The sequence below is a fragment of the Etheostoma spectabile genome, chromosome 18 (genome assembly GCF_008692095.1).
Source record: "Etheostoma spectabile isolate EspeVRDwgs_2016 chromosome 18, UIUC_Espe_1.0, whole genome shotgun sequence".
NCBI classification, from domain to species: domain Eukaryota; kingdom Metazoa; phylum Chordata; class Actinopteri; order Perciformes; family Percidae; genus Etheostoma; species Etheostoma spectabile.
The window spans coordinates 3,830,321-3,892,648 of record NC_045750.1 but is presented as its reverse complement, the minus strand read 5'-3'; the positions used below and the strand labels follow the sequence as shown (position 1 = coordinate 3,892,648).

Below are 62,328 nucleotides of genomic sequence, written 5' to 3'. Positions count from 1 at the left end.
CCCCAGAACTTATTTGTTCAAGCAGCATTAACGCCCCAACAGAGGTTAAAAAGCTGGGTATCCCTGCGGTTTATTCAGATCTGAAAAAGTGTCAAAGCAGCTTTGAGCCCCTTTAACCAGTGTTGTACTCAAGATCAGTCTTGGTCTCGAGACCACTTTTTGAAGGTCTCGGAATCAATTGCGTTCTTTTCTCGGCCTTGTCTCTGTCTCGAATAAGGGGACACCGGCTTTTATTTCAACTCCAGATGTGGCTACTGCAGCTGTTCACCATCAGGGGGCAGCATGAGGCAAGAAGTCCCTGAGAGGAACAGGAGTCCAGGAGGAGCGCTCTGTAATATCAAGGATTTAACATGTGGTTCCCCAGAAGTTCTTGATCACTGTCGTGTCTGTTATAGGAGCTACATCGTAACCCTTTGAGGACGACAGACCCGGAAGTGCATCAAAACAACTTTTTTATGTCTCTATTAATTTTGAAGCAATAATCACACTGATAGCAACTTTATTTATTGCTGTTGGTATGAAAACCTAGAAAACCTTTTCTCTCAAATATTTTTTTTTCTCATAAAATGCTTTTTTGGTATCAGTGTGATAACGTTATCTCAAACATTTTTTCCCCTCTCAGATCATTTATTTTTTTGCATGTAATAAAAAAAGAAACAAATCTAGCTCCATATACAGGTGTAGACACGAGGTTTAGATATTGCCGGAATCGGCCGCATCGGCGCCCTTTTATCGGTTGATCATCACTCACGCTGTAAATTAGGAGACAAGGAAGATGGGTTGTGATCATCTGTCTCTTTGTGGTGATTGGTGGACTTGTTGTCCATTTTGTGAAATGAATTTGGTAAATTTATGAGTGTAGGTGGGTTTTCAGAAGAGTTTTGAAGAATTTCAAAAAGCCAGCTTCAACTTTTCAGCTTTAGGGCCAAATTATCTCTTTACATAACAAGTTCCTCCTGATGAAGGCATTCAGGGTTCATCTTCCGTACAGTGGACGGCAACGTTTTTAGAGAAGAATGGTGGAAATGAAAAATCAAATTATTCTGCAAGATATTGCAATTATGATTTGATTTGTTTTTTAAAAGTTCAGCTAAGGTTCAACATACACTAATAAAACATGTCATGGAGCATTATAACATAAGACACCATCAAAACGGCTATATGATCTTATGAAAGGATGAGAACATGCAGTAGATATGAACTTCCAGCAATAAATGTTGTTTTTTTTAACAAGCAAGGAATATTCAACGGTCAAATACAGAACATTTCTCACAAAAGCTAAAGTTATAATAATCAAAATAATTCCAATAAAATAATATTGCTGTAACCTGAAATTTCTGATAGGCCTCAGTTGAGTTGCAGCATCTACACATTGCACCTTGAACCATCATGATAATTCATTTAGAAAAAATCCACTGAAAATAAGACATCGTCCTGGAAACGATCTGTGACATAGAAAATCAATTCAGCATTTACCTAATGAAAAAATGCCAATATAATAATAGAAAGAGGAATACTTCAATGCCGCTATTTAGACAATATTTTCTGGTTGACTACTGGTGCTTTAACAAAATCATTTTCACAATGAGATTTTATGATTAGCTAGAATAGTGTCTCAAGTAAATAACTTTAGCTTTTTAAGTAGCTTTTAAATTCAGGAAAAGACACCACTTATGCCATATTACAAAATTACAATATCCAAAATCTAAGACGATATCTAGTCTCATATCACAATAACGATATAATATCAACATATTGCCCAGCCCTACTTCAGCCAACCGTTACATTCAAGCCGTTGCCAACTGAGTAGGGGCAGCTGTGGCTCAGGTGTAGCGCAGTTGCCTAGAAGGTTGGTGGTTCGATCCCTGACCCTGCAGTCCCATGTCAAAGTGTCCTTGGGCAAGACATTGGGAGCCGAAGTTGCTCCATATGCTGTGCCATTGGTGTGTGAATGGTTCCTGTACAATGTTAAAGCGCTTTGCGTTAGTTGTTATTTACATTTACAAAGCTAATTTCTACTCTCTCTCTGCTTCTCAGTATGACTATGTTCAGAATATTGTGTTGCCCGGTAACTTTCACGTGCAGAAACTCGAGTGAAGATAATGACCTCTTCTGATGAGTCCATTGTTTTTTTTAATCCTCCCTGGTTTACTGCATGCAAGCAACTGCATGGAGGAGGGGGTGGTACACGATCACGGAAGGCTTGTATCATGTGGACGCAGCAACAGTGTAAACACTCTTGCAACAGTGCAACAGTTGTCGTTACTTTCCTCATGGGAGTGACAGAAACTACGCACTATAGCTTTAAGACACAATTTTTGTATGTCTTTGTGAGGCTCTTTGTGGTATCTTTGTGTCTCTGCAGATGTGTTGCATCTCTTTGTAGTTGTTTGGGTCTCTTTGTAGCCTTTCGGTATCTCTTTGTGGACGTTTTGTGTTTCTTCGTGGTCATTTGGCATCTCTTGGCATAGAAATACTAACAGTAGGCAATAAACCTGTATTTATCTCTCTTTCACTTACAATTTGCTTTCATTTTTGAAAAATGCCTTCTGGTCTTTTCCAAAGTATGTATTTTGCATTGTGGTATCTGTTTCTATACATTTGGAGAAAGAACAGTGTTTTCAGTGTTTTCAGTGAACTAAAAAGCAAATAAAAACAAACCGTGTGATGCATTTAATGAGAGCTCTTACTTCAAGTGCCCTCTCCTGTTTAACTGCATTATGTTTTCCAAGGCCGGAGCTGCTCTGTTGTTTGGGGGAAGTATCATCAATGGGATGTCGGTTGAATCGCTGTTCATCATGTCATGTCCAGTCTGCAGTTCATTTTGAGCAATGAAAAAAGACATTGGAGACCAACGACCCTGCTCGAGGTCATGAAAAATATTCAGTTGTTCATTTATGAGAATAAATCATTTTCTAAAGTATGAAAAGACTGTTAGCTCAATCTCTCACAGGACCCAAACACAAAAAGGTTTTGTCCCATAGATGTACTGTCAGTCGGAGGGAAGCCAAGATCTGTTCGTTTAAACCCACTGCCCACACAAAGATGACACAGAGCTGGATTAAAATCCTAAGAAGGCTCGATACAACGTGAAACTTTGCTCCCCAGGGGCTCTAGACATGAACTCAGCATCGAGAACATTGTTTGTGTTCACAGAGTTTACTAAAAAGAAAGGTTTTAACAACTCACTTTAGTTGTTGGTGTTTCTGGTCGCTTACATGTCGCCAGTCCAAAAGAGTCGCTCTCCGAATGCAACGTAACAGGGAGGAGAGTAAAGATGGAAAACTCCTAAAGCTTAGTTCCATATAAATGCACGGATAATTTGTTGTTTGGCCAATCAATATTAACCTTGTAGCTGTAAAAGGAGCCTCATATAAGAATGACATTTCCTCCCATGGAGTCCGTTCATTCGCATTTGGAGATCGACACTTTTTAACTGACAAGATGGCGGATAGCGTAAACAACAACTGCTACAGTGAGTTGTTAAAACCTTTTTTTTTATTAAACTCTGTAAACACAAACAATGTGTAGAGCCCCTGGTGATACTTGGAGCAAAGTCTCATGTTGTATCGAGCCTTCTTATTGTTTTGAAATAGTGATTTTGATGCTATCATAGCAGCGCCCTTTGCACGGTCAATCTTTTTCACAATCAAATTCACAAAAAACACCCTATAGGTTGTATTTTGGCGAGAGTTACGCTTTAAGTGTATCATGTTAAATGCCTCGATAAAATATTCCAAACCCTTTTCAACCCATCTGAAGCGCGTCATCAAGTTTTACCGGCGGATAAACGTGGCCCTCCAGGTACTAGAGACTTTCATCTGTATTGGGAACAGAAAATCTGTAAACTTTCCCTCAAGTTACCAGCTTACACTAGTGGTAGCTAGCTAGCTTGGTTAAATCTTTCAAAATGAATCTAGTTGCAGTCTTGCAATATGTGTGACCCTGCAAGATCCCCAGTCTTCACATGTTATGACAGAGTGTTGTCTTTGGAAGTGAGATGGTGTCAGATGGTGTCGATCTGTCCAGTCTTCTAGTGTCTGGTGGGCATAAGTTGCCAGACGTGTCTGAGGAGAAAGTCGTCCGACTGACATTTAACTTCACCAGTAAGATTATTCCTACATTTGAGACATGTTTGTGTAACTGAGACTCAGCGTTACAGATCTGTAGCAGACGAGAGCTCCCATTTGAAAATGTGCGATGAACTTCCATTAACAATAATTGAGTCCCACTCCAGTGAGATGCTAACAGGGGAGGAGGAGGAGGAGGGCGGAGGAGTGTGTGTGTGTGTGTGTGTGTGTGTTGTTATTAAAATGCCTTCTCCTCTAATGTGCAGGTAAGGACCCCTCGCCGCTGCATCTCACCCGGCCCGCTGCCAGGCCCCGGTCTCGCTTTTAAGTGAGCGCCTTCATTGAGACAAATTTAGCTCAATTAAAGCGCTTTACCTCTGCCAAGAGTGTTTCACATCATCCGAGCTGCCGAGCGGCGCTGCCTTTTCAATTAGCACAGTCGCCACTGATCCTATTGCTGTTTGGGTTTGTGACTGTGGCGGCGGCTGCCCTGGCAACATAACCTCCAGCCGCCATAATGGAGATCAACAATGTTTTTACTCAGTTTAAAACATCAGTAAACAGACACACATGAATAAAAAAAATGAGCTGGAATATTATTAACAGGAAAGGGGGTGTTTGATTGAGAGGTGTTCAGGACTGGTCCTGCCAGACTCTGGTCCATTAAGCTGGTCCTACCAGACTCTGGTCCATTAAGCTGGTCCTACCAGACTCTGGTCCATTAGCCTGGTCCTACCAGACTCTGGTCCACTAGCCTGGTCCTACCAGACTCTGGTACATTATCCTGGTCCTACCAGACTCTGGTCCACTAGCCTGGTGCTACTGGACTCTGGTACATTAGCCTGGTCCTACCAGACTCTGGTCTTCATTAGTCCGGAGAGTCGGACCACTCTCCATTAATAAGTGTTGACTTCCTTGAAGGTGGGTCCTATGTTGAAGTTTAAAACTATTGGATCTTCACAGAGCCTCTCTGGATCTGACATAACCAACATAGGTGTCGATTTCGGTGAGGACGGTGATGGATACCTATCAGATTTAATCATGAGTCATTTTGTAGCCACCACTTTTTTTGAAAACCTGGATCTCAATTTAGTTAGAAAATAAAGTTAAAAACACATATAATTCTTGAGCGACAGATGTCAATAAATCCACAAAGATCTCTATCCCCACAGGGCGGGCCCAGACGCAGGCGCTCTGCTGCTGCGTTGGCTGCACGCTTCTTTCCTTTCGTAGCTCCTCTCTCTGAGTCTGATGTCATGTCATGTCCGCGTTCAACGTGGTACATGGATACATTAAGCAGAACATAGTAACTCATATTGCTAATGCTTTTTGAAAACGTAAGGCTTTCTTCTTCATAAAACGTGTCGGACATCATCACATTTTGGTATACATTTTTATTCATTTACATTAGGAAGCTACAGGACAGCTCCTTTCAAAACAGGACCTGCGCGAAAGAGAAAAAAAGAATGCATCATTGCAAGGCTGAAGTACTCGAGTCTGTTGTTCCTGTAAGATGGGGGTCATGTTTTTCCACCCAAACAAACCAAAAACAAAATGGCACCAATCAAACTGTCTACCTACATGGAACCTGAAATACCACTGTGTTTAGTGAAACTCAGCTTAAAAACAGGGGAAGAAAGGAGAAGTAAAATGTAAGTCTGTGTGCGTTTTAAAGGAGGGATGAAAAACTCTTTCTTCCTGCAGCACAATGGGCAGAAACCGACTCAAAGAGGCTAAGATGTAAAGACATTCTGCGGGCTGCCGAGGACACATCACAACCCTGGAGCTGCATCATATTATGTGAAGTCCTGCTGAGCTTTTCATGTGCAGGCTAAAGGGATCAGCAGCTAATCAAAGGGCGCGAGGGGGAAGGAGCGCTAACGCCGTTAGCCGGCAGCTTTGTTAGCATGAAACTACAGTGCAGCTTGAATTGGACGGAAAAAGAGATCTTTTTTTCCCTCGACGAGCTCTTTTATTAAACTTCTTATTAATCAGATGATTCATATCTGGTGGGTAAAAGTGCTGGAGCTCATGTTGTGTGAGCATTAACACAAATCAACTCCTGGGTCGCAGATTAAAGGAGATTAAATGTTGTTTGAATACTTAAGCGAGAGCTGCAGCAGCGTCTTTGTGCCAAATTTGTGGTTCAGATAGATTCAACTCCTGTGTGTGTGAGTGTGTGTGTGTGTGTGTGGGGGGGGGGAGCAAATGAGCAGAGGCCTTGTGTGCTGCTTTTACGCTTACATTATTTCTTGCAATTGTAAATGTTAAATGTGGCAATTGTAAATAATTGAACTCCTGAGATCATACTTTATCTTTGTATAGACTTTATAAGTCAATATGTTAAAGGTGCCAAAACAAAACCGTTTTAACTTGCATTTCTTGAAATATGTCAGGTCCATATGTGTGTGTGTGTGTGTGTGTGTGTGTGTGTGTGTTATGTGGTGAATGTGAAGATGAACTGCTACCTCCTCTGTCAGCTCTAGCCACTGGAAAGAAATAAGAGGAGAAATCAGACCAATCACAACAGCTGGTCAGTCTGATGTCATGCTGCCTGAGCTCATTAATATGCATGAGCTGGGTAAAGGATGCTGATAGCCAGGCTGTCATTGGCCAGTTGTTAGCCAATCAGAGTCAAGCAGCGTAGCTCGTTGAATGTCGATGAGTCTTCCTGCAGGCTTCCTATACCACACCAGAATGGCTGGAAACAAGGTAACCAAGGTAACCAAGTTACAGAGTCCATGGTAGAACTTCAGACATTACCACAAAGTCATGAAATACATGTGGCAGGGCACCTTTAATAAAATGACTTTTTATAGTAGTCTATAGGCCTACATGAGATAGATATTTACAGAGTATTTAAATACTTTTCAGTTTATGTTAGTAGCTTCACCAATGAAACAGCTAGAAAAACACACATAAGAAATGGAGACATGTTGGGCATTTGTCCAACATGTCTCCATTTCTTATGTGTGTTTTCCAGCTGTTTCATGCACACATGCGCGCACACACACACACACACACACACACACACACCACACACACACACACACACACACACACACACACGGAAGCTGGAGTGAAGATCATTCAGGTTATAATAGTGATGATCGACCAGGTGAGGGCGCTCTCTCTCTTTAAGTCATCTTCGTGTTGGAGGACATCAAGTCAGGGAATACCAGAAAAATCAGCTCACATACAAACTGAGAGAACCTGCAGGATTTGATTTGGTTTGATCCAGTTTGAAGAAACAAAGCTCAGAGAATGTCTAATAAGGGGAGAACTTCCACTCTCTGGAAGTGTCCAGGTTGGTACAATGGGGCTTGATAGGGAGTGAGATAGGGAGTGAGATAGGGAGTGAACCGGTCTGCAAAACTGTGGCAGCTTTCAGCTGTTTGACTGAAATACAAGTTCTGACTGCTGGAATCCTAAAACTGCAACTTGAGCGTGATGTTTGTTTTGGGAGAATTCAATTTCAATTTTTTTAATCAACAAGGACTTTATGGAAACCAGTCGGCTGGAGGCCAAGGCACAGAGTGAGCGTGTATACTTTTTACATGAATTCAGTGAATGCATCGTCCACAACTGTCAAAATGTGTTTTCGTGTCACATTCCTGAGCTTAACACCTCAGTCTAAGAGAGGTTTTTCTCAATTTGCATCAGATTTCCCTCCATCTACTCCGTTTCCCCTTCGCGAACGCTGAAATGCTGGCTTGGTCCTATTACCTGCAACTGTAGCATAAATGTTTATGGAAATGGCCCGTCGGAGCAGGCCAAGTGCTTTCCATCAGCAGCTCTTTGCAGTAATAATACTGCAGTGTTGATGTCAGACCCACCCTGCCTGAAGAGAGGAGGCTAATGGCCCTCCGCCCCCCCCCCCCCTCCCTCTCCTTCCCTCCATCCTCCCCCCTGCATGAACCAGATAGAATAGGAGGGAGAGAAAAAATCTAATTCCCCTTAAATGTGGTGTTGCAGAGTCCCCATTAAATGAACATTATGTAACATCAGACCGTGGATGATGGAGATTCAACCAGAATACAATTGCAGTTGGAAACGATCCTCCAAGGCTCACACAGAATCAAATGTATTAATCAGGCTCGGAAAGATATATGGAAAACACCTCTGTTAAACCCCTTATTGTATTATGGAAGCAAAATAGCGCAAAAACTCAATATTGACCAGTGCGTTAAAACAACAATGTACGTCTTGGTAAATAATAATAATAATAATAAATAATGATTTAAAATACAGGCCTACATTAGGCCTACATTTTCACTGTAGCAAATTGTTTTGCAGTTTTTCAATTAGTTGAAATGAGACATTTTGTCCAGCCTCAGTTGCAAAGGGGTCTTAACATCATCATGATTTCTAATCATTCATCACTGTTTCCACTTTACAGAATCTATAGTCTTATCTAAACATGTTGTCTCTTACTACACTATACTTTTTTTTCTCCTATGTTTAAGCATATACTTTATTTTTCTGTTGCTCAAACAAAAACACATAGCCTAATTTTACTTAAGTAACATTTTCAAAGCAGGAGTTTTGCAAAAGAGTATTTTAAAGTGTGGTATTTGTACTTGTTCAGGCTTTCAATTAGCTATTTGTGGGTTGATATGATCATGTACTGTCTTTTATTGTGCTTTTATTGTGTGTATTTTATGATATTAATGTTTTTGTTGTTGTGAAGCACTTTGTGGCCTTATACCTGTGAAAGGTGCTATATAAATAAACTTTTACTTACTTACTTACTTACTTGGATCTGAGACCTTATTCCAGGTTATACTGCAGTCCGGACCGCTGCAGTACCGTTTATGGTCGTTGGGGTCGCTGTGGGCACGTGTTGCTTCCGTAATGCTCCGGATAAAGCCGAAACGAACCGGAAACTGTACATAATGGCCATGTTGATGGCCAACTGCATGTAGGCCACTCATCCACAACAACTCTTGTGTTTTAATTCAGCTATTTTAACTGTTCCATTAAGAGTTCACATTGTTTTTACAAACTGACAGAGAAACGAATAATTACCGGAGATGGGAGTCCCGGCGTTTTTCCGTTGGCTTAGCAGAAAATATGCGTCAATCGTTGTGCATTGTGTGGAGGAAAAGGTAAGTGGATAGCTAGCATGTTAGCTAGCAACCGAGACCGTTTACATGTCGCGTTAACGTTAGCGAGAAGACGCTTTTAAGTAGTGATATTCTCATGAATACATCTTATTTAGTGATTACAGCTGGGTGTGTGTCTTCTCGATCGTTAATGCCGTGTCGTCGGTGTTTTTATGTGTTTTGAAAGTTTCGGTTCGTCACCAACGACACGAAAAACGAAGTACGCATGTTGTCTTGAGTGGACTTTCATGTTGCCGCGAGAAAACGCACCTTCCCTAGTCATTTCAACGCATGTCATGCGGTTGCGAGAAAGCGGTTTTGACCGCGGTGGTAAGCGTACGAAGCGGTTGCCGCTCACGTGAACGTGCACTAATCCGGTCTGCCCCCCTGAGTTCACCGTGCGGAACTTCTGGCGGTAGGAACCGGTCCAAAACACTTTGCTTTTAGGGGAAACGCTGTTGCAGGCAGGCGGTTGGAAGAGAAGTTAAAACCAGCGCAGTTTTAATGTGTGTGAGAAAACACGTAGTTTGTAAAACAAGGGGAATTGTTTGTGTCCCGTTTTATCTTCACAGGGGAAAGAATGTAATGGAGTCCGTATCCCTGTCGATACGACCAAGCCAAACCCCAACGAGGTGGAGTTCGACAACTTGTACTTGGACATGAACGGGATCATTCACCCTTGTACACATCCAGAAGACAAGTAGGAGCTTATTTGCGCACTTTGTTTTACACATTACACTTGTTTTGCAATTTATTTTAGTGCCAACTTCTATGTTTCTACAAAGTCATGGTTATGTTTGACCCATTTGTTTTTTTTTAGAATACATATACTTAAATCTTGCCAACTGAGTAAAAATTTAAATATGTACCAGGATTGATAAACATTTGTCCCTGAAGTTACAATGATGCATTTTGGTGTTATATTTAAATTAGTTTCTCCAATCTGGTGCTTTTTTCTTCTTTTTGTGAATTAAATGTTTTGAACTATTGGTCAGACATAGCGAGCAAATTGAAGATATAATCGTGGCCTCTGGGCTTTGTGAACATTTTCACTGTTTTCTGACTAGAGGCCAAATATGTGTCGAACTATTCTGAATGAAGTATTGTAGTTCTGCAGAGACGTCCCAGTCTACAAATTCTTTCTTACAGACTAAAGAACAAAGCTTTGTTTTGTACAGATCCTCTCAAAAAACTCACTAGGAATCATTTTACCTTTTGTAGATTTTAATATTTTTCAATGCAAATGATTGATACAAACTCATTGTTCCCTCCAATAGCGTGAGTCATATCGCAATATCAATCAAAATAATCACAATTGGATCATTCCCTCATAACGTGCAGACATTTTTCTGACATAGACTAAAGAATCAACAGATTAATGATATAAAAAAAACGTAGTTGCAGCTCTAGACATTGAATTCTAAATATTTAGAGCAATAAAGGGACTTTGATAAACACAAATCAAGCAATAATATGTAGCCAAAGTTGCTACGATGGTAAAAGTTGCGAATTTGGGTGTTGGTCTGTGGGATTGTTTTAACGAGGCTATCAGCTCATACCAAACAGGGGAACTATAAACGGCAGGTTTTCTAAAAGTAATTGGCTACGGTACATTTATGAATAAGCGACAAAAAAAAGACAAAGCATGCCCTCGCACCCCCTGCATACTTCTTTCACTTCTGACCTCTGCTGTCTACAGGCCCGCTCCTAAAAATGAGGACGAGATGATGGTCGCCATTTTTGAGTACATCGACCGTCTGTTCAATATCGTTCGACCCAGGAGAGTTCTCTACATGGCCATCGATGGAGTGGTGAGTAACTTTCAGTGATGGAAACCTTCCGCCAGAGAAAAGTTTGGCCATTTACCAGAAAATAAAGCATTTAGTAGATTTTATCAGTCAAGTATTTTTTCATTTTATTTTAATTTTATGGGAAAACATGGCGGGTAGGGCAGTACTCAGTTTGGCTAAAGGTAGAGCTGCAATGATTTTGAGGGAAGCTACAGCCCAGGATGTTTGAAGTTGCTACCACAACAAGTGACTGCCGCCGCTAGCATAGATACAGGTACTTTATTGTCACATACATGTAGCGAAATTCATTCTCTGCATTTAACCCATTCCTCAAGGGAGCAGAGAGCAGCTATGGGACCAGCTCCAGATCTGAGCCAGTGCCTTGATCAAGGGCGCTGACCGGAAAACCTATTACATGTTTTTTTTTAGGTCTAGATTTCGTTCAACAGTCTGACCAATAGTCACTTATTTAGTTACAAATTTGACAATCCCATAACTTACAACCTTAGCTAATGTTAGCAATTAATTTTGGCTAGAAAACAAACTGCGATTACGTACAAGAAATTGCTATGATTCTGGTTCAGAGACGTGCCTTTTTTTAAATATCTGGGACCCTTCTTGGACTATATTGGGAAGGATGGTGCACGGACCCTTCAGAGTGGCCTAGCATGGTCTGAGATCTCAAAGTACATTTCCAGATAACACACAATGGCTTAAGTAACCCATTTTGACTAATTACTTTTAGTATGCCTCAACTATGCAAATCTGTGTTTTTGTCCTGGTTTAGTTTTTTTTGTCTTGGTTGTTTTTAAGGGGGGCTAAAAGGAGGGTTTTATTCTTTACTCCGTGGCTGTCTTGCTTTGTTGTATGTACCCCTTGGAACTTAAACATTATTTAAAAATGGATAATAAAATAATAGTTCTAACCAAAGATGATTGCTAGTTCCCCTTTCGGGTAGTTGTTTTATCTATCATATTCAAATGAATCCAATGTTATTTGGGTTAATATAGACATGGAAAATGCTTTGACTGACCTGAAACCAGCTGCTGTAGGACTAACACCATATTTAACTCCACCAGGCTCCGCGGGCCAAAATGAACCAGCAGCGCTCTCGGCGCTTTCGGGCCTCCAAAGAAGGAGTGGAGTTGACAGAGGAGAAGACTCGCATAAGGGAGGAGGTCATTCAGAGAGGTGTGTGTGTGACAGTCTTTCTACAGAGGTTGTATGTTGACTTATATCTCAGATTGTACGGAGCGTTGCAGCATTACGATATTTTCTCTAAGCTCCAGGACAGGAAATACTGGGACTCAATTTTGTTTTCTTTTAATGGCTTTATGCAAAATTGTACAGACAGTTCCAGGCTATAAAACACACCTGCTGTGCTACTTTTTCACTTCACTCATCTGTCGCTTTTTGTGCCTCTTTGTGCAGTGATATTACCCCAACAGTTATTTCATTTATCTGAAGAATTTACTTAGGCCAGTGATTTTTAAAATTCACTGGCTAAAAATAGCAGAATTAACCAGAACTCACTCTGCATGAGTACATGAATACTCTGTGATTGCAGTTGTTGTGTTGTCTATTTATGTGACTATCTGTGTTTTTATGTTAATCCTTCATTCATATTTCCTCTACAGGAGGTTATCTTCCACCCGAGGAGATTAAAGAGAGGTTTGACAGCAACTGCATCACTCCAGTAAGTGGGATAAGTATTTTTTATATATATATATAAATATACTGGGTATTTTGTATCTTTCATCTGTTTTTCATGTTTGTTTTCATGATGCACTTTTTTTTTTCTTCTAGTGTAAAAATACTGTGTTTTGCTTGCAACAGCAGAATTACATGATTTGTCTTCTTTTGTCTCCAGGGAACAGAGTTCATGGACAACCTGGCACAGTGTCTTCGTTACTACGTCGCAGACAGACTCAGCAATGATCCAGGATGGAAAAACATCACGGTGTGTGTGTGTGTGTGTGTAACTTTGCTGCACAGCTTTTTAAATGCAGCAAGAAATGTATTTTTGTTTTTGGCATTTAAAGACCTAACAGTTGGTAGATTACTCTTATGTTTTAGCTCTTGGCAGTTAATATGTTGCACCCTAGTTTTATGTTGTCATGGACTGTGTTCAGTCACTAACCTTCAGTTACTTTTCTATTTTTATATCCAGGTCCTTCTGTCTGATGCTAGTGTTCCTGGGGAAGGTGAACACAAGATTATGGACTACATCAGGAGACAGAGAGGTACAGCTCCCTTCAACTGATACACTTTAAAATATGATGCTGTTGTGATACAAAGGATTTCATTACATCACAAATACTGTTGCATGGTAGAAACAACACATACCACAATCATACCTTTACAATAACTATACACAAAAGAACCTTAAAAGATAGTAATAAATACAAAAACACATAAAGCTCACAAGATGAGGCAGTAATGAGTATGGTGCATTATTTGCACATGGCAGAATTTAGTCAGACTTGATACTCACAGTATGATGAAAGTGTTGAATGTTATGTTGATACTAAGGCTCAAAATTTTTTCCAAACCTGTGCACAAACAGTAGGGCATTTAATTGACTCATGTTTGTGATTCACAGCTCAGCCCAACCACGACCCCAACACACACCACTGCCTGTGTGGAGCTGATGGTAAGCCTTCACATTTCAGTCTGGAAAAATGTAAAAGAAATTATGAATAACTTCAATAAAATATGAGACAATTAAATGTTAGGAGCCAGAAGTAATGCTTATTTCATTGCTACTACTTTGAACGATGTAAACAACTTTGTCATCCTGAAACACAACATATTGTTCATTCTGTGCTTGTGATCAGCTGACCTCATCATGCTGGGCCTGGCCACCCACGAGCCAAACTTCACCATCATCCGAGAGGAGTTTAAACCCAACAAACCCCGCCCATGTGCGCTCTGTGGACAGATGGGTCATGAAATCAAAGACTGTCAGGGTGTGGCCAGAGAGAAACAGGGAGAGGTGAGCTCAGCTTGGACTTCTGAAGTAGGAAGTGTTAAATACCATATCTATGGTATGTTTTACACTCTACTTCAGCTACAAAGAAACAGTAAAGCAGTGATATATTTTCTTTTTGCATTAGGCTTGACACATTTTGTAGTGATGAGTTTAAATCAGCAAAAGTCAAACCGTGCTGTGAAGCAATATGGACATTTTTGTGATCAAAACAGCATAAATGAATCTTGTGATCTGGTCATATTTTCACCTTCCTATCTGATGTATATTTTAATGTGGTTTCTGCAACAATTATAGTGTTTTAAATGATCTCTTTCTGTCTGTATGTCCAAAAATGTGCCACATATGAGACTTGATTTCTGTTTTCTTCTTTCAGCATGATGAGTTTGCAGACACAATGCCAGTGTCTGAACAGGAGTTCATATTTATCAGACTGTGTGTGCTACGGGAGGTATGATATTTATCTTTTTATTGGGGAAAAATCCTTTCATTGTCAATCATGCTTCCTTTGTTTTAAAAAGTGACTGTGATTTGCCAAAAGTTGCACTTCCAGTGTCCGTCTTTTCCCTTATAAATAAAAGCACCTCCCAGGTAACTTACTCTTCCCTCCCTCCGTGTTTCCAGTACCTGACCAGAGAGCTGACCATGGCCAGCCTGCCGTTTCCCTTTGACTTTGAGAGGAGCGTAGACGACTGGGTCTTCATGTGTTTCTTTGTTGGAAATGACTTCCTGCCGCACCTGCCGTCCTTAGAGATCAGGTGGGCTCCAAAATGTGTTTGTTTTTTTTATGCTGAAAGGTTGTATGAATTTTAGAGCGGTTGTTAGCAGTTGTATCCGTTAGTCCTTTAAAAACCTAAACACTCTGTTTTAAATTCAAGTGTGTAACGTGTTTAGTTATTATCAAAATCGATGTTGCCTGTTCACAAAATGTGCACTTGCATGAACTCGAATAGACGCTCCATATTCATGTACCATTTTGAAATAGCCGGTAAGGGACATACAGGACATACTGCTCCGCCTTTCGTGTTTTCGCTGTCACATGATAAACTCACAGCTGCTGCTAATGTTGCCAATGGGTATCGTTGCTTCCCGGCCCCAGCAAGTTAGAAGAAGGAAACATGGAGGACAACACGTATTCAAAATCCAAATTTCAGGAGCAGGAGTCTTCTTCTTTGCTCAGAAAAAGAAAAAAGGATATTGAAAAGACCAAGAGAACGGCTTTTTGAAGCGTGGGGGCTACCGTAGCAGTAATGCGTATTTTTTTTAACTGTGTGGTGCGAGAGTTGATTGCAATATATGATCTCAACGCTAAATGTGAGAAATTTCTACACATTAGACCATTTTAAAAAGTACTGAGTGATAATACATTTACTCATGTAGTGACAGGATTTTGTTATCCATCCATCCATCTTCATCCGGTATCGGGTCGCGGGGGCAGCAGCTCCTGTAGGGGACCCCAAACTTCCCTTTCCCGAGCCACATCAACCAGCTCCGACTGGGGGATCCCGAGGCGTTCCCAGGCCAGGTTGGAGATATAATCTCTCCACCTAGTCCTGGGTCTTCCCCGAGGCCTCCTCCCAGCTGGACGTGCCTGGAACACCTCCCTAGGGAGGCGCCCAGGAGGCATCCTTACCAGATGCCCGAACCACCTCAACTGGCTCCTTTCGACGCGAAGGAGCAGTGGCTCTACTCCGAGCTCCTCTCGGATGACTGAGCTTCTCACCCTATCTCTAAGGGAGACGCCAGCCACCCTCCTGAGGAAACCCATTTCGGCCGCTTGTACCCTGGATCTCGTTCTTTCGGTCATGACCCAGCCTTCATGACCATAGGTGAGGGTAGGAACGAAAATTGCCCGGTAGATCGAGAGCTTTGCCTTCTGGCTCAGCTCTCTTTTCGTCACAACGGTGCGATAAATGGAATGTAATACCGCACCGGCTGCTCCGATTCTCCGACCAATCTCACGCTCCATAGTCCCCTCACTCGCGAACAAGACCCCAAGGTACTTAAACTCCTTCACTTGGGGTAAGGACTCACTCCCCACCCGAAGAAAGCACTCCATCGGTTTCCTGCTGAGAACCATGGCCTCAGATTTAGAGGTGCTGATCCTCATCCCAGCCGCTTCACACTCGGCTGCGAACCGATCCAGTGAGTGCTGAAGGTCACAGACCGATGATGCCATCAGGACCACATCATCTGCAAAAAGCAGCGATGAGATCCCGAGCCCACCGAACTGCAACCCCTCCCCGCCCCGACTACGCCTCGATATCCTGTCCATAAATATTACAAACAGGATTGGTGACAAAGCGCAGCCCTGGCGGAGGCCAACCCTCACCTGGAACGAGTCCGACTTACTGCCGAGAACCCGGACACAGCTCTCGCTTTGGTCATACAGAGATTGGATGGCCCTAAGAAGGGACCCCCTCACCCCATATTCCCGCAGCACCTCCCACAATTTCTCCCGGGGGACCCGGTCATACGCCTTCTCCAGATCCACAAAACACATGTAGACTGGTTGGGCATACTCCCAGGCCCCCTCCAAGATCCTTGCGAGAGTAAAGATCTGATCCGTTGTTCCACGACCAGGACGGAATCCGCATTGTTCCTCTTCAATCAGAGGTTCGACTATCGGCCGAACCCTCCTTTCCAGCACCTTGGAGTAGACTTTACCAGGGAGGCTGAGAAGTGTGATACCCCTGTAATTGGCACACACCCTCTGGTCCCCCTTTTTGAAGAGGGGAACCACCACCCCGGTCTGCCACTCCTTAGGCACCGTCCCAGACTTCCACGCAATGTTGAAGAGGCGTGTCAACCAAGACAGCCCCTCCACACCCAGAGCTTTCAGCATTTCTGGACGGATCTCATCAATCCCTGGGGCTTTGCCGCTGTGGAGTTGTTTGACTACCTCAGCGACTTCCACCAGGGAAATTGACGACAATCCCCCATCATCCTCCAGCTCTGCCTCCACCAAAGAGGGCGTATAAGCTGGATTTAGGAGTTCCTCAAAGTGCTCCTTCCACCGCCCTATTACCTCCTCAGTTGAGGTCAACAAGGTCCCACCCTTACTGTATACAGCTTGGATGATTCCTCGCTTCCCCTTCCTGAGGTGGCGAACGGTTTTCCAGAAGCACCTTGGTGCCGACCGAAAGTCCTTCTCCATGTCTTCTCCGAACTTCTCCCACACCCGGATTTTGTTATGCTTTCTTCAAATGCTATTTTTTTTTTTTTTTTTTTTTTTCTGCTTTCTTTTAAGCTACAAAAAACGGGTTAATTGCAGGACAGTGGTATTATGTTGCTTTAGACGGTGCAGCTGTTTCCTTTACTCTCTGTATAGAAGAAGCCTCATTACTTGCTTTCACAGTGTTGGTAATCCCGCCATCACTTAACTTTAACCTCCAACACTGATCAGACTAAAAACTGGGGGAAGCTCAGACTTCTATTGTCTATTTCAAATACTTTTTTTTTTTTCTTCATTTGAGGATAAAATAGAGCACCAAATGTTTGTTGGTTACGTGCCAAAGTGGCTGAGAGGGCAGCCAAATATCCTGCTGTAAAAGATAAATTGGAGTTTGTTGTGGGTTCAGTGTCCTAATCTGATTCTCATTTAAATTTACACTGAACGCCTCGCCTTTTAATTATTCATGGCGTTTTTGTTTCTTACAGAGAGGGAGCGATAGATCGACTGGTCAACATCTACAAAGACGTTGTGCACAAAACTGGAGTGAGTATTGGCACACGTTTCCAGTTGTGGACAATTTATCTTTAAAGCATCCCTGGTACATTGGCCTAACCCCACCGGTGTTTGTGTTCAGGGCTACCTAACAGAGAACGGCTACGTGAACCTGGAGAGGGTGGAGCTGATCATGCAGGCGGTGGGCGTGGCTGAGGACAACATCTTCAAGAAACGCAAAGAGGACGATGTAAGCTTTCTGCAACTTCACACAGGGATTATTAACCTTTTTTAGCTTATTTTATAGATGTAGAAAGTTGTATTAAGCCTTTTTTGATAGGGGCTGAAATGTGTCTGCAGCACACAATGATGGAAACTAAAGTACCTCTTTTTTTTTATTCTGAGTTAAATCTAAATTTTGCAAACTACTGTCTATTTTAAGTTTTTGCAGTGCTTCTTGTGTTTATAAAAGAACTTTTGGTTTATATATGTCAAATTTAAAGAAATGGGAGAAGTACTTTTTGGTACCAAAACCGGCACAATACAATAGGGTAGTTTAAGGCAACCTTTGTTGGTTTATATTTCTCAATATAAAATAATGCAAAAAGTATTGGGCGGGTTTTGGTTCCAAAACTGAGGTTTAAATGATCCCCAGTCCTATGAGACAGAAACTGCTGTTGGATCCCACAGCTCGAGACAGTCCACATTGTACCACAGTAGTAAGGACTTCTATTTCAACCTTAATTAATTGCTTTCTGTGATTGATTCACATGTTCTTTCTTTTAGGAAGGCTTTAAGAGAAGAATGAAAGAGAAACGAAAAAGGATGAAGGTGAGTAAATTGCTTTAAAGCAACACCAAAGCCTTTTTGTCTTCGGTCCCCCTACAGTTTGGAAGTAGAACTGTCCATTACCGATCTACATTCATTCAATCATTTGAACTACCGATACGGTACCTCATCTGGCAAATTTGCATAGTGTGGTTATAGCCGATATAGCAAAAGTGCCGTTCACCCTGTTATGAGTTGATAAGCCACTGAAACTATTTTGGAATAATTATTCTAAGGTACAAATGAATCTTTTGGCGTAGTTGTAAATTCTTCACTATCACTACATTATACAGGTCCGGACAGGCATGGATGCAAACTATTACCTGGAAAACCTGTATGAACGAGACTTTAGGCGTCCTTCAGCGATTGTGCATCTAAACATAATAAAGCGGCTGCAGTGTATCGGATTTTCAATGCTCGTATACTGACTTTTTCACAGGGATGACATTTTTTTGTTTTTCCCCTCCGTGTTATTACAGGCAGAGCAGCGGGGTCCCGCCTACATGACCACGGGTCAGTTTGCCCCTCAGGCCCTGGGGAGAAGAGACCGACCCGAGGCCGTCCAGAACGCCCGGCACCAGGCCTACGACATGAGGATGCAGCACAACAAGGTACGCCAGGTTGTTTAAATAAGACGTGGATTTACTGTGCGTCTCTGGGAATCTGGAAAAGTATTCTGACAAATTCCAGGTTCTTAAAAACTTAGTACTTTATATTATTATAGTAAAATTGTGTTTTACTTGTGATTATAACAAGTAAAATACATTAAAATACATGTGATTATAAAGATTAATATCCGTTTGCAGTGTACACAAAATGTATGTCATATCCTGAGTTGCTGACGAGAACGTTCTTATGAAATGTAATAATTTGACAATAAAACCTAGATGTTACAACAGTATTTTGAATTGATGTGTTGGAGAGGACAGGAAGTGTTCATTATATTTTTATTTTTTTTCAGGATGCTGCTCAGTTCCTGAAGGCCACAATGAAGAACGGTGGCAATGTAAGATACATAAACAACAATATATAATACATATACACACACACACACACACACACACACAACATGGCAGAGAAAAGTTAAAAAAATTAAACCAAAGATCAAACACAGTTTGTCCAAAAGCTAATTTTTCTTTTAGCAAACTGTAGAAATGTTATCCTTAAAAAAAAAACGTCTCTAGTCTGGTTATAATTTCATGCCGTTGTGTTTTCTTTGGATATTTGAGGTTGGATTAAGGATGTACAACACAGAACAGTTTGTTACAGCATGGACGCTGTATTTCCGTTCATTGTCATGTGTCCACTTCACAAGTTTAGTTTTCTGCCGGTGTACATCTTCAAATATATCGACTAGAGCTGTCAGTCTTCCTCTATAATACCATTCGAATTCCATTTTACATTTTTTTGAAATATTTGAATAATATGTACTACACTACCCAGGCATATGCTTGGTCAATGCCACTACAACCATGTGGTTGTTACATGTTCTGTCCACTAGAGGGACTTCCAACATTAGCCTGGCCTTGAGGGGACCTGCACGCAACTTTGTTTACAAATTAGTTTTCCAACACGAGCACAAACACCAATCAGAACTCTGTAATGAAACATCTAACAAGTGTAATGAAGCAGCTCAGTTAGCTCAATTAGACAATGACATGTTAGAAAGGACAGCCCAAACAATTTGTCAAGTAACAAACGATGCTAACGACATTAATAACTAAGCCAAACGGTGCGGCCACTACTATTTTAGTATTTTATAAGCAGCAGCCTGTCTCTCCTCCTTGTACCAACGTTACTCGGTACGCAACGTTAGCTCCGCGATGCTGTACTAACGTTACTCAGTACTAACATTAGCTTAGACCTCACAATGTCTTGTTCCTCCCTCCCGCTAAGTTATTGTTCATAAGACATGACATGAGTGACACGTGCTGGTAGGCCGAGGCGAGAAGAGGGAGATTAGATAACGTTATTTATAACATTTATTAAAAAAACAAAAAGGTCACATTTGAATAGCAATTTCAACGCTAAATTAGTATTGAATTTTTTGCTATTCAAATTTCGGTATTCATACAAAAGCCCTAAATATTGACCATTTATAGCCGACCATACATTAGTTCATGAATTAAATGTGCACAAAGGCTTCAGAAAATGGAAGGCTAAGTAGTTATGGTTGTGATTGATTATTTTTTTTTCTTCTTCTTCTTCAAACAATATTAGTTTTTGAACATATTTAAATTGATAAGATTACTTTTGAAGTATGATTGAAGTCCGTTATTTCTCCTGCCCAGTCGTCTGCAGGGGCCAGCGGCAGCGCAGACAACCGGGGGATGAAGAGGAAAGCTGAGGACAGTGACAGCGAGCCGGAGCCGGAAGACAACGTCAGGTAAACCTGAGGGGTCTTAGTGGGGGTGGGGGGGGGGAGCAGAACTAAATGCCGTCTTTTTTTTTTTAATTCCACAAATTCTTCTTTGTCGAAACCTGGTGCCTACATTACCCACAATGCAACTCGCTGCAGAGATGGTAGATGCATGTCTTGTTCCACCGTAAACACTACCATGAATGTGTCATTTTTAGTTTTTATTTAATAAAAACCCTAAATCTATTTAATAAACACAGTACTGTGAGTTAAGGTTGTCAATGACAGTTTGAGATCAGTCTATAAAAATCTGACTTTGGGTAATTTGTTTTCACCTGGCTGGGATAAAAACTAAACTGTTTACATGTTTCCTCCTGGAAACAATGCACTGACACTTTATAACTGACTGCTCTGACTCATAGGATGCTCTTCAGCCATGGCACTTCATGTTTTTAACATTTACAGTAACTAGTAACAACCAGATTGAATCAATTGGCAACCATTTTGTGGCCTCTAGTTGCCCCCTTTGGCAACCACCTGTTCATTTTTTTATTTTTTGTATAAAAACTTATTGAACTGGAATCTTTCAACAAAAAAAAACAATACTTAATTGATAGGCTCCATAAAGTTTAAACACTTTGTTCGTACACAACGTTTCAGCTCAATCAGCTGTTATATTACATGTCATTTAGCTGACACTTTTATTCAAAGTGACTTACAGTTGCTATATATGTCAGTATATCTAAGAGTAATTCATATTGGAAATGGTTTGAATGATTAAAAATTATTAACTTAAAGTTGTCGGGATATTATTTTGAAAAATATTTTTTTTTATACTTTGAACACTTTTTGAGAAAGATTACCTGCCTTGCTATTTTAGCAAAAAATAATACATTTTGACATTTCATTTGACATCACCAGTCTTTATCACAATACAATATTTCTCTTCACAACGATATCATAATTTACTTACAGGGTTCTAGAGTTCAATCAAAATTTGTAAGGGTGCGACTTAAATCCTAGGTCGCACCGGTGCACCTAACGTCCTCGCGTCCGCTGCCTTTCAACAAATGAAGCAATGTCGTTTTTATTAATATGGTTTAATGTTGCGTTACATGACCCATTTCTTCTGTAAAGCTGTGCCAGTGTGGATCTCTCTTCTTACTCTCCGCGCAGCCCCGCCCACATTCACCCACTCACGGTTCCCCAGCAGCATGGAGAGACACAGCGCCGGTCCACACTGCTGACATTAGTCTACAGTTGTAGTTGTTATTAACACAGCTGTATATTGTTGAGCATGAGAAGGAAACCTGTGTTTGTACCAGTGTTTCTGTTGATAACTCTGTTATTGCGGCCGGCACGGCAAAAAACACAGAAGTTATTAAAATCAACTAACTTCAGTTCGTTGAGTAACAGCGTGTGAGACGTAGCCTGCTGGACCTGGGCGAGAGATGTGACCCATGGCCAGAATATCATAGTTCATAAAAATGCAGTACAGTGATGATAGATATTTCATACTCAAACTTGTGTAACTCAGCTGACCCGCCATTCAACCCGTGCTGGACCCATTCACAACGAGTCAGCCGTCACTCTGTGAGTAGGCTAGCGTACGCTTCAGTCAAACGCACTCCTTCCTATGTCTGTCGGGTTTTTTTTCAAGATTTTTTTCTTCTTCAATTTCGGCCTTTATTTTGATAGGAAAGCTGAAGACATGAAAGGGGAGAGAGAGGGGGAGAATGACATGGAGAAAAGGGCTGCAGGTCGGAGTTGAACTTCAACAATCATTGAATTAATATAACTCACAAAAGGCAACTAAACTTAAATGGAAACCAAAGTGTTCTATTTAATAAGTACATATAAGGTGGGAATTTAAAGAGATGTATCCATATGTTCACTTTACAATGATAATATTGGATCATTGAATTGATATATCGATCCAGATCAGTGTACTATTGTTCAACCCTTGTGTGCATGTAGTTACTAAAATGGCTTTAAAATAAATCTTTACGGACCAGCAAAGATGGCGTTAACAAACACGAGCAGAGAGATTCGCTCATTATTGCCACAGTGCTGCAGCACAAGCTGTTGAAAACTCTTCACTCTCTCTCTCTCTCTCTCTCTCTCACAAACACACACACACACACACCCCTCTGCTGAACAGCTCCCACTTCCCTCTGCTCATGATTAACATGGAAAGCAGGAATATTCGAATAAAGTCCTCTGTGACGCACTCGTCAAAGCTGCTAAATCCATCGGGCTAAATTGGTATTCATGGAGGCTTTCCTCTCAGGAGTCGGTGCTCCCTGCGGACCAGACAGATGCTGGACGGCCTTGATTATGCGTGCAGAATGGCATCGCCGCCCCAAATCTACCAAGAAGTCAAAGCCATTAAACTATTCCAGCAGCAGGAAGAAAGTTAATGCAGTTTTCTTTTCTGCCTATAGATGAACAGAGCAGCATTTTGATAAGCAAATGGATCGTTTAGGTATATACATTTACTCTACAAACGTAATTGTACATTTCAATGTCAGTGTTGGGAAAACGCATGTTAAACCCACAGCATGCAGACAGCTGATTACCACGAGAATGGTTCAATATTATAATACATTAGAAACAAGACTTAAATACTGTCTGTAGACGCCCATGGTGCAAATCCAACACATTGTGAAGTCGTTGCTCGCTGGAGGAACAGTTGTAATGAAAGCACTGGCTCATAGTTTACGCTGGTTCTTTCCAGATGTGTATTCTGACCAGAGTGAGAACATCACATCCTCGATCTTTGAACTGTGGGCATTAAACGGGATGGATACTGTATGGAGTATTCCTGATTTCTAACCTGGAATTGGTCGCTCTTTCCATATTTTCCCCCTGACTCTGCTGTTATGTGGTGTGAAGTTTTAGAAGGTCACGTCTAGGCATTGGCCTGGGCCAGTTACCTGTTTTAAGGTATACCGTGGTATAGGGCTGGGGGATATGGAGAAAATCAAATATCACAATATTTGTATACAAATACCTCTATCAATACCGCTAGTAGTCCTTTTGGAAAACATTTACATAATGAGATTTTAGATAAATAATGAGTAATGTAGATTTAATGACTAAGTGGGTAAAGGCAAATAATTATATGGTAAGGTCAGAAAATGATGTCACTTTACTGTAATGCAGCCTTTAAGACCAGGAAAAGACTACTCTTATGCCATATTATGATATGAGGAAATCCAAAATCTAATCCATCTTCTCTATAGTTTGGATTATTAAAACACAATACATATATTCGAAATATTTGTGTCCATGTGTGCTGCAGGTTGTGGGAGGACGGCTGGAAGCAGAGATACTACAAGACCAAGTTTGACGTGGACGTGGAGGATGAGGACTTCAGGAAGAAGGTGGTCAAGTCGTACGTGGAGGGTCTCTGCTGGGTGCTGCGCTACTATTACCAGGTAACGCTGAAATCACTCTGTCGCTTCATTTACATGTTCACCAGTGGCACAGACTTTAAATGGCTCTTTTCTTTTAACTATCATAATGATTTTGGCAACCTGTGACCCCCCATGTTTCATCGAGCTTCTACACAAGAAAACTGCTTTAATTAGCAGTAATTAAAAAGAATTAAGCACCACGAGTTGGAGATGAACCTCTCCAATCCTGTTACTGGGTCTAAACGCAGCTTTTTTCTGCTGACTGTTGTCTTCAATGCGGGGAGGGGGGGGGAGGCTGTTGTTAAATGTACTTCATTGCAGTATTTTCAAATTAACACTAGCTCTAATAATGGTTAAATCATCAGTATGTTACATGAAACACTGTTGTGGGAGTGTGTGCTGGATGTTCTAGTCTTCAGGGGACACAAAGGTAAAATCCAAGTTGGAAGACATCATAGAACGCAGATATACGATATATTGTAACTACAAAGTTGACAATAATTGTGACATACCATCTTGAACAGTGCATATAGCACATCTACCAGATAACTATAAAGTCATAAAGGTTTGACTCCAGCCAGGGACCTTTGTTGGACCCCTTCTCTCTCCGCATGAAAATCATTAATAAAAACATAACATTGTCATGTTTGACAGAAGCTTTGCTACTTTACAACTCAAAGGTTTTCAAAAGTGCTTTGCATTTCAGTATTTGCAACTAATTAGACAAATAGAACTAATCCAGCTGCTATAGAAGTTCCTGCACATCTGTTTTTAAAGTAGTCTGACATTTTTTTTCTCAAGAAGAAATGAAAGTTTTGTCAGTTTGAGGAACTCAACCACAAAATAAATCTGTATTCAGAGATCCATGAAACATGCTGAAAAGATGTTGGTTGTATTAAGTTATTAACCATATTCATGTTTACAGTTGATCATTTCAGATCGAACTGACTCATTCTGTCTAAAATAAGACACCGAATGGACGACCAGTGTTTTTAAACAGAGCGACAGGTTTTATTTTATTGTTGAAAGTCAAGAACTCCTTACTTTGAGTGTCTCAACAAATAAACCTCCACACCGCAGAGATATTACTGTCTCCACTTTATTGTTTGCAGTGTGATTATACACTAAATCATTTTTATTCTTGTAAAATATTGATCTTTATCTTGAAATTAAATTGTCAGCTGTGGGCCCTCTTCAGAAGAGCCGGTGGTGTCTCGGGCTGAGTCGGGGGGGATTTGTTCGTGCTGATTGTGAGCTGTCTATATGCACGCTCTGTGTGTCATGTTCGCCAATCCAAAGCCCCTCTCAGGGGGCCGTTCTGGATGAATTCATTAGCGTGCCCTGCGCGGACGGGGACGTGTCTGCTCTCTGCTGCAACACATTCACGGTTCTGTTTCGGCGTCGTCCACCACCACCCCCCCCACCCCCCCCCCCCCCCCCCCCCCCCGATTTATGAGCATGCACACGTTGCCGTGCGGGGTTCATCCAAAACACAAACTATAAAAGTTTAACCCCAAATGAGAAGTTTTTTTTCTGAATAATAAGACTGAGACTGAGCATCAAAAGAATCAACTTTCCTGATTTAATCCTAATCTTTTTTAATTTTCCAATCTTGATTCTTAAAATCTCAAAATCAGACTTTGTGTATGTGTCGTAACGTCCTGGCTGGGGTTCCTTGTTACATACGGCAGCTTTATTGGCCATGGTTGCCTAATTAGTTGTTTAGTATTTTTTTTATTTTTTTTTTTATTTTTTGTGTATTGACTCCTTCTAACACAACAGGCCTGTAAATGCAATCGGCCTCCATGACGGTTATAAAGTTAGTTTTTTTGTTAATTTAACTTTATGGTGATTTGCGCTACTGTTGATTGTATGAGTATAGTGAGAGGTGTTTACAAAAAAGATATTCGAAACACCTTTTTTACAAAGATGTATCTGTAATTTGCCCATTAAACATAATGCCATATTCAGACATTCAATACGTTTTCCTTTCTTTTGGAGTGAAAGTGTGTATGGGGTATCATTTTTCTTCTGATTTTACTTTTTTCTAATTTAGTTTAAAACAAAGTGAATCCAGACTTGAATAATAATAATAATAATCAAAATCCAGTAGAATGAGCAGATCGTCTAAGATATTAATTATGCATTTTGTCATATTTGGTTTGTGAAGGCCACTTGGTTTCAATTTAAACAGAACTGATGGTCCTTAAATGTTCTAGCCAACTTATGTGAAACACAAACTACTTTTCATATTTTTAACAATGAGGGATCATGTATGATTTAAAAAAAAAAAAAAAAAATTATGTTGGCTTCAAAGTTTTGACACGTAGATCAATTTATAGAATAATCAGACTGAGTTGTTCCCGTTACATCTGACAAAACTCTTCATGTATAACACTCATTTCTTTTCTTTTTCTCGTTTGTTTTATTATTGTTTAGCACAGGATTTAACTAAAATGGAATTTCCATCCTCCTTAAGACTAGAGTTGAAATTAGTATTTAAATGGATTGAGAATTAATCAACTATTTACTACCTGATTGTTTCATGTCAAATTTGCTGTTTTGAAGTTTCTCACGGGATTGTTTGTTTTTATATCGTAATTGACATAATGGACACTTTGTTGGCCGTCACCTTCCATTTGATAGACTTAATGATAAATCAGAAAAATACTAATTGATTAGTGATTGATGATAAAAGCATTTTATTAGTTGCAGCCCTAAAGTGGGCAACATTGTTTTCAAACTCAAAAACTCAAAAGGATTAAATCCTCAGCGGGAGACTACACGTGTCTTTGCCCATCTTTTTGTTTCACTCGTTGATTTACTTTGGTAACATGGTGATTTTCTTTTCTCCCTGTCAGATGTTATGAAACACGACAGTAAATGTATTTATTTGTATTGTTGCGGTTTGTGATCTTTGACCCCGCCGGGCCAAGGTCACAAATGAATTTCTCCTCGGGACAAAACATGTCGTCGCATTACCATAAATGATCTGTGCCATTATTTGAGTGTGGAGATTGGAGCCTCCTCCAGCTTTTATCATGGTAAAGTCCCATATTATCATTTGAATGACCATCTTTAATAATAGAGTGGTGAGATTGGCTGAGATGTGAGGATTGGTGGATTTATCATAGAGGGTCTCGTTTTCTCAGAGGTGGATTGTGGGAAGTGAAGGTCGTTGTTCAGTGCAGTACGTGTTTATTCAGGAAGGATAAGTGGTCCCAAATGTTGCATCTGCAGGGTTAGATTTCTATCGGTCCTCATCTGCTTTGCTCTCACATAAACATTTTGAAAACAAAACGCAGAGCTGAGGAAGAAAATGGTTTTTGAGAGGCAAGAGACTCTCAGCAGGTGTTGGAGAACATTTAGTCCCCAGACGCTCAAGGGTTCATGGTACAGTCTATTTTTCCAAGGACTGGCTCGGTTAAAGCTCCACTGTAGATCAAGCAACATAAATGAACCCCCCCCCCCCCCCATGGCATTGAAGTTTGAAAAACAGTATAACAGTTTGCGAGGCACCCTGTCTGATCAAGTTTCAGGTTTTTAAATGTCAGCGTAGCCACGTCAGATCGGATTTAAAGCTTTGGGCTGCAGGGGGACATTTGTGGGGGAAAAAGGGCAACGAAAATGAAAAGAAAAGGAAAAAACACGCAAAAGCTTTTGCCAGTCAGGAAATTACTTTCATGTCACTTAAAATGTTCTGCAAGAAACAATCAAAACCAGCTACTAACGGTTGGCTGTAGAGCAGACATTAAATTAAACTGACTGTAGTTGACAGATGATTAATCTTCACCTATTAATAAGTCTTTAATCAAACGGAAATGCCAGCTTTTTCATTTCTGTTTTATTAAATTAAAATTATCTTCCAGCTGTGGACAAAACAATTTGCTATGGAGAAATATAATGGATAATGTTTCACTATTTTTTTGAAATTTCTCGAATTTAAAAACTTTAAAAAATAATCCACTGATAAATCATTTGTGAAGATATTGTTAGTTGCAGCCTTGGTTAAACGCCAAATGCACAAGCTGTGCAGCTCACGGCCTGTTTGGGGTTTCTTCTGACATGTGAAGTGATATTAAAGTCTGATTGTTTCTGTGTTTTTTGCAGGGCTGTGCCTCCTGGAAGTGGTACTTCCCGTTCCACTACGCTCCGTTCGCCTCCGACTTCAAAGACATCAAAGGGATGTTCACCGACTTTGAGAAGGACACCAAACCGGTAAGAATGGGCTAAAGTCTTACTTCTTTTGTCTTTGTTCTTTTTGTCTCCTCTCCAACTCCAGATCACGATCTTAGAAGTTCTTTTTTTTTTTTTGTTGAATAATTACAATCAAATGCTAGTAAACCCATTGCAAAGGAAAGTCATTTTGTGTGATGCCCTAGTGGAGGCGTTATTCGAAAGATCCACTGAAACGTATCTGCTTGTACACGCCTTAAAATCTGGGGTTGGCATTTTTCAGGAAAAAGCAAAATAAACGACAGGATTGTAAAACCCTTCCCCTCCTCCTGCAGCGCTCCCCTTTCTGTCGTCAGCCCCTCTCCTCATAAAGTAACCTGTACTAGTCATTTATTTCAATCATCCCCATTGTCGCTGTTATCCCGACGCTGTTATATAACCTGTTTTCATTGTAAAGCCCTTTTGAGACCTACTGTGATTTGAGGCTTTAACTCGCTGCAGAACGTGAACTTCAATTAGCCTCAGCTGTGATCTACGGGTAGCGAGGGCTTAACTATTAGCAACATTTTCGGTCATGTCCTGATATTGACACATGCATTTCTTTTATTGTCAAACACTCTTTTCAACTCTCTTTGAGATGTCCGTCTTCCTTGTATTTTGGGTTACTTTGCAGTGTAGACAGTTGTTGCCAATGGTGGAATTGCAACTTTTTCAGCAAGATTTTTCTTCCATTAAATCAGGCTCCTAGAGACGGCTCTCACTCTCTCTTAACCTGTGATTCGCTGAAATCACAGGTCAGGTCATATTCTAAAGCTTGAAAATCGTCAAAATGAGATGCACAAGTCTAGCTTAGTTTTCTATCTGACTACTTTAATTACCATATGAGGACAGATTATTGTGGAAATGTCTCTTTTTGTGTTAAATAAGGAAAAAAAATGTTAATGCATGTTAAAATACTCAAAGAAAAGGGCTTGGAAATGAAATGATTAGTCATTACTCACATTAGCACACAAATGTGTTTTATATCATGTCCTGGATCACAAAAAGAAGTTGAATATCTGCCGAATAATGATGTTCAATAAAGACGAGACAAGACTGTTGAGAATGAGTGTGTAAACCACTACTGTGTGTGTGGTTGTTGTGTGCAGTTCAAGCCACTGGAGCAGCTGATGGGAGTGTTTCCTGCCGCCAGCGGCAACTTCCTGCCCCCAACATGGAGGAGCCTCATGAGCAGTCCTGTAAGTGTCGAGTCCAGTGACAATTTAGAAGTCAAGATATGTTTGGCTAATATAGAAATATTTTTCTTTTTACGTTAAATGCTGACTTTCTCGTAGCAGAATAGTTTTCTTTCAAACTTTTTACAAGTTGTATTTTTTCAAGTCACTTCACCTTTTAAATTTTAACACTACTTTTAACACAGGATTCTCCCATCATTGACTTCTACCCCGACGACTTTGCCATTGATCTCAACGGCAAGAAATACGCCTGGCAGGGTGAGTCGTTTTCCCACTCAACAACTCAGTTTTCATTTCTAACCGTCTAGTTCCAGCTATTTTTATATCTTTTTTGTGTTGGGATTCTACAAGGGACGCACTAATTCCTTCCCATACTGTGTTTTCTTTTGTTTTTCTTTAAATACAATTAGAGGGTTCGAGTCCGACCTGTTGCCCTTTGCTGCGTGTCATCCCCCCCATCTCTCGCCCCCTTTCATGTCTCTCTACTGTCTGTACACAATAAAGGGAAAGCTCCCCAAAAATAATCTTTAAAAAAAAAACAAAAAAAAACACTACAATATTGTTGTGGTATCGATATTGAGGTATCTGGTCAAAAATATTGTGATATTTAATTTTGTCCATATCGCCAGCCCTAAATCCAATACATAGTTTCTTCCTGGCGTAAGTCATGTCACTCAAGTTGTTGGAGCATATAACAAACACTACAAGCCGTTAAATTCCTTTATGTGCTTAATTTTGAAGGTGTGGCCTTGTTGCCGTTCGTGGATGAACGTCGGCTGAGGACGGCTCTCGCAGACGTTTACTCCGACCTCACATCCGAGGAAGGTAAAAACATCAGTGTAAAAACTCTGGATTACTGTTTTGTAATTAACCGATTGTGTTGTAACAAATGTTTCTGTGTTAAGGTGATGAGTGTTTGACAGACGTAGCTTCCATATTTATGATTGTCACTAGGTCTGCTCTCTCTCGTAGTCGATTAGTCGATTTTTCACTTTCATACTGAATGATTTATTTCCAAGAAGCGTATGAGCACATCTCTTTTAAACAAAAAGATTTGAAGTGTTGCTTTTGCACGATTCTTTGTGTAGGACCTCCGATCTGTCGATTAAGTCGACTAAGATGTTCTTTGGAAGTTTGACGTGTAGAAGTGAAGCAGGGTGAACTGAACGCAAATTGGAAGTTGTTAAATTGTTAAGAGATATTATTCAGATTAAATTGAATTTAATATGTATTAGTGGTGGAGGCTGGGGGGTGTGTCCTTGACCAACTTCCACTTTGCTTGTTTGAAAGCCATGATATCTTTCTCCCATGGGTGGGCAAAATTCTAAACACCTATCACAATTTTCATGCCATTGGACCTTTTTAAACTAACGAATCTTCAGGACTTGCCTATAACATGTTCACAACTTTTTATAATAGAAAAACTTTACTTGTAGCTCTTCTTTTTAATTATGACCCACAACCATTTACATTTATTTCATTATGGGACAACTGTACAGTGACACCTTTTCAGAGGAAGGTAGTTTTATTGGGACAAACTCAAGACCTCTAACAACCATTTAATATACTTTTGATTGTACGCACTGCTGTGACTACAGGGAAGAAAACAATTTGATGCAATGAAAAGTATCTCATTTATTTAACATAAGACAGTTTTCTCTCTGTTTTGGATGAGTATATCCTAAAAACATTTACTGTTGGCTCATCTTCTTTCTTCCTTTGATTATCTGTTTTGTTGTGTTGGTTTTTGAGACTTTTCACTTGTCTTTCCATTCGTCTATCCTCATCATCTCTCCATTCTTCTACCATGCAGTTGAGAACAATTAGTTATCACCAGTCTGCCCAATAATCCTTGTTTTTCCCTCCCTGACCGCAGCCACTGTCTGTCCTCTGTTGCAGTGAGAAGAAACAGCCTGGGCAGCGACGTGTTGTTTCTCGGACGGTCTCACCCGCTCTTCGACTTCATCCACGAACTTTACCGAACAGAATCTCACGAGGTGACAAATTCAAATCAAACTCTTAGAATTTTTTTTTGAAGCCTGAAACAGTCTAAGCACTTTTTAGGCAGCGTTCAGACAACCTGCGTTGGGCGTCTGGCAAAAACACGTCTTTCCATTGATTTTGAGTGGGGGTAGATGCTTATACTTTTTGTACCAAGTTTCCCAATTAACTTCTCAGAGTTGCGTTGTTTAATTACTTCTTAAATAATATTAAATATTTTGGTGTATAGTGGTGTAATGCATCGTGCAGCTGACAGCCTGTCATCTTAACACGTGTCTGTAGTAGTAATAGTAATAATAGTCTCTTTCTGTGGTTCTGTGTGAAAGATCTGCATTACTTGCTGCGTCATTCTGCTGCAGATGTGTTTGTGTAGCTGAGCAGGTGTCGCCCGAGTCGGATTTGGTCTCGTTGATTAATGCATTTTTAAACCAAAGCAAATTGTTGTTCAGACTCATGTTTACTCACTGGGTGAATACTTGTTAATGAGCATTTCTGAACGGTGAAGCAAAACAATACAGCAGCGTGTAAACTGCAAACTTTATCCAGGACTCATCAGATTTGGCTCAAACTAGACGATACAGGCAGGAGCTACTAAGGATCTTAAATAAACAAAGATCCATCTCTGCACACATCCTAATAATAATAATAATAATGGTCCAAAATGATTTGATGAAAAATTGCATATTTTTAAAGGAAAACCTATTTTCTTGGAGAAGGACCCCTAAACAAACGTGTAGACACGTCAAATTATCAATATCTTCTGTGCAAATCTGACACATTGTCCAAAATGGAAAGAAATCCTCCCTTGGGGAACCTAAATGTGATTAGTAAATTTCATGACAAGTATCCTCTTGTTAGTGGGACAAAAGCAACTTGAAGTAATTCTCTATGATGCACATTATCCAATAAAGGGTGAGGTTGTGTAATATTTTAGTGTTGAAGCATAAATGGCTGTATATTCTGCTAGTGAGTGAATCAAATCATCATTTCTTACTTGAAACAAACTCCACTTTTCCTTACATCAGGACACTGAGATCCCGGCAGAGCTGTGCCATGGAATCCTAGGTACATTAAATCTTGATGACAACCCTATTTTACCGGATAAGTAAGCAAACGACTGCTTTATTCTCACTTTCGTACATTTCGTCTCATGTTATGTTTTTTGACAAACATTTACACACTGAAGGCGATCCAGTTCAAGTGTGACGACACCAACTTGTTTATTTATTTACTTGTTTTCTGAATTGTCCATCAGACCAGTGACTTCACCCATCCCAATGCTGCGTGACATTTCACAGAACAGTGCAATCTGGTAAGGACCGTCTATCATCATCATCATCTCTACTGTTTTCTGAAAGTTAAAGTCTTAAGAGTGGAACAATGTGTCATATTTGCAGCTTGACAGGCTGGATCCTGATGTATTTATAGACACATTATGCTTAAAGTTGTGCTGCTATTTCTCCTACTTAAACGTGTGCGTGTGTGTGTGCGTGCGTGCGTGCGTGCGTGTGTGTGTGTGCCTGTGCCACATCCTTTTATTTTTAAAGTGTATAATTAGCAGTGCAGCAAATCTGTTCATTTTTCAAATAATTTGTTTGAAGACATCATCTTGACGGTAAATGTTTGAAATCTCTTTAAAAACATCTTAGTTTTGATAGGAAGTTGGTTCAATCATCGATATCCCATTACCAATTGGCACATGGCTAGACGTGTTCTTATACCAGTATGCAGCCTTTCTCTGAGTAAATAAAGACATTTAGGAATGTGGGAAATGATGAGGTAATTTAGACGAGGCAGGCTGAGAAAGACAACCCCTCATCGCAAGAATAATCCTCTACATCGGACAACACAACCTCCAGATCTCTGTGTTGAAGGGGAAGATTCTTCCTTTTAGAAAAGTGAGCTAATGGCACTCTTTTTGTCCTCGGTTGAAAATGATTTTCTTCTGCTTTCCAGTGTGAAGTTCAAGGATCCCCACTTTGCAGAAGGCTTTGTGTTCAAGGCAGTCCTCCTGTCTGGAGCCAAGTGAGAGAATTTTCTTGAACTTTATCTCAGAAATGCTTCCCCAAATATTAAAGCCACTTTCTTTTCAGGTGGGGAAAGATTTTCAGTTTGCACCCCTCGTTATTAAAATCTGGAAATATTTAAAAGTCTTAGTGATGTCACTTTTATCAGACAAACGGGAGTAAATCCATTTGTTGGATACATTAATTGTTGGTTTGTGGTCATTTTATGGGATTTGTTGCCAATGCAATAGTAGAGAATAATTGTTCACGAAACAGTCACAACTTTATTGGGGTATTATTTTCTTAATGTGAAACTGTAACACTATTTAACCGCCATGCAGCGGCAGTGAGAAGTTACTGCAACCTTTTGTGGATTTAAAAACCCGACCGTAAAGTTCTTGCAGTACAGTCCTACTCCTCGAACTAGATTGTAAGGTTGTATACAAAGGACACTAAAAAGATTGGAGTCCAGTTTTACTCACCTGCTGCTATTTTAAGATGCAGTTGAGAAGTTAATTTTGAAGGTTTTTTGCATCAGTTCCTTTGGTCAATTTTCATCTAATGGTATTTTCACTTTTAATTTGATTTTTAATAGTTACCAGTCTATCAGTTGTTTTTTCTTTTTCAATAAATTGACATGTATTGGTAAATTGAGAAACATCTGCTTTAGCCAAACAACTCTTATTTCAGGATGCCCAATAAGGTCCTGAAGCCAGGGGACTGGGAGAAGGGGAACAGGGAACCATGGAGGCCCCAGCTGGGCTTCAACCAACACAGGCAGCAGGCTCACCTCAACCAGTCCGGCTTCCGTGCTCTGGGGTAAGTTTCTCAGCTACTTTTTACAGCCTTTAAAAACGTGGGAAAGTCGCAGCCTTAAAATGTATAATGTAAAAAAACATATATACAATATAATCTTGAATATTGACTGAGTGAGTTTAGCCTTTTGTCAGGGGCAGAAGTGTGTGTGTGTCATGCAGAACACAAATTAATAAGTTTACGTGCAAAACATAATTTCTCGATTATATTATCCTGAGGAGACAAAAATCCTGATAAAAAATTTGCTCAATTGCACAGCCCTACGTGAGACAATAACATCTTTAACACAGAAAGTATTATCCACAAAAAGCACATTTTGAAGATCTTTGTCCATCCACAGTTGAAATGTCACCTGTGTTGATTTCACTATGATGAAACGGTATTTTATTAAGCTGTCCACCTGCTTCTAAACCATCCTGCAGGGTATGGGGATATTTGTAAGTGTTAAATGATGAGTGCTGATTCTGCAGTGACTAAGTATTTATATCTGGGAGAAGAGTACAGTATTTTAAAATGGAAAATGTGTTAAAATGTTTGCACCCCCACCCTCCGAACGCTCCCCATTAACCAGCCATCCTTGATTATGATCTAAGCTTTCTCCTCCACACATTGATATTATCATTAAGGAAATGCGAATAATTGAACATCTGGCTCGGTCCGACTGTGGCGTGTTTGGGAATTAATTATGCACAGATTTGAAGAAACAGAATGTATTCCAATTTCTTTTTTTTTCTGCAAAACTAAGTCGTTAACTCAGTAATTCAGGCAGTTATGTGCCTTGATGGGGCCACGCAGGCAGGTGCTCAGAGGGTGGTGAGCAGAAAAACCTGGAGAAAGAACCTGTTAAAAGGATCGCTTTTGTAATGCTTTGATTTCAAATGATTGACTGAGGGATGAGTGGTAAGTCAAGTCTGAGGCAAGAAGCCAGCTTTGTACACCTCAGCTGGATGGAGACTTCTGGAAACAGCTACCGGAAAAACACAAGTTTTGCATTTATCTTTTGGTATATATTTGTAATTAAGTATTATAAACTAAATGGTAAATGGACTGCATATTAAGTGCTTTTATCAGCTGCTGGCCTGAACATCAGGAGCATTTTGGGATTCAGTGTCTTGCCCAAGGGCACAACAACATGTGGACATGTAGAGCTGGAAATCAAACATCCATCCTTCTATGTCAAGTCTTATGCAGGACGGTTGAATACAAACCTCAATAACTCTGTAACCATTTCATAGTAGTTTAAGAAGGGCTTTCAGCATCCTTAAAAAATCTAAAACAATATCACAATGTCTGGTTGTCTCAACCTGGACTTGAAGTTACTGATGGAAAAAACAATCTTTGACATCGGTCCAGCATTAAACGAGATCAAGCTACAACGTAAGTTAATAGGACAAGTGTCCAGCTTGTATAACACCTTCACAAAAGTTCTTGTTTTGCTGCTGACAGACTCAGATTATTGTGTAAGTGTCTGACAACATTATGAACATTATGAAAATAATTTCTCAAGAGGTCGACCTTTCTGTTAAAGAGTAAGATCTTTTTTTCTTTTCTTTTTTTTTTTTTAAACATAGAAACATTTGAAATTGCATTTGCACCACCAGACTCCATGTAAATAAACAGTATTTTTACCATTGTAATATACACTCACCGGCCACTTTATTAGGTACACCTGTCCAACTGCTCGTTAACACTTAATTTCTAAGCAGCCAATCACATGGCGGCAACTCAGTGCATTTAGGCATGTAGACATGGTCAAGAGAATCTTCTGCAGTTCAAACCGAGCATCAGTATGGGGAAGAAAGGTGATTTGAGTGACTTTGAACGTGGCATGATTGTTGGTGCCAGAAGGGCTGGTCTGAGTATTTCAGAAACTGCTAATCTACTGGGATTTTCACGCACAACCATCTCTAGGGTTTACAGAGAATGGTCCGAAAAAGAAAAAACATCCAGTGAGCGGCAGTTCTGTGGGCGGAAATGCCTTGTTGATGCCAGAGGTCAGAGGAGAATGGCCAGACTGGTTTGAGCTGATAGAAGGGCAACAGTGACTCAAATAACCACCCGTTACAACCAAGGTGGGCAGAAGAGCATCTCTGAACGCACAGTACGTCGAACTTTGAGGCAGATGGGCTACAGCAGCAGAAGACCACATCGGGTACCACTCCTTTCAGCTAAGAACAGGAAACTGAGACTACAATTTGCACAAGCTCATCGAAATTGGACAATAGAAGATTGGAAAAACGTTGCCTGGTCTGATGAGTCTCGATTTCTGCTGCGACAGTCGGATGGTAGGGTCAGAATTGGCGTCTACAACATGAAAGCATGGATCCATCCTGCCTTGTATCAACGGTTCAGGCTGGTGGTGGTGGTGTCATGGTGTGGGGAATATTTTCTTGGCACTCTTTGGGCCCTTGGTACCAATTGAGCATCGTTGCAACGCCACAGCCTACCTGAGTATTGTTGCTGACCATGTCCATCCCTTTATGACCATAATGTACCCAACTTCTGATGGCTACTTTCAGCAGGATAATGCGCCATGTCATAAAGCTGGAATCATCACAGACTGGTTTCTTGAACATGACAATGAGTTCGCTGTACTCAAATGGCCTCCACAGTCACCAGATCTCAATCCAATAGAGCATCTTTGGGATGTGGTGGAACGGGAGATTCGCATCATGGATGTGCAGCCGACAAATCTGCGGCAACTGTGTGATGCCATCATGTCAATATGGACCAAACTCCCTGAGGAATGCTTCCAGCACCTTGTTGAATCTATGCCACGAAGAATTGAGGCAGTTCTGAAGGCAAAAGGGGGTCCAACCCGTTACTAGCATGGGGTACCTAATAAAGTGGCCGGTGAGTGTACACTTTTATTCAAAGTCAACAGAAACAAAATAGAAATATGAAAAGCTGTTTTTGGGTCGTCTTTCCAGTTTTCCAACCATCACCACTCTAGTTTTTGTTGAAATAAACAAACAGTTCAGCGATATATTCACATGTGGAAATATGTTGGCTCTATACATGCTAAAAGTATTCCTTTTTAAATAGAGTCTGGTGAGTTTAGCTCTAGCGACAATGTTTTAAAGGTCCTTTCCATAATATCGGACATTGAGAATAATACTCTGAGCCTGTCAGTGTCAAAACAAGCACTTCTGTGAAGGTAAATACAAGCTGGATAGTTGCCCTATTAACTTACATTGTAGCTTGTTTCGCCGCTGCAGACTGCAGCGATCATGCTTAATACTGGACCAATGTCAAAGATTGTTGTTCAGTCACTCAGGTCACAGTCAATAAGTCACTTAGACACAAAAACATAGGAACATAAGGTCCAGGTTGGAAGAAACGGTAGATATCCTTTAAATGTCAAATCATTTCCTTACAAGTTTGTCAGAAATCTTCTCACTATGTGGCGTTAAGTTCTCGGGGTGTGTTGCCTGTTGCATGGACCTTGGCATGCTGACCCATGAAAATAAAAAAAAAAAGTCTCTAGGCATGTGGGACGTCATGTTGATGGTGAACCACACTCAACTTTTTAAGTAACGTCATCTGGCAGGGCGCTGCTGTGATTACTGTGTAACTTCATATGTATCAAATTTACTTTATATTAATTCATTTGTATTGCTACTCTTTACCTCTAGATCCTCACAATAGAAAGTTAAAATAGATGCTGCAGAAGCCTGTCCAAAGTTTTTTAAAACCTTGTCCCAGTGTTTTGGAATTAAATTGGCCTTCAAATCCAGATGTGGACAGAACAGTTGTTACATGAAGCTGGGCTGTTTTCAGTCTGAACACACTGTTTAAACTGTCCAGCCGTTGAAGCATAAAAGAAGCTTCAACAGGTAAATTAAAACCGATTTTCTGCCCTGACCAGAAGTGCAAACCCTGACTACCATAAACACGTTGGTGTATAAAGATGATGAAAACGTGACAACTCTTTTGTTGTTGTGAGTTAGATTCTTACAGCGCAACGTCTTCTCTCTGTTCCTTCAGCCACAGTCTGAACAGAAACCAGCACGGCGGACAGTACAGCAACGCCCCGCCGCCGAGCAACTACCAGCAAGGAAACTACCATTCGTCACATAGGGGCGGCCACCAACCTTTCCAACGTAAGAAACGCACGCACACACACACACACTCTGAAAGCAATGTTTATACAATAGATAGAATTTATTTGAATTCATCTGCTGCTGTATTTGAATCACAGATTAACATGGGATTCATTTTATTGGTTGTTCTAAAGTCTTGTCTGGCCTCTTACACATTTTCTATCAGCTAATTTAACTATTTCCCCATGACATTGAACGTCTTTTAGCTACACTTTCCCACCACAACAAACTGTTCCCGGCATTTCTGTCTCTAACTCACCGTTTTAACCGCCGTCTTATGGCAACGAGATGCCTCTTACCAGGTTTAAGAACGGGACTTCTCTGTTTTCTGTTTTTTTTAACGGTCAAGCGACATGTACATAAAAATGTTCTTATTTCTCTGTAGGTTCTTTTCAGAACGTAGTCAGACACTTACAATGATCTGAGCCTGTCAGTGGCAGAAACCTTTAGTGGGCGCACGTTGACGTTACACCGTGCTTCGGCTTCTGAGAATACATTTCCCAGTTTGTATATGGTTTGAAGATGGCAGTGTCTCATGTGACCGTTATTTGTACATGCTGTGACTATACAAATACCAACATATAAATAGGAAGATGTTGGCGTTACTTTGTCACTTATTGGGAGCAAAAGGCTAGATGGAGCCGGTTACCGCCAGCATCTGTGGTAGGCTAGTGGTGTGTGCGCCAGAGTTACAACACATTCGGAGATGAGAAGGGTATGTATGGACTTATCTATCTCTGGGGGATACGGTGAATGAGCCTAAGTCCCAATAAGTCTGCGTGTTCCTTAACAGTTTTGGGAGACAATTACCCAAAAACTTTTGAAGAGCACGTTTTGAAGAGGACGCAAATAATACAGCCGCAGTCATGCTTCTAGAGGATATGCATAAACAGAGGAAAGCCTTAATACTATAATTACTGAAGACTAATAATAGTATAGATGGACATGGAGACGGTACCATTATCCTTCAGTATTTCTCTTGATTCAGTGAAAAACATGTTTTCCATACTAGTAATAACTTTCCTATCCAACCAAATGGCAAGACTTCTCTAAAGACTGTTGTTAAATTAGCTGAATCCAACTACCAGTATGTCTCGTCTCTCATTCGCTCCTGCGGTCCGCTGGACTTGTGTGTAAATCAGGGCAAGGGAGGGGGGGGGCTCAAAATGTTTCTAAACTTAAGAAGGATTTTATTTTGGGGGTTGTATTGTTTTACTACTATCACCGATATTTTCATTATGTTGTTTACAATAGACTTAGACTTCTCTTTATTGATCCTTTTGGGATGGCTCCCGCGAGGAAATTGAAAGAAAGAAACAAAAAATAGATAAAAAAGACAGTATAAAGACAACAAAATAACAATAATAATAATAACAATAAGAACATTCGCCAAATAAACAAAGAAAAGACCATAAATTATTATTAGTGTCAGTGTTGAGTCTAGTGTTAAAGTGATAAAGTGACCAGGTGGGAATTTAAGTCCAGGTGTGCATGTATGTATGTCTGAATGTGTACTATATGTTTGCATTAATGTATACACGTATACACACATGTATACACAGCATTACAATACACAGCATGGATTTAAATGATATTCCTAGTGGGGGACCCCTGATCCCCCCCCCCCCCTGGGATTTATGCCTATGGTGGTGACAAACTGTTTATCATATCAGCTTTGAACAAACATCTGAGACGTTGACAAAAAACTAACTTATTAGTGAAAGGTTTTGTAAAAAAGCGTGGTAGACCTTGTCAAACTTCTGCTTCCAATATTGTGAACGAAGTCTAAAATTGTGTGAATTGTTGGATTTGCACCTGTAGCCTTGTACTGAACAATGTACAAGGTATTATTATTATTATTCCTACTACAACCATACTGATTATACCAGTTAGAAACGGCTTTAACATTTTTTTCACAATTTCTGCCTCTTTAAAATGTTCTACCTGTCATGGAAAGAGAAGCCACTTTGAAGCCTGTGAAAGTATTATTGCTTCTTTACCCAGTGATAAATCAGAGAGGGTATATGAGTGGTGCTTTCAGTCAGTCCCTGTTTCCCTTTCAAGTATTTTTTTTTTTTTTCTTGCTATAATTGCAAAGCCGAACAACTGAAACTCGTTCAATATTGACAGTCCTAATCGTTATGTGATTGGCAAGAAACTGTTGCAACAATGTACAAGTGTTCATATCGTTGTCTAACAACACATGCATAAATGTTCTCCACTTTGTAGGCTATAAGCTCCATTGCAACACTACTATCGCCCTGAGAATCCCCTGTTTCCTAGGGTGAGGAAGCCTTTCAAGCCTGCTCAGTATATGCTTCTTTACAAAGGATAAACGCAAAAGAATAAGGCATGTATCACAGCTGCCACTGCCACCTTTGAGACAAATATTTCAGCGTTTTTTGTCCTTTAAAAACTGCTTAGTGATCACGGAAGATATTAAGCTTGTCACTATGATGGGCAAAAAATTTGGGCCGTTTTAGGTCGTGTGATCGTTGTCTGAAACAAGTGCCTGTATAGTGTGTGCCAATTTTGTCGTCTGTAGCTGCAGGCATTCAGTGTAGCGCCGTGTATCCTTGTCCTGTGGCTGTTGGGTGCTGCCCAGTGTTGCCGTGAGCGTTTTGTACCGTGCTGTTGAATGCCAAACCATGAGGGTAATGTGTTACTGTTGAATGCCTCTTTGAAGTATGATGTGGTTGTTGATGTGCTTGTGTTTGTGGTGTGTGGTTGGTTGAGTTGTGTGTGGTGTGAGTTCTTGTGTGTGGTGTGTGTGTGTTGTGTGTGTGTGGTGGTGTGTGTGTGTGTGTGTGTGTGTGGTGTGTGTGTGTGTGTGTGGGTGTGGTGTGTGTGTGTGTGTGTGTGTGTGTGTGTGTGTGTGTGTGTGTGTGTGTGTGTGTGTGTGTGTGTGTGTGTGTGTGTGTGGTGTGGTGTGTCCTCTGCCAGCGCTTCTCCATTTGAGTTATTGCCAATTTGCAAATAGAATAATCTCATCTGCCACGATGGGCGTGGGGGGAGTCGCGGTATTCTGGGGCACTTGATGCAAATGGGCTCCTCCGGATTGCGGGAGCACCTCCCCTGGCCTCTGCCACTTGTTCTTAATGTTAAACTTTCCAATTAGCCATCATGGATATATATATTTTTTAATCCCTATATTTTTTCCATCATTTGCGAAATGATTACTTTAACAAACAGGAGTCTCTGTGAATGTTCAGTATGGCTCATCTCTGATTCCTGGCTTGATTCTGTGGATTTTTGATCATCATTGTTGACAATCAGGTTTGTTAAATCAAGCACCTGGAGCTTAAATTCTGTTGCCGACGGTAGCGCTGATGTCGGATTTCATTTCTTCTGATTTTTATCGGTTAAATCTTGTAAATCTGACTTTTTTTTCCCAAGGCGATGACAGTCACATGTTCAGCTTTGATCTAAAGTAACATTTAACGCTATCAACAGCTCAAAGTAATAATCTTTTTTTTATAACAACACAAGTGACTCGGGGTAACTTTCTGAATTGTTAACATTTGTAGTAAAAACTGGACTAGGTCTAAAATATTGGCAGCCCTAGGAATGTGATTATCCGGACAAGCAGGCCTCTTTCTGCAGCCAGAGGCCGGAGCCTAGCTTTTGTCCAGATAACACTTTCTCAGGGCCAATCCTCTGCTTTGCCAGTAATCACTGCAGGCTTTGCTGCTCTGGGCTTTTATTTTTTTGTGTGCGGGGGGGGTTTGGTTGCTGATTAGCGTTGTGGGAGACCTGGGCCAGTAATGAGACTGTCGAGTGGCTCCGCTGGACACAGTGGCCCCCTCTGATAAAAGCATCCGGGAGGATCCTGTTTGATTGGGTGTGTGATGCGCTCTGAAGAGGGTTGAAACCAAAGTTAACTTCCCCCTTTTGATGGCGTTGCTACCTCCTGTGGTGATGTATCAACACGCTGCCTCTGAAACATGCCGCAAGGCTTTGTGTGCTGCAGCCAGACCAGCTGGTGTTTAATAACCAACCGGGGAGTCTCTGCTGGTGGCCATTATTGTCTTTGACACACAGTGACACCAAATTTTAACCAGGGCAGCAAAGTAACTGATTCATCCAGCGGCCACAGTGGCTGATAAGCCTCCAAACTCCCCAGCCACTTCAGAATAACAACAGCACATAATGGCTGCTCACACTGGCTGGTCGACCGACTTCAACAACAATAGTCACCAGATACGTGTAACCTTGGTGGTAACAGGTATTCTGAGTTTTCACAAAACTTGTGAATGTGTCTTTAAAAACCTTCACACAGCTCAGAATGTTGCTTCGTGTTTATACTCCCGCATTGGTTTAAGATCTGCTTCCTCAAAAGGTTTCATCAGAAACTTTTACTATATACTGTTCAAGGACTTGACAATAACTCAATATTTATGACTCCAAAGATATTGTTATTAAAAGCCGACTAATTTCAGGTGTATATATCGAAACGCACTGAATTGAGACTGTAAGAGAATACATATGTTTACAAAGAACTTGAAGTAATTTATTTAATATTATATATATATTATATATATATATATATATATATATATATATATATATATATATATATATTATATATATAATTTGATTCTGTTAATGTCTTCATTTAAGGAAGTGTTACAGTTAATCCTCCGAGACCAAGGGTCATTTTTACAACTCATTGTCCGTGTGGTTTTCCTTTTCTAAAAAAACTTGTAAACATCTAGCCTGTTGTCCACAATCAATCTATAAACATTTTTTCAGGACAAACTGGACAAACTTAGAATACTTGTGCTGCAGTGAAGTCACTTGAATGTTAAAGGTTGTGGGACCATAAAGAAAGATAGATAGATAGATAGATAGATAGATAAAACGGAGCATGAATCTCACAGATGTATTGATCTCACACACAGAGCAGCACAAGCTGAGCCCATCTCCTTCTCCATCTTCTCATGTGTCTTGGGAGTCAAAATGAAGAAATAAACGTATACAGTTGACAAAATAGCTACATTGTTCATGACATTCATTTATGCTATTAATCAAAATAATGTCGTTAATTTATATTCCACACACATTAATGCCGCACAAGCATTTTTGTTGTCTAAAACAATTCTCCTATATACTTGGAGTCAATCAGTGAGTGCAAAAGTAAGCATAAGGAACATTATAACTCATATAAAGGAAAAACTATTTACACTTTTTCATAAAAGGCCCAAATGTAACCCAAATCTCAAAGCAGTGATGTATTCATCTCTGCAGAACTGTATTAGACGGACTTTAATCACATTAATTGCTCAACAACTCCCAAAAAAGGCACAAGTTCCAGACTGGATAGAAAATCTAAAGGCTAGAAAGACACGTCAGCTTTCAGCTGGAAAAGACGGGATGTCTTTCTGTTTTTGTTTTTAACTGATTAAAATATGAACAAGAGATGCCTTTTTTTTTATTTCTTTTTTTTATTATTAATCGTGTACGATAGTCTCGGCCTCAGAGGGTTAAGGAAGGCTGTGTTAAGTTGCGTACAAGTCTTTGTTTTTATAGATGTACATTTGGGCCTCCAAAAATGTACTTTGGCTACCACGTTACTAAACTTGGGTGCCTTTTTGAAGTTTGGCTGATTTTGTATTTGTACTGGAAGTCCAGTTTTTTTTTTTTTATTATTAAAGCGCCCTCCGCTGCTGTTCCGTCAGAGGTTTTAATCTTTTCTAAAATGTATTTTCGGCTTGTGAAGCAACCGTGGCAGATTAAGTTCTGGGAGTCCCTCTGTCTGCAGAAAAGTTACTGTCCTGCTTCTGTTGTCAGATCGGAGCCGGCTGGACCGGAGCTGAGTCAAATAGTCGCTGAGCTAATTGAAAAGAGGCGGAGAGAGACGTTTAGTTGTTTAGCGCGGTTGTAATCCCTGCATTAATACAGTGGACACAGCGTGTTTTAAGCATTTAAAGCGTAATCCTTTGTTGGCTTTTGTCCGGCGCAGACTGGAGGTCTATACACTTTCAGATCATTGTTAATTAAGGAGATTGACAGGTGTCCACTTGTAATTCTCTCTTTTGAGTCATCGCAGGCGATGAGGAAAAGAAGACCAGGGTGTTGTGGAGTTATAATTGGAGCCCAACTGGGTGGTCCACTTAAAGTTTGTTGGTGGAGGAGATAATCAAACATGAAAACTGAATGACAAAGACAAAATGATAATGCAGCGACAGCAGTCTGCCTGCTGGCTGGTAATTGTACGTTTTACTACTTTTGCAGCAGAAAACCGGTGGAATATTTTCAGCAAGACTTCTCTTTCAGTGAGCCGGTCATTATTTTAGTTATTTTTCTTTGATTTTTTATGAGTTCCAAAAGGCTAAACTGTCTGCTATTAGTGTCCCAACGTTTTACTCTCCTGATAATTAGCCTTTATTAACTGTCAATTATCAGATTGTCCAATATAATCAAGGATCCCTTCACAAAATCTCTGTGACATTTTATGTCCTCATTCTTTTCCATTACGTTTCTATTAAATAGTTAAGGTTAATGTACAGTAGGATACTAATGTAGCCCTGGGTTTACATGTTGTCGATCTTAAACATTTCCTTGGCACATTTTTGTGTCCCGCGATGCTTCTAGCTCTTTAGACTTTTATGTTCTCTCAAAAGCACATTATGTTGGAAACTTGGTGTTGTATGGAGCAAAGAAATTTATGTAAGAATTTATAGTTTGAATGTCAGAACAAATGACAAATCAGCGCTTGTAGCTTTAAAGGTTCGACTTCAAACACACAGAATGTCGGTGAGGGCATCAAGAGAAGAACAAGTCATGTCAGCAGCTCTGTGAGGCTGTGCTTTGAGCTAACATGCTGATGTTTACCATGTTCACCATCATAGTGTAGTTTGTTAGCATGCTGACATTAGCTAATTAGCACTACATTAATGGCGCATTTCTACTGCATGGTGCGGGCTCTGATCGACACCCATTTTTTTTGGTACCAGTTCTTTTCTCTTTGCACTTCCCACTGTATATAGAACTCTCTTAGTGTAGAGGCGGTAATCTCAGCTGATTGTCATCGCGACACTGTGCTCACCAACAAGGCCACTGTCAATAACTCTATACCACCCCACCCCCCCCCACCCTAGTCACTACACTTTGCACTAACCTTCTTCCTGAACTATACATACTACACGCTGTATGTGTTTAACATTCTGCACTCAACCTATTCTTCTGATTCTGACGACACTCGCTAAACAGGCAACCAAACCGAGGAATATCTCCACTTCGATGGTATACTCAGGGTAGGGTGTAGTTTTGCAGGCTGCCTTTTTCTATATCTGTCGAGTGAATAAAGAAATTGCAGTTGCTATTGACAGTAGGTCGGCTATTTAAAAATGGCGGGTTTGTGACAGGTGTGTTGAGTTGTCACAGGTACTATCTGCAACTTGCTAATGTAAAAACCAAGAGTTGAGCTTAGCTATCTTGCAACAAGCTTGCTTTTCCACCAGTTATGAGTGGAACTATTGTAATCTAATTAACGTGGGGTGTCTCATTGGAAGTAAACCGTTATCACATTGATTACCTGCTAGCTTTTGTTCAGTTTTTACAGATGTTTTCATCCAAAAACAAGAGTGGACCAACTATTAATGAGAACACTACACACTTTTTTTTTTCCCTCACTTGACATCTTAAGTGACTACATTAAGATGCACATAATATTCCGGGTTTTGCCATAATTCCCGAAAAAAATGATATTCCTACTAACCTGTTTACATGGCTAATGAAAGTAAATATTCTCGTTTACATGCAGCCTTGTAAAATAAGACGTTTTCAAAGTTTACCAGCGGCCACGGACCTGTTGGACCGTGTGAACACAACCTCCCTCTTACAACCAGCTTCTTGAGAAGGTTGCTGCAGCGATGTGTGCGTACATCCAAAATCCTGTCGATATCGAAGTCTTGGATCATGTTTAAAAGTAGCTGTTTTCGCAAACTTGGCGCTGGCTGGTTTGTGTACAGCAACCATAGCAGCGTACAGAGCTGACCATAAGCTGCAATCAGACAAGAGGCCGTAAACTGCGGTAAAACCCTGATTCATAAAAAATGAATAATTACTATATTCCAATGTGCTGTTTACGTGTCCAGAGAAGGCCTCTAAAACCTGAATAAAACCAGATTATCTATCCCACGTGATATCCTTTCCATTCAACCGGTAGAATATAACCCTGATGTTGCCACAGTTCGCACCTCAGATCAATGAAAACCTGACATTTTAGTTGTTTCTTGCTGGGAATCAACATTTTTTTCATGTTATTTTAAATTTGTTCTACATTTGCAAATATTCACAATTGAGAAGCTATAACTACAGAACCTTTTGCAATATTTGCTTAAAGGGGCTATACTCAAATCAGAAAGCCAAGCGGTCTGGGATTGCCTCCGCGCGGCTCTCGGCTCGTTCCCAGCTCGTCAAACACTAAAACTTTGTCACAGATTCATCAATATTGAAATGAATAATTACAACTAGGGGATGTGACTAAATATGTGATGTGTTTGATAAACAAACACTCTCTCGAAATCCTCTTTGTCCCTGTTGTGACATAAGGCTTTGACAGGGAACCTCCATCGAGACGTTGTCCTACTTCCAAACACATCCTGCTCCAGCTCTAACATCGACACTCGCTTTATACTTTAATCCTAAATCATCAGACTCCACTTCTGTGAATTTGTGTCTGTCCAAATTTTTAGACCTACTTCTTCCCAGGTTTGTAAATCTGGGCCTCTGGGTCCTTTTCACGGCACCCTTCACCCACCCTGAGCTGAGCCACTCAGCAGGCCTGCCCCTATAAACAAACAAGTCCGTGGCTTGCAGCTGGTCATCGCCTTGGCAACAGCAAATCTGGAAGAAACCGTTAGCTCCTATTTTTTTTTTTTTTTTTTTTTTTTTTTAAAGTGTGTCTTTGTGAAGGGCTTGTAGCGATGGAACCAGGGTACTTGAGGTGTCCACAATGCTGCCGGCTGAATGCTTATTTCATTTCCTGAACAAAAAATGCAAATGTGGCGCTGCTGCTTTCCCTCGCGCCCCCCCCCCCCCCCCCCCCCCCCCCCCCCCTCCTCCACCTCTCCAGAGCTGGCCGTGATTCGGCGTTTGAAAAAGCTTAATTTTGTCATGACAACTGATTTGTTCTGTGTCAATGACAGAAATTAAATATTTGGTATTTTCTTTGGTTGTTTTTATTATTTCAGATTAAAGATTAAAGCGGATTTTAATTGGGTTAATTAGCTTCCATGTTTAATGTCAAATCTTTCAAGTTTTGGCTTCCTAACGATGAAACAACAGGATTTTTTTTTTTTTTGCATTTTAATTTTTTCTCCCTTTTTTTTTTAAAAAAATCCTGTTTAGTATTTAAAATGAATCACATGTTAAAGTTTTAGGTAAAACATGAAAGAACGAGAAGGGCACTTGGAGAGCACAGACCTCCAACAAGACCTTCCCCTCGCAATGTTAACGAAAGTGAAAAATTAATTGTACATCCGCTCCGAGCCGGTAGTCTTTTTTTCCCATAATCCTGACAAACTATCTAAGATCAACAACATAACTTCCTCCGTACTGCTGCTGCTTTAATTTATATAGATATATATTAGTGTGTATTAAAAGATCTAATTTAGGGTAAACTGTCGTCTGTCCGCTTCCTTCTCCTCTTTCTTCCAAAACTTCATGCTTGGCTCAGCGAAGCCACTTCTGAACATGTCGTCTTTTGTTCTCCGCAGATTCCAGGCAGAACAGTTTGCTGGGAGCGCCTCCTTCTTACCACCAGCCCCAGTATCCAAGGTGAGTTGGCCGGTTTGTCTGCGTTTTTTATTTGTAAATCTGCGTTTTCTTCTCGTTGTCGGAAGTAAAGTTCATGGTTGGCGTGCATTTACGTCTTTGCTTCTTCCTAATTCTTGTGAAAGACCTGTTGCCTCTAAAACAGGACATTGTCTGTTACATTGTCAGCCAAGGACTTTATCTTTGTAAAAAGCTAGTTTGATTTTGTGCCCTTTTTTTTGTCTTATTTTGTAAAGATTTCCACATCCTTTTCATTAAACTTCCCTCTGTGTGTTTCCTGTTAACAATAATAGTGCATTGAACATCATGTCAAGGCCTTGGTTTGAGGTTGTTGTTGCAGATTTTCAGCCTTTCCACACCAGCGCTCTGCCTTCCTTCTTTCCATCGGGGGGGCCTTGCTGCTGCTAAATTAAGATTTTTTTTTTTTTTTTTTTTTTTTCCTGACGCTCTAATACAAATTTCTCTCGAGGAGGTTTGTGCAACTTAATGAGGCATCACTAATGCTTTTGGAGGCAGCGTCGTTCCCTGTGCCGCCGACGTCGCTGCCCGCATAGTCCAGCCATTGATTCTGGCTCCAGACCCTCTCCAAAGTCCCAATCAGGTTCTCTAGTTCAACTTTTCAGGCCCATTGTGGCTCCGTGTCACCTCGGGTCAGTAGTTATTAGCGGCGACTGAAAACTGTTTCTTTAACTACTCAGGACCGGACTAAATGAAATGCAGGAGGAACTTGGAGGAGAGGGGATTATCTAAGTTAAGTCTGGCGCTGGCCAGAGTGTGACATGGTTCAGTAATGAGGGATGGGGCTGTTGCTCTTAGCTTCTTCTCCCTTCATTGTTGCTAAGAAGAGACTTTTAATATCACTGTTGCATGGACACATTGTCCGGCGGTGGTTTGGAGGGCCGTGGCGTGCCGACTTCCCGCTCGGTCCCACGGACGCAATGCGGCTCGCCTCGTTTCAGGGATGAGGACGATCCGAGCCATATGTGAATATGGTTTATTTCATACTGTTCTTTCATGTGCATCTTTGCTAAGTGATCTGAGAGGAGAGGCCGTTTTATCTCTTCGAGGGCTCGATCCCTCGGTAAACGCCAGTCGAGGGGGATTTTAGCGAGGTCACTTTAAAGCAGAGTTAAAGGTCGCCTCCTTTTGTTGGCGCACAAGGTCCATTTTATCCCTGAAACACAAATAGATGTAAACTTCTTCAGTGGTAAAATCAGAGTTTTTCTTTCTTTCTTTTTTTAAGGAAAAAATCAGGACATGCGGAGTAAAAAAATTTGAAATGATTCTTAAATCATGTTAAAGAATTACTGGAATTGTTGGGTCCTTGTAAATTATGGAGTGGTCTAGACCTACTTTGTCTGAAAAGTGTCTCGAGATAACTCTTGTTATGATGATACTCTAAATAAAATGTAATGAAATTAAAGAATCAATTTTAGGGAAAGTTGATCTTTAATGGTCAAACACTTCCTGATCTAAATCATAAAATTTCTCAGTTTAAACTCTTGTTGTTGTTTTTTAAATAACATTTCTTTTTATACGCTGCCACTCATAATTATTTTTATTTATAAATCTGCATGTCAGAAAATAAAGGAAAATGTTGATCGTTTTGTTCGACCAACAGTTCAAAAACACAGATTCTGTTTTTAATAATGTAAAACTGTGAAAGTGGTAGAATACCACTGAACCGGTTAATCAATTATCAAAGTAGTTTGTCACTAATCTTTATCAAATAACTGTAGATGGGTCTATTTTTATCACTATTATTACTATTATTATTATTACATGGAACATGTTAATTTTACTCAAAGGAAGGTATTAAAAGTCTAATTTTGGCACCAAGCCCTGTTCGATGATACTCAGCGCTGCGAGTAAAGCAAGTAGAGCTTTTGGTTTTTAACTCCAATCTGGACGAGTAATGAGCCAAAAGATGCTCTTTTAATCCTCGTTGGATGTAAGTGTCCATTGTGTCACTTTTATAAGTAAAGCACAAAGTCGTGAGAAATTAATTAAAAGGTAACTTATTTCTGAGACTACCTGGAAAATGTGCCACAATAGTTTTTATTTTGTGCTTTTCAACCAAAGGTGAAGTGTTTTAACTGCGTTAAGAGATTCAGAGACGTGTTTTGAATTTCCACAGCAGCTACTGCTTCTCCCAAGGTCTTTTATAATCCTCTTCCGACAGAAACATAAAATATCTGTATTGATTGAAGACCTTGGTGAAAGTGTCCTTAAACAGGTTTGATGTGTGTGGGTGTCTCCAGGCAGCAGCAGCAGCCGCCGCCCCCCCAGCCGTACGGGGCCAGCCGGGGCCACGGCTGGGATCGGGCCGCGCAGTCGCAGCAGTCGGCCTACCAGCAGAACATGAGCCGCGGGCAGGGCGGGGCGCCGCAGGGGGGGTCCTACCAGCAGCGCTACAACGACCGCCAAGACGACTGGCGCGGTCGCAGGGACCCCCGGGGACAACCGCATCAGGTAAGACCTCAAAATCATACGAACACCTCGTCTGTGCTGACGAGCTGGGGGCGGAGTTTCATCTTCAGCGGGCCGCGATTAAACTCGATATGTTACGTAAGACGACTTTTATTTTCCTGTGCGCTTGTTGATAAAAAGTCGTCCCGTCAGGACGATTACAGCTTTAGTTCACTAAACTAAAACTACTGTGATTGGATGCTGATGCTAAACAAGTTCTGCCAAAGCATTTTTGTTTTTCGCAGTCTAACTTTTAATCCTGTCTTTTACATTTGATTAATTATTTACTCTTTAGAAGATGAGCGGGTTAAATGTTAACTTAAGAAGTGCTCGGTTTACGTCAAATTGATTTTCCCATTGTTTTAGTTCTTTTGAATGATGCAAGTGATGTATCTGTTTTCTTAGGATTTGTTAAATATTTAGTCTATAATAACGCGTCAGGTAATTGTAAAATGTTAGTTTTGTCCGACTGACTAAAAAAAATTTGGTATACAGTAAAATAAGCAGATTAAAATCCAAAATCTACTGATTAAGATGATTTAAACAGACCTTCATGAGACTCATAACTCGCCGACATGCAGACGGTGCTTTGATTGGTCAACAGCTTCTTCCTCTGTTGTTTTTTTTTGAAGAAAGTTTGAACAGTCAAATTCAGAGGTTGTCAATTTCTCCCTCAACTTAATTCAAACTCTCAAAATAACTGACAAGACTTCGGAGGAAGTTCAGTGTGAAGCTCAACATTAAAAAAAAAATCTTCAGTTTTATTTGATTTATTTGCTAAAGTGGTCTGTTGGTGTTCAACCAGTGATAAGGCAACATTAAAGCAACACTAGAGAACGACCCCTACAGGTTGGAAGCTGTCCCATTATGTCTCATTGGAGATTCAGATCCGTTAACTGATCTGGCAAACTGCATAGCGTGGTTATAGCCGGTAGAGAGCCGCAAAGGGATAAAGAAGTGCCGTTTACGCTGTTACACGTTTAACTACTGAAACGGTTTGTGAAACATTATTTTAAGTTAAAAAAACTTCTCTAGTGTTGCTTTAAAGGGCCAGTTTATATATTAAAGTTGCTCTAAGCGATGTCACATGTTTTTTAGGCTACAACATTTTTGTCCCATACAGCAACTCTCCTCACGATCTGCTAGCTCCTGTCCCCAGAACCTGTAAAAACTCTCCTCACTATCTGCCTGTCCCCAAACACTGTAAAAAACCTCTCCTCACTATCTGCTCGCTGCCTGTCCCCAGAACACTGTAAAAAACCTCCTCACTATCTGCTAGCTGCCTGTCCCCAAACCCTGTAAAAAAACTTCCTCACTATCTGCTAGCTGCCTGTCCCCAGAAGCCCACTGTAAAAACATCTCCTCACTATCTGCTAGCTGCCTGTCCCCAGACACTGTAAAAAAATCTCCTCACTATCTGCCGCCCCCCAGAACACTGTAAAAACATCTCCCACTATCGCTAGCTGCCTGTCCCCTGAACACCTGTAAAAAAACTCTCCTCACTACTGCTCGCTGCCTGTCCCCAGAACACTGTAAAACATTCCTCACTATCTGCTAGCTGCCTGTCCCCAAACCTGTAAAAACCTCTCCTCACTATCTGCTAGCTGCCTGTCCCCTAAACCACTGAAAAAACTGTCCCACTATCTGCTAGCTGCTGCCCCTGAACACACTGTAAAAAACTTTCCACTATCTGCTAGCTGCCTGTCCCCTGAACACACGTAAAAAAACATCTCCTCACTATCTGCTAGCTGCCTGTCCCCGAGCACACTGTAAAAAACACTCCCTCACTCTGCTAGCTGCCTGTCCCCAGAACACTGTAAAAAAAAAAAATCTCTTCAGAAGCCCAGGCTCCACAAACGCCAACGAAACCAACGCCCAACCTGCACCACGGCCATAACCGTCTTCCACCTAAACAGTAAGGAGTGGTTGTCCATCCTCGCAGCACGTTTGGGACGTAGGTTTTTCTTCCACAATTTGCGTTCTAGACCGCCACTCCTCGTCGGTTTTGGCCTGAAGACTGTTTGGGCTGCAGGTTGCACGTTTGTTATTGTTGCCGTTTGTAGACCCTGAGCTGTCTACAGAGACCACGTTTTTTACGTGTGTTTCAGGGGGCAGGCAGCTAGCAGATAGTGAGACATGTTTTTTTACAGTGTGTTCAGGGGACAGGCAGATAGTGAGGGATGTTTTTTTACAGTGTGTTCGGGGACCCGGCAGCTAGCAGATAGTGGAATGTTTTTTTCCAGTGTGTTCAGGGACAGGCAGCTAGCAGATAGTTTAGGACATGTTTTTTACAGTGTGTTCAGGGGGCAGGCAGCTAGCAGATAGTGAGGATGTTTTTTACAGTGTTCTGGGGACAGGCAGCTAGCAGATAGTGAGGAGATGTTTTTTTACAGTGTGTTCGGGGACAGGCAGCTAGCAGATAGTGAGGAGATGTTTTTTACAGTGTGTTCTGGGACGGCAGCTAGCAGATAGTGAGGAATGTTTTTTTACAGTGTTCTGGGGACAGGCAGCTAGCAGATAGTGGGGAGATGTTTGCGGTGTGTGACTAAAAAACGTGTGACGTCTCTTAGAGCACCTCTCTCTTTTTTTTTCTTTTTTTTTCTTCAATATATTCCTAGTTTACACATCCATCAATGCAAATAGTTGCATAGGGTTTTTCTGTGCAGGTTTTTAGTTTGTGATGCTCAAAGAAACTTTAAAATACATTTCTGAGTGCAACAGCTACATGTCTTCTGGATTATTTCCACACTAGATGAACGTGCTTTGGGTAAACTGACCCTTTTGATGAAGATGTGGCCGAAATTGAGCCATTTCAAAGGATATATACTTTAATAAGTTTGACAAAAGTGCAAATTCCTTAAGGATTATGTTTTCTTTAAACATGGCGGTTCATGAAACTCCGCCGCCACATTGCATGAAAAGTTCTTATCAAAGCACAAATGAAATAAACTAAATGTCGCCTTTTTTTTTTTTTTGTCCTTGTCACCATGAAAGCAGAATTAAAGTCAGTGAATTCAAGGTTTGTTTTTTGGTTTTCTGGCTTTGAATGATATGTTTGATATTTTTTTTTTTTTTTTTTTTTATGTGAAGCAAATGTGACCTTTCCAGCTAAGGAGAAGCATAATTTAAAACTTGTTGCAGATAAAATGAATTGATTTACTTACACTGACTGGAACTGTTTGACTTTATTGGCACGTTTTGCAGCTGTGGTGTTAACCACGACGTGTCTGTTAGTCACTTGTTGTAACTTTATGACGTTGTTGTGTTCCAGGGCTACAGCTCCGGCCGAGGTTACCCCGCTCCGCCTCCGTCCAGGAGATACAACTGGAACTAAACTCAAAGTTTGACTTTGGGACTTTCAGGGTGTGGGCCCGACTATTTTTTAGGGGAGACACGTCATCCTTTTTTCCAGTGTATTGTCTTCTTGAACAATGAGATTGTGTTTTTATTTTTTTCCTTTTTATCGTACTTACACAAAAGAATCGTAATATGTAACTTGTGATTTTTAAGACAAATGGCCTGTAAAACTTGTAAAATACAAGTAAGTCAAGGACAAAGTGTCCCGCTGTGTTTATTTTTTTGAGACAAATCTCTCCAAAAGTGGTTCATGTGTTCAAAAACGAAAAAGGTTACAAACATGTGTAATAAAAGAATAACAGTAACGTTTGGGTTATATTTGTCTAATATCATATTTAATAGTCTAAAAAGGAAATGCTGTTTTAATTTTTGCACTTAAAATGTACTTTAGTTTAAAAGAAGCAAGAAACTCTTCAATAGTTTCTTTTAAAACACCAGTAGAACGAAGATGTTATCACAAAATGAAAAATATTTTAGGTCAAACTGCATATGATCTGAAGCATTTTCTGGTACGTTTAAGTGTCAAAGGGACAAGAAAAAAAAACAAGTTTATATCCAATTTCAGTTTTTATACCATTCACTCTGACTATAAATTGTAATTGTTGCTTCAAATGCATTTAAAAAAAAAAAAAAAAAAACTAGACTACTTTTTTCTTTTGTTTCTTTTTGCTTCAGGCTCCACAAAAAACGCATTAACATGTCCAAAATGAAAATGTCATTTATTCAATACTGGAAACAATCGGTGACAACGAATATTTGCTGATCAATCAAAATATTTCTCCATTTGTTAAATTCTGAACCCGTCTCGAATAGTTTTTTTTCCAAAGGGGTCTCTATTGCTTCACTTTGTATTAACTTTATATATAAACCTGCAATAGTTTCATTTGTCTGTAAATGAATGGGAAGCACAGGGCGCGTGCCTCATCTTGAATCCCCTCAAATCAGATTTGATGATTTAAACGCAGCAGCAGTCACATCTGTGTTACAAAAACCAAAAAAAAATTAACAAATATTTTGTTATGAAGTGACAAAATACATTAACATTCAGACCAGGCTCAAATCTCTAATATATACAGTTTATTTTTGCACCTTATTGCTCAAAAACACTGTCTTTTGAGTCCCTGTTTGCGTAAAGGAACCAGAACTTTACGCACGGAAAGAAAGAAGGGGGGGGGGGGTCTGGTGCTCGTTTTTGTCCTCCAGCCGGTTCTTTCAAAAATCCATCCGGGTATGCAGCCCCACAGGCCCGCTCCCGTCTGTCCTCGCGGTATCCCTACCAAGTTCTCCCATACAGTAAATTGGAGCCGATCATGCTGTTCGTGTACTCTATTAGCGCCGCGTCCGTCTGCGTCATGTTAATCTGACCGTGCAGTCCCATCGGTGGGCTCGGGGACAAATCCTCCAGCTCCTCCGTGGACGACAGCTGGTTCACCTGCTGCTGCGGGGTCCCCGTCATGGCCTCCCCCGCGCTGCTCTGTCGGTTTCCGGTCTGGTTGGAGCCGCTGGAGTCGTTCCGGCAGCCCTTACCGTTCTTGGAGATGACCGGGGACACGGAGGAGGCGCGGTGACTCGTTGAGCTCAGACCGCCACCGCCGCCGCTTCCCTCCTCCTGGTGCGCGTGTCCGGCCTTGTCCTTGGCCTGCCGCTTCAGCTTGTAGCGGTGGTTCTGGAACCAGATCTTGACCTGGTTCGGGGTGAGGTGGATCAGCCCGGCCAGGTGCTCTCTCTCCGGGGCGGACAGGTACTTCTGCTGCTTGAAGCGCCGCTCCAGCTCGTACACCTGCGCCTGCGAGAAGAGCACCCGGCGCTTCCTCCGCGGCGTCGCGTGCAGCGTCACCATGGACTTGGCGCCGGAGTCCATCCCGGCCAGGCTGCCCACCATCCCGGACATGTTCATCCCGCCGGAGGGGCCCATGAATCTGGAAACTTAGCCAACAAATAATCAACGTTTTGAGAAGAAGAAGAAAAAAAACCGCTCACTGCTGAAGTTGAGTGTCGACATTTAATCCAAGAAAACACATTTAATCTCATTTTTAAATCTATCCGCAAACATTATTTGATGAATAATATAGATGAATTTGTTGACTTGTTGAAAAACTAAATATTTTATTTAAAAATATTACATTTGAGAACGAAATAAGCCAAAGTAGACTAAACATTACATTTTACTGTAAAATCAATTTTTTTATCCCAATATAAAGCAGAACATTAATTTAAAGAGTTGCCCATAACCACGTTGTTGCCGTTATATGATGATTATAAATGATATTATTAAACCCCCTGAAACTTTAAATAACTTTAAAACAAAACATTGAAAATGAAAATGTTTTTAAAGTCACTAAACTGAATTCTGAGGCCAGTGTAAAGTTCTAATTAAGGGAGTTAAAAGTTATCAATATATATAGACTATATTAACGAATAAAGTCACGATGGTGCCCCATAAACACTTTGTAGTCATTATATGATGATTAGAAATCCTAGTATGTAATTATTAAGTCGAGAAACTTAGAAAATTAACTGTTTTAACTTGACTTAACCTAATTCTGAGATGGCCAGTTTGAATCCTACTGGGAGATAAAACATTTCGGGGCCATAAACTAAACAGTAAAAGGACATTTTAATCTCTCGGACTTCTCTTTAGTGCAGACACACTCGTGGAACGTGTCGTGCGTAAAAGCAGCAGGCCAGCGTCCAGGTCACATTTCCCCTTTTTTTTTTTTTTACTTCTCATATTCATAAAAAATAATTTAATTAAAGCTTCTCTGACTGAGGAGGCCTGTCTGAAGTTATCAGGGAGATTTTAGAAGAAGTTTCGGTTCCATAAAATAAATGCGTAAAATAATGACATTTTACTTAATAATTTTAATTAATTTAGTTCTCTTTAGTTCACACGTTTTGGAACATTTTCTTTCCATCGTGCACACGCGTAATTGATGAATTGATTATTAATTTTGAAACTTAAGATTGTTTTAAAGTGACTAAAGTGTATGCTGAGAAGGCCAGATTTAATTCTAAATAGATGGAAAAGTAGAATTTAGATGCCATCAAATAAACCAGTAGTGTCGTGTTAATTTCACGGAGTTCTCTTTAGTTCATTTTGGAACATTTTTCCATCGTGCGTAAAAGCTGCAGGCCAGAGTATCCAGGTCACATTTTTCAGATTAAAAATAAATAAAACTTAATCTAATATTCGCTTACTGACAAGGCCAGTTTGAAGTTCTAATAGAGGGAGATTATCGTAATTTAAATGCCATGAAATAAAAAAACAAAAAGCTCACTTTAGTCTTCCTGAGTTCTCTTAACTTTACACGTTTTTACATTTTCGTTCCATCGTGCGTAAAAGCACGCGCGCAGTTTCTTAACTTTAAACTAAGTGTTTGAAAGTGAATTCTGAGAAGGCCAGCTAGAGGGACATGAAAAAGGAATTTATTTGCCATAAAATAAACAGTGAAAGGTTTCTAGATCAGACACTATTTTGCAAAAAATAATTTCCATCGTAAAAGTGAGTCCGTCATATTTTCTACCTTCTTTCTAAAACTTCTCAGATTTAAAAACAAAACAAAACTTTTAACCGACGCTCCTCTTACTTGTCGGGTATCTGGGCTCGGGGTTGCTGTACCACGCCGCCGCCGCCCCTCCGCCCCTCACCGTCTCCTGGTAGGACGGCAGCTCTCCCACGTTCCCGATGCCGCCGTTACAGAATCCTCCTACGGCCCCGGAGAACTGCGGGACCCCGTGGTGGGGCACATGGTGGTAGGGCCCGGCGGGTCCCATGGCTGCTGCTGAGGAAGAGGAGGAGGATGAGGATGAAGAGGAGGACAGGTGGTGATGGTGATGATGGTGGTGATGGTGATGGAGATGAGGCGGCTGATGCTGCTGCTGCGCCGGGTGCTGATGGTGCTGCATACCGGGCTGATGGGAGACTTGCTGCTGCCGGTAGGAGCCCAGATGGGAGCCGAGGCTCCCCGCAGCGGGATCCACACCTCCAAACCTCCTGTAGCTGTCCTCCATGGGGCTCAAAATGTCGGTGACTGAGAAGGGGGTGGAGTGCTTTGGGCTGAAGGACATGTTGTGGAGTGGACACCCCGTGCTCTGGCTGGATGTGGTCGGGTCTGCCTGCCTGCGTCCCCCTCCCTCCCTCCGGCTTTTTGCTTCTTCTGTCTCCCTGGGAAGAAGTCCAGCTGTTCGGCTGCAGGCAGGAGGAGACGAGTTGCCCTTATCCCGCCGGACTCAGACTCCCAACACACAGGGAGAGGCAAGAGGAGATGGGCGGAGCGACGCGGACACAGCCGCCAACAATGGCAATTGACATCTCAGAGGTAAGTGGAGAAAATGGTTTGGACCTTCTTCCTTCTGCTGCTCATGCTGTTCGGTTAGCGGGGTTTGACCCAAACCAAACGCGGAGGCACACATTCTTTTAAAGCCTCACGAGATTAACTGAAATAAACAACATGTATTATCCCATTAAATATGAATAAAAAACTATATAAACAACCAATAAATAATAAAATAAAAATGATCACAAATGATCTTAACGAGTGCACACTCTGAGCATGATCTCCTCCACACTTACTGGAGCTTGATTATGAATTAGTTATATGCAGCTTTCCTTCAATTAATTGTAGGCCTATTTAGGGACCTACCTGTTAGACGCAGTATGATCAAACTGGTACCGGGGAGCCCCGGTTGGTTGAGCGGTGTCCACATATCGTCCTCGAGCCGTTTGTTCGATTCCGACTGCGGCGCTTTGCGCTGTCACCCCTCAAACCTTCCTATTGTCGCCTTCTTTCTTCAGGGACCTGCATGAGCTAAACAGGACCCAAAATAATCTTTAAAAAATGAACCAGTATCACACTGGTGCCTAACTTGTTTTAATTGGACTTCCCTCTGACGTATTGTTCACCGACACTGTAGTTTGGTGTGTGCGCGCGCGTGCCCTTTTCCATTTATCTACAACTGTGTCTGAAAGTAAATTCGAGGAACAAAACTCATTAAAAGTCCATTAAATGATCAATAATTGTAAAATTTAACGATAAGTCGAAAGGCAGACAAAAAACTGAATTTTGAAGTGTGTTGCTTGCCCCGTGGTTTTTCTGTTATGGTGATTTTTACGTAATAAGTACATGTTTTAATGTCATTTTTAATTGTCTGTGGCTAAAGACTCCAGCAACGACGCAAAATCAACTGAAATTCCATATTCAATAACTGTTTTGAGGTTAATCTTAAATGTAATGTTTGACTCGTTTTTTTTTTGTTTGAAAATCCAACACCGTCCTACATAAATCATAATTACAAAAAAACGAGTTTTGAGGTTAAAATCTTAAATTAATTGACTCGTTTTTTTTTTTAATCGAATTTTTATAACAGTTGTAAAAGTTTTGTTAGAATCAGACAAACATTCATATGGAAAATAAATAAGTAGGCAATACCTTTCATAAGACTATCATAAAATAATGAAGTGAAGAAGCCTTGGTGGTGGCACGTTGTCAAATTAAACACTACAAAGTTGTGTTATTTTTGGAAATTATAAAACGCTAATTTGTATGACATGAAAAAAATAGACAATCGCAGTAAAAAACTGTTGGGCTGCAGTGGTGATGTGCAAGGATACGCAGTACACCCACTAAGAAAGCTCCAGGATTTCTATACACCCTCCTAGAAATGCCCAAAGACACACAAAAACATACTTTCCATTATATTTTTAAAATATTTTGAATTGTCATCTGTGTTTTTCTTCTTTACATGGGCTAAAGAAATCGGTGTTTCCACCGTAAATTGGTGCGTAAAGTGTATCCGAATACCCATATATACACACCACACACACAACACACACCACACACACCACACACACACACACACACACACACACACACACACACACACACACACCACACACACTATGATATGCCCCACCCTCACCCAAAGCAGATTCGGGCGATATACACTACAGTGTACCCACTATAATACATTAGACTAGAACACTGATAGGCTCCACCGTGAGAAATGAGATCCAAAGTTATTACTAATAATCTGTCAATCAATGAAATGTATTTAAAGCGTTAAAATCCCCGTCAGACTTGTTCTCAGTGCACTTCACAGTTAAAGGAACTCAGAAATAACAGACAGCATCATAGCTTTAATGCACAACTCTTTGATATTACTGAACCTCTGTCACATTCAAGCCGAATGAGTTGCTCCAAAGCTGATTCAGACTATCAGCTCCACACAGCTCTCTCTCTCTCTCTCTCTCTCTCTCTCCTCTCTCTCTCTCTCTCTCTCTCCTCTCTCTCTCCTCTCTCTCTCTCTCTCTCTCTCTCTGTGTCTCTCACTGTGACGGTGGTCAGGAGAGCGTGGCGTCCAGTGACCTTTCCAGAAAGTGAAGATAATGACCTCTTCTGAAGAGTCCATCATGCTTTTTTAATCCTCTGTGTCCTCCTGGTGACTAGCAACTTCATGGGGGGGGGGGGGGGTATGTGATCACAGAAGGCTTGTACCAAGTTGACACAGCGACAGTGTTGTTGTCATTACTTAGAATTCCTCATGGGGGCGACAGAAAACGACGCACCGTAGCTTTAACCCCAGTCATATTAAACAATCCAAAACCAGCAACAACATGACAGAAAGCTTTGGAGGACAGAAAGGATAATGTTCTTATGTTTGGTATATGGACATGAGTAGCCCCCCCCCCCCCCCCCCCCCCCCCCAAAAAAAAATCCAAAACTGGGCCGTATTTCAGAAGTTGTTGTCCTTTTAGATGATCTTTTCTGTTCTTTGTCTCAATTTGTGGGGGGTCCATTGGACAGATTTTCCAAGTTATTATGCTGGCAGTGTTTTGTTTCTATTTCGGGTGCTTTAAACACTGTTGTGGACACATCAGGCTCAAAGATACTTTTGAACTAATAATAATCTATTAATAATATATAATAATAATAATAATAATAATAATAATAATGTGTCTTTTTGAATCACAATGGCCAATAATTTAGCCCCCCCAATTAAAAATTATCTAAACCAAAAACAACCCCTAATCTTGTTAAACTTGTGAGAATGTGTTAACTGGCACACAGGGGGTAGGGGACCATCACTCCCCAAAAGCAGTAGAAATACCCGGGGGGGGGGGGGGGGGGTAAAGATCACAACAGGAAGTGAAGAATACAGATGGGATTTCTTGAAAAAAAAAAAAAAAAGAACTCATCCTGAAACACGTGATGATGTTTTGAATATCCAGAAAGTTTTGAACGTTACAGGAGAATAATCATTTCCTTTACACAAATAAAGACGTTTGAAATGAAGTGTTTGACGCTCTGTATTTCATGGGGGAGGACCCCAAGACCCCCCCATGATGGAACACACTAAACCTATACGCCCCTGCATGTAAAAGAAAATAAAACCGCTGATTGCAGATGGTTCCTCTTCACTTTTCTTTCACACGTGCAGCTTGGGATCAGCGCGAGCAGTCCGAGCAGCCAATCACCTGCTGACCTGCTGCGTCACGTCACTTCACGTGCTCTGCTCTCGGTTGTTTTAAACAAAACGAGTCGGTTCGCTTTTTTTGCTCTCCGGTGAACCGGTCACCCGAAGGAAGGGACCGGGACATGGCGGCGCAGCTCCCCCGGGATCAGAGCTGCTGCTGCGGGTTGAAAGAGACAGAGGTAACCCGGCGGGACCGGAGGGACCGGGACACAGCGGAGCTTCTCCCCCGGGATCAGAGCTGCTGCTGCGGGTTGAGAGAGAGAGGAGAGAGAGAGGAGAGGAGAGAGAGGAGGAGAGAGAGAGAGAGAGAGAGAGAGAGAGAGAGAGAGAACCCGTCGGGACCGGATGTACCGGAACACACCGGAGACTATGAAGCTTTATGGACCTAATGTGGAGCTGATGGTGTTTACAGATGTTTTCTGTTCCAGATGTTCAGTCCTCGGGCTGACTAGTATTAATAACTAATATTTTTAATGTCAATCAATCTGTCGACTCTTTTTTTTTTTTTATGTATCGATTAGTTGTTTGGTCTCTTAACTTCAAAGTAACGTGTTTTTAATCATTTTGGATATTCTTGTGTCTGTATTTGAATAATATTCATATTAGGTGAGTTTATGGCGACTTTATCAGCTTGTACATCTTGTGATATCATGTCCTTAATATTATTTATTTATTCATTGTGAGT

The 62,328-nt window shown here is 40.8% G+C and overlaps 2 protein-coding genes across 7 annotated transcripts; one reads left to right on the top strand and one right to left on the bottom strand.

The window, feature by feature from the left end:
- Positions 1-8,908: 8,908 nt before the first annotated feature.
- On the top strand, positions 8,909-54,475 carry xrn2 (5'-3' exoribonuclease 2). 5 transcript variants are annotated; one of them, XM_032543796.1, is made up of 32 exons: positions 8,910-9,178; positions 9,748-9,875; positions 10,875-10,986; positions 12,045-12,156; positions 12,603-12,661; positions 12,836-12,925; positions 13,136-13,208; positions 13,568-13,618; positions 13,803-13,960; positions 14,331-14,405; positions 14,579-14,712; positions 17,615-17,672; positions 17,764-17,871; positions 18,408-18,452; positions 18,929-19,060; positions 19,411-19,455; positions 20,741-20,835; positions 24,113-24,248; positions 28,338-28,445; positions 29,552-29,641; positions 29,824-29,896; positions 30,380-30,463; positions 31,538-31,635; positions 32,665-32,744; positions 32,895-32,951; positions 33,596-33,664; positions 34,336-34,464; positions 38,449-38,564; positions 48,287-48,347; positions 50,606-50,816; positions 53,811-53,832; positions 54,085-54,475. In XM_032543796.1, exons 1-31 carry the CDS (start codon positions 9,104-9,106, stop codon positions 53,814-53,816), a joined length of 2,868 nt encoding a protein of 955 aa, XP_032399687.1. In that variant the 5' UTR covers positions 8,910-9,103; the 3' UTR covers positions 53,817-53,832; positions 54,085-54,475. The 5 variants fall into 5 exon arrangements, with proteins under 5 accessions (XP_032399685.1, XP_032399684.1, XP_032399687.1 ...); XM_032543795.1 differs by having other exon boundaries at positions 53,808-53,832; XM_032543794.1 differs by lacking the exon at positions 53,811-53,832 and having other exon boundaries at positions 8,909-9,178; positions 20,744-20,835.
- A 517-nt stretch (positions 54,476-54,992) lies between these two features.
- nkx2.4b (NK2 homeobox 4b) lies at positions 54,993-58,485 on the bottom strand. Of its 2 annotated transcripts, XM_032543831.1 has the most exons (3): positions 58,079-58,485; positions 57,758-57,952; positions 54,993-56,096 (listed from the first exon to the last, which is right to left on the bottom strand). In XM_032543831.1, the coding sequence occupies exons 1-3, from the start codon at positions 58,236-58,238 to the stop codon at positions 55,444-55,446; spliced, it is 1,008 nt and encodes a 335-aa protein (XP_032399722.1). In that variant the 5' UTR covers positions 58,239-58,485; the 3' UTR covers positions 54,993-55,443. The 2 variants fall into 2 exon arrangements, with proteins under 2 accessions (XP_032399722.1, XP_032399721.1); XM_032543830.1 differs by having other exon boundaries at positions 57,758-58,485.
- Positions 58,486-62,328: the final 3,843 nt, after the last annotated feature.

Bases quoted from the DNA above. Each gene is read 5' to 3' on its own strand.
- xrn2 (XM_032543793.1), top strand. From the start codon at position 9,104: ATGGGAGTCCCGGCGTTTTTCCGTTGGCTTAGCAGAAAATATGCGTCA. The intron at 31,636-32,664 runs GTGACAAATTCA...TCCTTACATCAG, and splicing joins ACCGAACAGAATCTCACGAG to GACACTGAGATCCCGGCAGA. The intron at 38,565-48,286 runs GTAAGAAACGCA...TGTTCTCCGCAG, and splicing joins CGGCCACCAACCTTTCCAAC to ATTCCAGGCAGAACAGTTTG.
- nkx2.4b (XM_032543830.1), bottom strand. From the start codon at position 58,238: ATGTCCTTCAGCCCAAAGCACTCCACCCCCTTCTCAGTCACCGACATT. The intron at 56,097-57,757 runs GTAAGAGGAGCG...TTGTTGGCTAAG, and splicing joins CGAGCCCAGATACCCGACAA to TTTCCAGATTCATGGGCCCC.